The sequence below is a fragment of the Meles meles genome, chromosome 16 (genome assembly GCF_922984935.1).
Source record: "Meles meles chromosome 16, mMelMel3.1 paternal haplotype, whole genome shotgun sequence".
Lineage (NCBI taxonomy): Eukaryota > Metazoa > Chordata > Mammalia > Carnivora > Mustelidae > Meles > Meles meles.
Window position 1 is genome coordinate 29,855,855 of NC_060081.1, and position 72,089 is coordinate 29,927,943.

General features: G+C 45.7%; 1 protein-coding gene across 7 annotated transcripts; it reads right to left on the bottom strand.

Annotated features, from left to right (window-relative positions):
- Positions 1 to 9,855: 9,855 nt before the first annotated feature.
- On the bottom strand, positions 9,856 to 58,904 carry LOC123927168 (ral guanine nucleotide dissociation stimulator-like). 7 transcript variants are annotated; one of them, XR_006815358.1, is made up of 10 exons: positions 58,692 to 58,904; positions 25,377 to 25,899; positions 18,627 to 18,734; positions 16,906 to 17,140; positions 14,923 to 15,264; positions 13,946 to 14,161; positions 13,457 to 13,551; positions 12,198 to 12,269; positions 10,510 to 11,742; positions 9,856 to 10,312 (listed from the first exon to the last, which is right to left on the bottom strand). XR_006815358.1 is itself a non-coding variant. In XM_045981681.1 (6 exons), the coding sequence occupies exons 1-4, from the start codon at positions 14,929 to 14,931 to the stop codon at positions 12,236 to 12,238; spliced, it is 354 nt and encodes a 117-aa protein (XP_045837637.1). In that variant the 5' UTR covers positions 14,932 to 15,304; the 3' UTR covers positions 9,856 to 10,312; positions 10,510 to 11,742; positions 12,198 to 12,235. The 7 variants fall into 7 exon arrangements, 5 of the variants coding, with proteins under 5 accessions (XP_045837637.1, XP_045837633.1, XP_045837635.1 ...); XR_006815357.1 differs by having other exon boundaries at positions 14,923 to 16,293; XM_045981681.1 differs by lacking the exons at positions 16,906 to 17,140; positions 18,627 to 18,734; positions 25,377 to 25,899; positions 58,692 to 58,904 and having other exon boundaries at positions 14,923 to 15,304.
- Positions 58,905 to 72,089: the final 13,185 nt, after the last annotated feature.

Sequence of the window (72,089 nt, forward strand, 5' to 3'; positions counted from 1 at the left end):
CTTCCAGCAAAAGGTTCCACAGCAGCTAAGCACAGAGGCATGATTTGAACCCAGGCCCTTCAGGTCCAGAACCCTGTTCCAGGTTGTTGTACATTATGGTGGATTCACCTCCTGTCCCTTGTGGTGGGGTTGCAGGGGGAAGAAGGCCCTGCACACAAGACTCACCACCACCACCCCCAAGCCTTAGTTTGTTCACCTGTAAAATGGAGATGCCAATGTATCAAGTGCCACATCCTTGGGCTCATGGGAGGACTTGGGGTGATAAAGCCCCTGGAAAGAGGGGAAATGTAGTGGGATCTGGGAAGAGCAGGTGGGGGTGTGCATGTAGGAGGGATTATCCGCAGCATCATTCAGAGGGCACATGGACTCAGGTTCATATTCTGGGGGATGCAGAGTCCACCCAGCCTGCCTCAGCTCTCTGACAGGACCCCAAGTGGATGTCTGAGCTGAAAACATAGAAGAAGCACAAGCGATCTCCTTCAGCCCCTCCTGGGGCTTCTGCAGGCAGACCATGTAGAGTGAGGAAAGATGCCCAAGACACCTGAGTGATGATGGGGGCGGTGTATTGACACTCTTGGTGGAAGGCTCCAGATCTGAGGGGATTTGGAAGGCCCCTCTGTCTCCCCCCACATCCACCTGGCTCCGGGGAGTGAAGCTCAGCAAGGTTCAGTTGATTCTAGAATTCCTATGCAACCTTGGAGACCACCGCTGGTGTTGGACACAGACGGTGCCCCTGTTCACCCCCCTCCACGCTGCTCCCAGCTACCTCCAGGATGAACCTTTCCCAAGAGACATTCAAGGGCCCTCACAAACTCAACCCTCTCACTTCTCTATTTCCATCTCTTCCCAAATGAGGGTGCCCATCCCAGCAATATCCACGTGGAAGCTGCTGTTCACTCTGACTAACTAGAGATTCTGGGGTGGTCTGACCAGGTGACTTGGGTGAACACTACAGACGGAATAAGCACCTACCCACCATGCTATACATGTAGTCCCACTGTTCCTGCTCAGCCTGGTGGTCGGCCTCTCTTTGCAGGTTGTACAGAAGAGGAGACTGAGGCTCGAGAGGGTGAGTGGCTTGCAGAAGGCCACATGGCAGAAGCCATGACTACTGAAGAGCCAGGCAGTCTGGATCCCACCCTTGGCTCCTCCAACTTCCTCAACAGCCTCCCTCCAAAGGCCTGGAAGTTGAAGGCTCCCCACTGTACACTCTATCCTGCTTCCCAGGCCCCGGGAGGCTGTGCCTGGACACCAGCTTGCCCCAGCCTTCTGGGATCTGTAGCCAGGCCAGAAAGCCAGGCACTGCTCTGGAGAACACCACACTGTTGCCAGCAGCCATCTGCAGTGATGGGTGGAGATGGAGGCTCAGAGGTCTCTCCGGGCTGAAATGCTTATTCGTTCTGCAGGAAGGGCCACACCCCTCGAGTGTGTGGTTGGATGGTTGGTGGTCATGCCTCCCTATCCCCTTGCCCTGCCCCAAGACACCACGTGACCTTGGCAAGGGCACAAGCTGGTCAGGGCCGAGCGGGGACTCACCTATTGCATTCCTGCTCCCCAGCCTACAGTTTTCCCATGGCCCCCCGAGTTGGGTGGAGCTGAGGGGCCACCAGGCAGGGAAATTCTGGGGTTTAGACAAGGAAGAGCCTTTGGATGAAGAGGGTTGCCTGCACTTGGAGGCGTCCACACACCTTCCTTCAGACTCCTGGATAATGGTCATGGCACAGGCAGGCTGGAGAGATGGAAGAGAACATCGTGAGAGGTTTCTGACCAGAGGACCAGGGCTGTGGGAGGTTTACTGTATACAGAAAAATAAAACTTATTGTCAGCATCAGGGTTTGGGCCTAGCGCAGAGTAGGATCTGGATACTATCTGTTGAATGAATGAATGTGTCCTTCAGCCTTACTTATGACCACTTTTCTTCTTAATTTTCAGCTTCATGCCAACACCCCAGCCCCCAAAAGACCTCAATGTAAGTCAACATTTCCACTATGAGGACTCAGTGAGGTTAAGGCATAGCAGATGGGTAGGCAGTGAGTCTCCCCTGCTCACCAGCCTTGTCTAGATGAAGCCTGGGGGAAGCATGTGTGAGTTGGGGACCCAGGTTCAGTATGAGGAAGTCACCCAGATGTCCAGGTCTCTAACTACCTTCCCTGTTCAGGAAGGGCAAGTGCAGGTGGGGGGTGGGAGAGGTGAGGAGGGAGGAGCCCAAGACCACCCAGCTCCATGGAAAGAGGCTCACAATGCATCCTGGCTGGGCTCTTATATGGTGGGGGAGCTGCCAGGCAAATGCAGGCTCCCAAGGGTGGGGCATCGAGCCAGGTGTAGGTGTTGGGGAGGGACCAGAAGCAGGAGTGTGGTGCAGCGTGAAGCTAAGGGTCAGGTTTACCCCTGTTGAGATATGGGTGTCATATATCTCTGAACAATTCCCAGTCTGTGGTCACTGAGCTACAGTGAGGCCTGAGAGTTTAGGCATGGCAAGCACCCTAGCAGAAGAGTCACTGGCTGGGCTGTCCATTACCGCTGCCTTGCAGCTTGTGGTCTGTGGGAGGATGCCATGGGCATGTTTGACATTTGTGACCAAAAGGAACTGGGGCCCCAGACCAGTGAGAAGAGCTAGAGTCAAGCCCAGTGGGGGGCCAGGACTTGCTCAAGGCCGTCAGTGATCCCTGGGAGCCCTGGGGTCACTGCAGCCTGGGGTTTAGGGTACTCAGGCTGGGGCTCCTTGAAGGCTCCATCCTCCTCAGCAAAAGGAGAAGGTGCCATGAAGCCATCCCCAGGTTGGGAGAGGTCTGTCCCAGCAGGCAAGACCCACAGTTGGGGAGAGTTCCTGTGGGAGCTCTTCCCTCTGCCTTGGCATCTGTAGAAGGGAGTAGAAACCACAGGGATGGGAAGATGTGGCTCAGAACCAAGAATGTGGACAAAGAGATGATAAGGGGAAGGCCAGAACTCAGGCTAGACAGAACTGGCTGCACTGGGGCCTGTCAAGAAAGGTGGTTTTCCCCTGAATCTTTCTCCCCCTGAAATCAATAGGCCAAGCCTCATCAGCATAGGTGAATGTCCATGCCGCCCATGCTTTGGACAGTTCTCAGTGCCAACGCTGGTGATCTTGAGCAGCCTTGGAGATTCTCAGCCTCTCTTTTCTCCTCTCTACAGTAGGGCTCTTTCCTTGTGACTCCAAGGCACATGGCTCTTCACACAGGGTATGAAGAGACAGATATGCTATCGTTGTCCAGCTAACAGAACATGTTGAAGTCACCAGTACATTTAAGCCTAGATGGTCCTTTGGAAGCCTAAGACCTTTTGGTTTTAGGTTTTCAGCATAGAACTTTTTTCTGGGTGAATTCTTTTTTTTTTTTTTCCATTTTATTTATTTTTTCAGCGTAACAGTATTCATTCTTTTTGCACAACACCCAGTGCTCCATGCAAAACGTGCCCTCCCCATTACCCACCACCTGTTCCCCCAACCTCCCACCCCTGACCCTTCAAAACCCTCAGGTTGTTTTTCAGAGTCCATAGTCTCTTATGGTTCGCCTCCCCTCCCCAATGTCCATAGCCCGCTCCCCCTCTCCCAATCCCACCTCCCCCCAGCAACCCCCAGTTTGTTTTGTGAGATTAAGAGTCATTTATGGTTTGTCTCCCTCCCAATCCCATCTTGTTTCATTTATTCTTCTCCTATCCCCCTACCCCCCCATGTTGCTTCTCCATGTCCTCATATCAGGGAGATCATATGATAGTTGTCTTTCTCCGATTGACTTATTTCACTAAGCATGATACGCTCTAGTTCCATCCACGTCGTCGCAAATGGCAAGATTTCATTTCTTTTGATGGCTGCATAGTATTCCATTGTGTATATATACCACATCTTCTTTATCCATTCATCTGTTGATGGACATCTAGGTTCTTTCCATAGTCTGGCTATTGTAGACATTGCTGCTATAAACATTCGGGTACACATGCCCCTTCGGATCACTATGTTTGTATCTTTAGGGTAAATACCCAGTAGTGCAATTGCTGGGTCATAGGGTAGTTCTATTTTCAACATTTTGAGGAACCTCCATGCTGTTTTCCAGATTGGTTGCATCAGCTTGCATTCCCACCAACAGTGGAGGAGGGTTCCCCTTTCTCCACATCCTCTCCAGCATCTGTCATTTCCTGACTTGTTCATTTTAGCCATTCTGACTGGTGTGAGGTGATATCTCATTGTGGTTTTGATTTGTATTTCCCTGATGCCGAGTGACGTGGAGCACTTTTTCATGTGTCTGTTGGCCATCTGGATGTCTTCTTTGCAGAAATGTCTGTTCATGTCCTCTGCCCATTTCTTGATTGGATTGTTTGTTCTTTGGGTGTTGAGTTTGCTAAGTTCCTTATAGATTTTGGATACTAGCCCTTTATCTGATATGTCGTTTGCAAATATCTTCTCCCATTCTGTCAGCTGTCTTTTGGTTTTGTTAACTGTTTCCTTTGCTGTGCAAAAGCTTTTGATCTTGATGAAATCCCAATAGTTCATTTTTGCCCTTGCTTCCCTTGCCTTTGCCGTTGTTCCTAGGAAGATGTTGCTGCAGCTGAGGTCGAAGAGGTTGCTGCCTGCATTCTCCTCAAGGATTTTGATGGATTCCTTTCTCACATTGAGGTCCTTCATCCATTTGGAGTCTATTTTCGTGTGTGGTGTAAGGAAGTGGTCCAATTTCATTTTTCTGCATGTGGCTGTCCAATTTTCTCTGGGTGGATTCTTAAGTCCCTTGTCTAGCTCAAGTTCCCAAAGAGATGGGAGGATGCAGTCTGAGCTCCAGACCCTGCTCTTCCTGGTGGTTCATGGCATTGAAGCTGACTACGTTGCCCCCCACCCAACCCCCTTGTCTACCTGCTGGAAAAGGAATCAGCCCTGTCCCTGGATGAGTCCTGCACAATGCTGGCGCTCAGAGAAGGCACAGTGCAGAATTGCGTATGTTCCCTGCTCCTATCCTTCCCAAATAGAAGCTTCTCAAACATCGCAACAATGTGATCCATCTACCAGATGGTCACGTAGGCCCAGCAGGTCCTGGATCAGCAGTTCAATAGGTGAGTGCTCACTCCATACACAGCACAAGGGGGAGCCTTCCATCTACTAGTTGTATGTCTTAGGAATGTTAAAGGACCTCTCTGAACTTCCCTTCCCTTTTCTGAAAAGTGGGGGTGCTAAGAAGATGAACCTCATAGGGCGACTATAGGAAGTCATGGGAGAAAACATGGCATGTGCTTCTCTGGGGCCCGACTTTGTAGAATGGGCTGCTGGACATGCTGGGCATCTTCATGGTTAACATTTCTCTCTCCAGGGAAGATGTGTTCAGGCTCAACCCTCACAAGCCTGTGGCCCTTCTGGGTGTATGAAAAGGAAATGGAAATCTGGAAGGTTTTCTATTTGCAAAGGACCTCTGGGATGTAATCCCAGATGTAATTACTAGATGTAATCTAGTAGGTCCTGTTTATGGTCCTTTATGTGCCTAGATCAGGGGAGACTGGGAACAGGCAGAGCAGCCCAATTGCCACTCAGTATTTGCAAAGTCTTGGTTGGGACGATTTCATTCAATCATGGATCTTAAGCACCTAGGAATGCAGGCACTCTCTAGTCACCAAGAGCAGTGAAAGGGTAAAGTAGAGACAATGTCTGGGTCTAAATTATGTCTGAGGGTCAGATAGGCACTCTTCACATCCAAAGAACACAGGTCTAGAGTTCATCAGATGCGCCATCTGTGGCCTACTCTAGGGATAAATGGATCCCCCTTTATTGGAACCATGAGGATCCACTCTAAGATCAAGGAAGAACACAATAGATCTTTGGATCCCGAAGGAGGGCCTGTTGCCTCCATAGAGCAGGGAGGGATATGACAAGGGTTGTTGCTGGGGAGGTTCGTTAAGAACCATGGATCTCCCAGAAGTCTTGATTTCCATGGGAGAACTTAAAGGGGCAGCTTCCTGTGAAGAAGCCAATGAGCCCAAGACAGCTGTGGATGGGCTGCCAGGCTCCCTGGGAAGCAGAGCCCACTGTGGGCTGAATTTGTGCCTTAAACACCCATCCCTTGGGTGGTTCATTCTTGCTCTTCCTGCCCCTTTGAATGTCAACCTCCGATGACCACCACAGCTGGGTCCAAGGAGAAACTGTGTGGGGACCAGACCACTTACCAATTGGCCTCCAATATATCCCTGATATTGGTCTGCATGGAGGATGCATGACAAGGGAAAACAACATGCCAATGGGAGGTCAGCATCCATCCAGATCAGCAGTCAGCAAGGACAGCTCCAGAGGCGTTGGAAGTAGGCTGGGGTCATTCTGTGGGGCCCACACCGAAAGAATGGTTCTGTGGGTGTAGCATGGGGAAGAAAAAGCCAGGACTCTGACTCTGCTCCACATATGACTCCCTAGCATTCTGTGTCCCATTGTGGGAACCTGGCCTGAGCAGACACTGCAGAATATTGGTCAGTCCTGGCACAGTGCCCATGCCCAGGTGAAGGGGCCTATTTGCACCTCACGTGGCATGACTGGGACCTGAACATCCATGCCCCCTTCTGTTCCGGCAGCAGGAACTTCTGCAGCTCAAGAAGGCTGAGGTGGAGGGTAAGGGGCATTGCAAGCGGAGAAGGCCATCTGGGATGGGGTTCATGGGCTGGGTATTCCTTGAAAGGCCATGAGATCTGTCCTGTTTAGGGAAAGGCAAATGGAAATCCAGTGATGTCGCTGAACCTTTCCGTTTCTCCTGTCCCAGTGTCAGCTCGGTGACTCATTCAAGCTGCTGAGCCAGCCTAAGAGCATCCCATGGAGCAAGAGGAAATCCTGGCTCTGCATCTTCCCTCACCTTCAGGGTCATTGCCAGCCTCCCATTCCTCAGCTGTTCCAGAACTGGGACAGGAGCTCCCATGTCCTGTATGGGTGATGGGTCCTAAGCCCCAGCAGCAAGGCCATAAGCTTGCATGAAAATTTTCACTCCAGCTGTCCCAGTTGCCATTGAGCCCACTGCAACACCAGAGGCTTCTAGCCAACACAAGAACAAGCTGAAAGAGAAGGAGCCTGACCTCCTGGGCTTCCCTCCCAGGCTGGTGGCAGAGCAACTCACCTACATGGATGCGGTGAGCATCTGGGCCATCAGGGTAGAAGGGCAAGGCTGGCTTTTCTACTGCTCTCAGCTGCCCTGTACCTCCCTTTCCCTGGTGTGGACTCCTAGGATATGGGGCCAGATCTCAGCTGCATCCCTTACCAACCATGGAAACCCAACAGGGTTTTTAAAACTGATCTTTCACTGTCCAGCTGCAGACTGTGGAGACAGACACTGGGAAGGACTGAGGCAGAGGTAACATGTAGATGCAATGAGTCAGAACCGAGAGACCATAAATGGGAAAGCTCTGGGTGAGCAGGAGCACTTACTGGAAATGGTACCCTGCCCATTTGGGGCACCACCTATATCGTGATGGAAGCAGTGAGCATATGACTGGACATGTCCCCAAGCTCAGCCCTTCTTCAAAGGGAGCCTTTTATTGCACTCTGCTCCAGTCCTGTTTGAAGGGTTTCTTAATCTGATGAGGGACATAGACTTCTTCCACAACAATGCGTGAGGATAGTGGTGTGGTGACACCCGTCTCCAAGGAACTTCTCACCCTCTGTCGTGGTGAGTCACTCTCTGGAGTCAGTTGCCAAGAAGGTTCATATGAATCAAGGACACTGTGATCCTACTCCAAGAGGGAACAGTCTGTAATTGCCATGCTGAGCTGAATTCAGATAAGACAATTGTACCCTTGTTGTGTGTTCCCAGTTCATAGTCATGTAGTTCTGCATGTTCTTCTATGGGAGAGAGGGGAGGGCTGTGCCTGAAGGTGAGCTGGAGAGCTCCCGCACCTCCATGAGTGAGATGGAGACCCTGCCCCTAGTCATCCCACAAGTGAACAAAGGGTTGGACGTCATCCAGGTTCAAACCTCCAGCCACCAGTATTCATGCCACCTTTCTGGAAAACTTGTAGTGAGGCCCTTGTAAAGGATGGAGGGGGCACACCTGTAGTAACTCCTGTGGCAAGTACAGATGTTACCTGCTTGGGGTGAGTCACCTTGAAGAAAAAAAAAGTGTTTGCTACCCTGTCAAGAGTGCTCCGAATTGAATAGAAGGGAATGGGGACTGCAACTGGTGAAAGCATGCTTGAAAAACTCTTTAGGGCTAAAAAGGTAGAATGTCCTGAGAATTGCCTCCTCATGAATAGGCTGTCTCATTTCCTTGCCTGAGGGAAGACAAGAAATCATCCAGTATTTTCCACATTGAAAATCAAGAAAACACAGAGCCTTGGATTGTATTTTATTGTTGTTGTTGTTGCTGTTAAAGTCAGTGAGCCACCATACAGTACCTCATTAGCTTCCGAGGTAGTGCCCAATTATTCATCAGTTGCGTATCACCCCCAGTGCTCATCACATCGTATGCCCTCCTTTATGCTCCTGCCCAAATTGCCCTATAGCCGCACCCACCTCCCCTCCAGCAACCCTCTGCTTATTTCTCAGGTAAGAGCCTCTTATCCTTTTTCTCCCTCTTTGGTGGCTTCCCATTCAGTTTTCCCTCCCTTCCCCTGTGATTATCAAATTGCTTCATGAATAGGTGGAACTTAAGACCCAGGCAGGGGACCACAGTGGGCTTTCTTTCAGTGATGTTATTTTGTATCTTTCCATGTTTGACTGCATTTCCCTTTTCCAGAGAAATGACCCATTCCACTGATGTGTCCTTTGTGTCTGGAGGGACGGGGGTTCTTCACTCTTGCTCAGTGAGTTGGGATCCTGAAGTGGGTGTCAGGAGAACCTCCTCTGTGTTACTGTTCCATTGGTGCCATTGTGGGGCCTCTGTTTCCTTCTTTGTGTTATCCTACCCCCCCCCCTTTTTTCTTAAGAGTCTATTTTGTCTGGATAGAGGTATGCCTACCCTTGTTTTCTTTTGCATCCATTTGCATGACAGATGCTTCCCCTCTGCTCAGTTTACATCTGTGTTTTGTTCTACTGGGTCAGTTCAGACAAGTGATTGAAACATGCATGTGACACGTGGTGGATGTTGGGAGACCAGGGACGTCAGAACCACCTGGACCTAACAGTCCCCTTGGCCAGCAAGGAGAGTGTGGGAATCTTTGGTCAACATATGAACGTTTATCCTGGCAAAAGTGAACCAATCTCTGCTCCATCAGTCCTCAGCCAGGGAGCAGTGGCTACCATGGACCTGACCAAGAGGCTGGGGCATGGAAGGCACTGCTGCCTTATCAAGAACTGTGTAAGAAAATACAGTATGGCTGGACATCCTAGCTCCTAGGTCAGCATAGATGTGAACAGAGCCAGGCCCAGTGGTGGCCCCAAATGTACACCTCACGGTTTCTTATTTTCCCCAGCAGATCCAAAAAGAGCAGGGAAACAGAATCCAGAGATCATAGACAATGATCCCAGGAGGACTGCAATCTTCATAAAGCATGAACCTGGAGAGCTTAAAGGGAAACTGTGTCCAGAATGTTCTGCCTGCCCTTCTTCCATTGACAAAATATCTTCCTTGGGTTTTGTGTCTTTCGCAAGAGGGACTGGATCTCTTTACATGTTTTTCCCCACTTAGTGCTGATGTAATTCCAGAGACTGAAGTCGACAACTGTCAGTTCCAAATACTGGGTCCAAACCAAAACAAACACAAGTATAAACACCGTATCCCAAAGGAAAGAAGACATAGTCCTCCTTGCTTTAGAGTGGAGAAAAACAGCCCCTCTCCTTGGCACCACATATTTCTGGAGAGTGTAAGGCATGCTCATGGACTCTCCAGTTCTGTGTTTGTTGCCTTCCTGGGAAAGGACCTGCAACCTCTCTATCGCAGGGGCTTTAAGGCTGTCTCTGCTGTTGGCTCAGATACCTGACACTGAAATAAACCTGTCCTCTGAGGAAAGTGGATTTGGAGGTGCCACATGTAGCTAGTGAGGAGGGCTGGCACTTCGTCTACCTACCACTTTGAAAAGCTGATGACTCCTTAAGATTTTTGGATTCAGGAAGCAATAAAAGAGTCTCTACAAGTTGCACAGTACTGTAGGAAGTATAAGAACCAAGCACACTCATGGGCTAGAAGAGGAGAAAAATATAAACCTTTTAAATATATTAAATATTGCCACCCCCACAATAAGTCATTAGTTGAGAGGAAGGGGCATTGTGCAGATGTGGCCCATGCAGCACAAGTACTCCAGCTGCTGAGGGGGAATCCTTGCTCAGTCACTGGCAATGGGGTAAGCTTGATGTTGGCTGTGGCCAGTTGTCCTGGCACTTGTGTTCTGCTGGCAGGACAGGACGTAGCTAGGGACAGAGAGACACCTGTAATCTGAACAGCAGCTTGCATTCAGGAGTCCCTGCCAGGGTTTTTCCACAGCTGGTGTCTGGCTTCTCAGCAAGGAGGCGTGAGGCTGCCCAGGGAGCCCTAGAAGAAGGATCCCAGGCGGGGCCAGCAGAAAGAGTCCACCCCAACCCTCACGCAGCTCCTGAATGGGCCTCACGTCTCATCCTCGCTGAGCCGCTCCACAGACCAGAACCAGGCCGTGAATGGATGCTGGGGCTCTAGGCAGTAATTCTCTGCCACTGCCTGGAGCAACATGATATCAGTGAGGACTCGGTATTCCTGAGCCTGGAGAGAGGCACAGGATTCACACCAAGCCTGGGTGGGGAAGCTACAGGATCAGGTGAAGGCTGAGCAGCAGGACAGGGGACTGGTCCTGGGTCTTGGCACACATGGCCACGCTCCTGCATGCAATTTCCTCTGGTTCCAAACTGTACTCAGAAGCAAATAGAATTAGCCCCTCCCTGGGATGTTCTACTTGACGCCTTTTCTAGATCCCTACTGACTCACTAGATGGGTCTTCCACCTCTTTCTTAGCATCTTATCCCAGGAAATGTGAGATGGATGGAAGGGGATGAAGCAATGGACTATTCTTCCCAAGGGTGTCTCTGATAGGGGCTGCCTCCCCCTCTCTACAGGAAGTGCCATGTATGCTCCCCTTATTCTTTTTGGAGTAGTTGATCTCATTCCCCTGTAAGGAAACAACCATTTCTCCTTAGAAATAGCAGCTGGTTAGGACTAGCACCTTACACACTCCCCTTCTTAGGCTATGTGTTGGCCAGGACACAGGAGGGGGCCGCTGAGACACTAAAAATGAGACTGGGGTCTATGGCAAGCCCTTGGGTCCAGAGAAAGGAAGATTTGTGATCCTTAAAAGGGCTCCAGGTCTGCACCCTGAAGCACAACATTCTGGGATGACATAAGGGAGCTTCAGAAGCCTCAGCAGGCAGGAGTTTACGGGTTTCTGACGTGTTTTTGATGTGCTGGGTCCTAACTTCACTCTCCACCATAGGCAAGCTCTGAGGGAGAGGCTGGGGCGCATTCACACAGAGCGCATGAAGCTTTGCTTTCTGGAAGCTCTGGTGCTTCACCAGTTTTGGGCACTCGTCTAGGTGCAGACTCCCTTCCCTCAGCACTGAGCTGTGCAAGAGACCCCTGTTCACATGGGCGGCTGTGAGGCTGTCGGGAGGAGAGGTTTCCTAAGTACACAGAGCTCAGTGCTCAGTACAATACTGTGCTCCCAGTTCACTCAGTACAATACTGTGCTCCCAGTTCACTGGACTATGGTTTTTCCTCCACGATCCTCAGGCTCACATACCTTCAGGTAGTCCTCCATTGCAGTTTCCAACATAAAGAGGTCAGTGAGGAAAGTGCCAAGGTATGGGACGACACCCTGTGTCATGAGAGGTAGGTTTGGGATGAGTCCCTGCTCTCTGGTGCCCACAGGGGCCCTCCCCTGAAAAGGCTTCAGTGTCCTGGTCCACACCAATTTCCCACATGGAAGGGCCTAGGAACCTTAGTTGCTTCCCCTCGATTCTCTTTCCTCTAACCCTCCCAGAATATCAGACTCCTCTTAATCTCCTCCAGGGCCTGCTTTTTGAAATTCAAAAATAGCAGGGTATGGAGTCCTGGGCCCCTCCCCAGCCACAAATGCATTCTCTACCCAGACTGCTAGACTACCTCATCCTGGTCACCTGGAAAGTGGAAAGAAGATATTGAGGAACTGTGGAGACAGGAGTTGGGAGCTGGAGTCGCACGCCCCACCTCTCCTGATTAGGAGGCTTCCAGCCATCAGGGAGGAGCCCCTCTCCCCTGACCTTGGAGGCCCTGTCCCTCATGCACACTCACCTTCTTCAGCAGTCCCTTCCACGCTCTCTGCAGCTGCCTCACCAGGGTGGCAAGTTTATTCGAGGGCTGCTCCTGGAGGGCCAAGGACAAGATCCTTGAGAGCAGAATAGCCTCAGTCCCCCGGCGCCCATTGTCTTTGACTTCAGACCCTAGACATCCAACATAAGTCGGCTGATACTGATGCTCCATTCTCCTAAAGTATCTCATGAGTCCTTCTAGAACAATCTCAGCTCCCCCATTCAGTCCATGTGGGACCTGGAGCTTGGAGCCTGACCTCCCTAAGATTGTTTTCTCATGGGCAGAAGGGAGAACACCAACTACTTCCTACGGTTTCCTGAGGACTCAGGATCCTATTACGATCATCATTTTTGTGGCCCCAAACCCATCCCCACTCCATCTGTGAGCAGAGGCCTGTCCTCTGGGCTGTCCACGTCCATAAGGGCACCCATGTAGACCATCTCAATGGAAACATTGAGACCTGAAGTCTAGACTAGAGAGTCTGGATGGGCAACACCAGCTTGATCCAGCCCCAGGGGGAATCCTCTACCCAGGCTGTCAGCACATTCATGCCAAAGGCTTCTGCTCCCCGAGGAATGCTTCAGGTCATTCGCTACTTCATCCACACATGATCATGCCTCCTCACACCCATCCTCTCCTTCTAGCCCTGCACTTTCCATGCTACCTTGATGAGTAGTTTCCTGCCCTGGGGTTGTCATCTCTACAGAGCTTTGTGAATGTGTGAGAGCTCTTCCTGAAGAGAGGGAAAGAAGTTAGGCTCAGGGGAGACATAACGTGGCAGGGTAGAGTGCGAGTCCTTTTTCTTGGAGAACCCCCACATGTCCAATGGGCTGGCTGAGGGTTTTCTCTGGGCTCCTCTGAGCACTGAGGTCTTTGTAGGACATGGGAGGGAGTTCTCCTGGGCGTCCTCCTGGGCGTCCCTTCCCCGCTTAATTGAACAGCTCGGTTTGGGTGGGGTTTTGGTTGAACCATGGGCAGAGAGGTCAGTGGCTGCCAAGTCACCGCATGGAAATATGGAATTCAGCTCAGCCCACAGTAGGGCATGGAGGAAATTGGATTTCTCCAGCAGGAGGCAGGGTGGCCTGTTCCCAGGAAGGCTGAGAGAAGCAGCCCCAGGCCCAGGTCCTTTGGTCAGGGTTTGCTGCCTCCCAGGAGGTCCAAGCTGACTGAGGGGGAAAAGGACAGGCCTGTGGGAGATCCCCCCTCCATCCTGGTCCCTCCCTGGAGAGAAGCCTACTCACCTGGAAACGTTGTCCCATGTCCTCTTCAGGTGGTGAATGGAGACACTCTGCAGAGCTGTGAGGATGGCATGCAGGGAGCAGAAGTTCCCCAGAATCTGGCAGGCCAGGGGGAGGGGAGAGGAGGAGCTGTCAGTGGGAGAGCAGGAGCCCTAGATGCTCGAGAGCCTCAGTGCCCCCCTCAGTTTATGGACACCCCCCCCCCCGGATGAAGCTGATGACCATGGAGCTGCAGAAGGGCACAGGGCAGCCCCAAAGAGGAACACTGCTGGAGAGAGGGAGGATGTTCCTTCACTGCAAAGAAGGAGTCACGTAGGAACTGAGCGTCCCAATGTTGGGCCATGTGAGTGAAGGTCAGCATACCCCTGGGAAGAAGAGCCTAGGGACCACAGGTCTTAGAGCAGGGTCTTTAGCCCTGAGAAGGGAGAAAGACAGAAGAGTAGTTCCCGAGGCTCCGGAGAGTCTCAGGGAGTGGGGCCTCCCATACCATACCTTGGCCACCCGGATCCAGTGGTCCACCACCATGGCCCTGTCCTGGGCTGTCATGCTTGGGTTTCCAAGGCACGTGGTGATGATGCAGCTGGCCACAGCATTAAACTGGGCGATGGTGGCCCAGACTGTCGGTGCCAGGTGCTTGTTGTCAGGCCTGTTCCTCCGGGACCAGATGGAGCCCAGGCACTGATGGGGCACTACCTTCTTGAACAGCTCCTAGGGGACAGGCGGAGGTTTTTTGAGCCACACACATGTTCACACATGCAAGACTCATGTCCTCGGGAGGTGTCCCAGGTCAGAGCGGGAGATCAGGAGGCTGCGAATGTGGCCTGAGACTGCTTAGAGAGCCTGGATTTCATGCCACTCTTTTTCTCTGAGAGAAGTCATTGCCAGTTGCCTAAGGAACCAAGAGAGGCAAGGGAAGAGAGGAAGGCATGTGCATGCTGATAGTTCCATGTCCAGGGGGCCGCTCCAAGAGGAGATCCCAAGGGGGCATCTTCTCATCCACATGCTCATCCGTGCGGTCCCTGTCTCCTTTCAGATGCCCATTCTCACATGGTGAGAACAGGCTATCCCTGTTTAACCTGTCCTTAGGGACACATCAGATGCCTAATCCAGATTGAGGGTGCTCAGGCTCCCAGGCAGATGTTTGGGCGACCCATGGACATGACTGAACACAGGAGCTGCTCCCCTCCCCCTGAGGGACCAGAGCCTTCCCATTTATGGTCTCTCGCTTCTGACTCATTGCATGTATATGGTACCTCTGCCTCAGTCCTTCTCAGTGTCTGTCTCCACAGTCTGCAGCTGGACAGTGATTGCTCAGGTCTAAAAACCCTAATTGGTTTGTTGTTTAGGGCTGCAACTGAGACCTGGCCCCATATCCTGGGAGTCCACGTCAGGGAAAAGCAGGTATAGGGCAGCTGAGAGCAGAAGAAAAGCCGGCCCTTCCCTCCTACCCTGGGGGCCCCGCTGCTCACCGCATCCATGTAGGTGAGTTGCTCTGCCACCAGCTTGGGAGGAAAGTCCAGGAGGTCAGGTTCCTTCTCCTTGAGCTGGTTCTTGGGTTGGCAGGATGCCTCTGCGGCTGGAGTGGGCTCAGCGGCAACTGGGACAGCTGGAGTAAAAACTCCCAGGCAAGCCGATGGCCCAGCTGTCCGTGCCTCAGGACCTGGCAACCATTCATCACATAGGAGCCCCTGTTTCAGAACGTTCTGGAGCAGCCAGTGGAGGGGAGGCTGGCTCGGACCCTGAAGGTGATGGCTGATGCAGAGCCAAGGTTGCCTCTCTCTCCATGGGAGACTCTTTGGCTGACTCAGCTGCTGGAATGAGTCACATAGCCGACACGGGGGTAGCAGAAAGGGAAAGGTTCAGCCACATCACTGACATTCCATGGGCCTTTCCCTCAACGGGACAGATCCCATGGCCTTTCAAGGAGTACCCAGACCATGAGCCCCATCCCGGTTGGCCTTCCCAGCTTGCAATGCCCCTTACTCTCCGCCTCAGTCTCTGCGAACTGCAGAAGTTCCCACTGCCTCAGCAGAATGGAGGCATGGATGTTCATGTCCCAGTCATGCCAGGTGAGGTGCACATAGGCCCCCTTGACCTCCAAATGGGCACCGTGCGGGGATTGCCCTATATCCTGCCACGTCTGCTCAGGCCATGTTCCCAAGATGGGACACAGAGTGCTGGGGAAAGTCATATGTGGAGCAGAGACAGGGACCTGTACTTTCCTTCCCCATGCTACTCCCACAGCAACATTCTTTCTGTGTGGGCCCCACAGAATGGGCCCAGCCCACATCCAACCACTCTGGAGCTGTCTTTGTTGACTGCTGACCAGGTGGGATGAGGGACCTCCCATAGTCTGTCCTTTGGTCCCTCAGTCATACATCCTTCATGCAGACCAGTATCTGTGTTTTGGTTGGAGGCCAATGGGTGAGTGGTCTGGTCTCCACACCTTCTGTTCTTGGCCCCACTTATATTGGTCAGTGGAGGTGGATATGGATAGCAGCAGACAGCACAAGAACGGACCATCCATGGGACAGTTATTGTAGGCACCAACTAAGCCCACAATGGGCTCTGCTTCCCATAGAGCTTGGCATCCCATCCACAGCTCTCTTGGACTCATTGGCTTCTTTAGAGGATGCCACCCCATTAAGCTCTCCCATGGAAGTCAAGAGTTCTGGGAGATCCATCGTTCTGAACGTCCTTCACCAGTAACAACACCTGTCGCCTCCCACCCTGCTCTGTGGAGGCAGCCGGCCCTCCTTTGGCACCCAAAGACCTATCCTGTTCTTCCTTGATCGTAGAGTGCATCCTCATGGTCCCAGTAGAGGTGGATCCATTCATCCCTAGAGTAGGTCACAGAGATACCCCATTTTATGATTGCTAGACATGCATGCTTAGGATGTGGAGAGTGCCTATCTGACCCTAGGATGAGAATTGAGACCCAGACATTGTCTCTACTTTACCCATTCACTGCTCTTGGTGACTAGAGAGTGCCTGCATTCCTAGGTGCTTAAGAACCATGACTGAATGAAATCATCCCAAACAAGACTTTGCAAATCCTGAGTTGCCCTTGGGCTGCTATGTCTGCTCCCAGTGTATCCTTGCCCTGTGCACATAAAAGACCACAGTCAGGACCAGCTAGATGGCATCTCAGAGGTCCTTTGCCAATATGAAAGCTTCCAGCTTTCCATTTCCTTTCCATAGACCCAGAAGGACCAGAGGCCTGTGAGGGTTGAGCCTGAACGTGTCTTCCCTAGAGAGAGAAATGTTAAATGGGAAGATGGCTAGCATATCCAGCAGCCCTTTCTACAGATCTGGTCCCCAGAGAAGCACATGCCATGTTTCCTCCCATGACTTCTTCCAGTCACCCTATGAGGTTAATCTTCTTAGCACCCCCACTTTTCAGGAGAGGAAAGGGAAGGTCAGAGAGGTGCAGTGACATTCCCAAGACTTACAACTTGTAGACGGAAGGCTCCCCCTTGTGCTGGCTATGGGGTTGGCACTCATCTATTGAACTGCTGATCCAGGACCTGCTGGGCTGACCTGAACATCTGATAGATGGAGCACATTGTTGCGATGTTTGGGAAGCTTCTATCCAGGAAGAATAGGAACAGGGATTGTCCTCATTCTGCACTGCGCCTTCTCTGAGCACCAGTATCGTGCAGGCCTCAACAGGGTCGGGGATGATTCCTTTTCCAGCAGGCAGACAAGAGGGTGGAATGGGGGGGGGGGCAAAGTAGTTAGCTTCAATGCCATCAACCACCAGAAGTAGCAGGGTCTGGATCTCAGACTGCATCCTCCCATCCCTTTGGGAACTTGTGCAAGAAGAGGGACTTGAATGCCCACCCAGAAAAAAGGGTCTAGGCTGAAAACATAAAACCAACTGTTTGTAGGCTTCCAAAGGACCATCTAGGCTTAAATGTACTGGTGACTTCAACACATGCTGTTAGCTGGACAATAATGGCTTGTCTGTCTCTTCACAGCCTGTATGAAGAGCTGTATGTATGCCTTGGAGTCATGAGGAAGGAAACCTACAGTCGAGAGGAGAAAAGAGAGGTTGAGAATCTCCAAGGTTGCTCAAGATCATCAGCGTTGGGCCTGAGAACTGTCCAAAGCATGGACTGCATGGCATTTCACCTATACTGATGAGGCTTGGCCTGTTGCTGTCAGGGGACGAAAGGTTCAGGGGGAAATCACGTTCCTTGGCAGGCCCCAGGGCAGCTAGTTGTGTCTAGTCTGGGTTCTGGCCTTGCGCTAATCATCTCTGGGTCCTGAGACTGGCCATGAACCTGGACCCGTTTTCACTCTAGTCCAGCACTGGATGTTGTTGGCGGCCTGAGTTCCCTGGTGTTTGTCAAGGGAGATGGGGTAGCTGAAGCCTTGCAGCAGCTCATGCCAGATGTCCTGGGTGGAGCTCTGAGAAGACAGAGCCAGCTACCTGGGCCAGGAGGCATCAGAGTCCTTCCACCCAATCTTTAGGTCTAACTTCTGGCAGATGGATCGACCCAAATCATCTGTGAGGACCCTTAAGGTGCCCGTTCCTTGCAGCATTGCTGGAATGGCAACCAAATTGAGTCACGTCAACTTCCAGCAGCCTTGAAAGACTGAGTCACTGTGGCAGACCACCTCCTTTTGGGGGGACTGTGAAGACCTAGAGGGAAACAGCTTGTGAGCTGGTGGACCTCCAAGGATTCTATATGTTCTGAGAGATGATACCTTCCAGAAAGACCTATAGAATGGCTTGATCCCACTGTCCCTTTCCTAGGTTTAATCACCCTATCTGGTATGAGGATTTAGAAGGGCATGGGCCAGTTCTCCAAAGACAGCAGAGCTGGGTTCTCCACAGGTTAGCTGGCATGAGTAGGGAAAAACATAAAACCAGTGCAAAAAGGCAAAGATACTCAGGGCTTCATGAAAAGCAACACAAGGCCAAAGGAAAGAAAACAACTGCCCTCCAAACCATGGAAAAAATTCACTCTCTTCTCTACCAGTCCCATGGAGGTGAAGAGGGTCTTTCTCCCTTACCCCATAGCTGGTGGCAGATATGCGGAGGTTTGGGTTACTTTGGGGTTGAGTCTGTGGGATACTCAAGTGGAAACACTATTGGAAGGACACAGGTTTGTCCCTATATTTGAGTGTGGGCCCTGGTTGTGGAAAACCCTCTTCCCATTCTCACCTCAGAGCAGCACTAATCCTGCTTGGCCTGGGACAACTGACCCTTGTCCAGCAAGTTGGCGTCGTTGAAGTCCCCAGTCAGCTCATTCACAATCTCTGGGGTTCAGCTCTGAAAATGCAGTGCCACACAGATACAAGGCCAAGAGCCATTAGCAGCCTCCTGGGACATTGCCACAAGGGGACACCCCCATTAGACGCCGTGTTCTCTAGTTCAGGCTAAGAGGGATGGCTGAAAAGACATATAGGAAGGATGTAGCCAGAGGACACTCTAAGGCTCATGACTACCATGAGCCTTATCATTGTGTCAGCCCTCACCTTCTCATCCTGCCTGCTATGACCTGGGGTATGAACATGACAGATGGGTCCAACCTCCAACACCAGGCAGCTTGCTTCTGCCCATGAAGGTCATGTCCCTCATCCCCTGTCCCCACTTCTACAAACACACACACAGATGCCCACACAGTAAGGGACAAGTGCAGTGGGCCCTCTAAGGTGGGACCACAATTGTTGCCAGCTCTCCAATGGGCTTCCTAGAGCTGCCTTGTGTTACCTGTTGGTGTCTCCTGCCCCATGAATAGAAGCTTCAGAAAAGAGGGCTGAAATACTGTCTGCAACTGCAACTGTCTCTGGTTCTGGGCTCCCCTGGGCCCAGCACCCCTGGAAGTAGGAAGAAAACAACTGAACATCGTGTTCTGTCAAAGGTCTCCACTCACATGTGCTGGAGAGCAGGTTGCCCTTTGAAATGGGTGCCTGGTTACCAGAGTTCTAAGATCAGTTGGGGCATATCATTAAGGATGTGAGGTCACCCTTTCAGGATTCTAATACCTGGGGCCCTTCGTTCAGTCACACCTCTCCGTAGCCCCTTCAGTTGACTCTTGACCTCTCTTCCCCGGGACTGTACACAATGAGCCCCAAATGCCAGAGGCACCATTCTCTGGAAATGGCCCTCAGGTCCTCCCTTTCAGGAGAAAGAGCTGAAGTCAAACCTTTGTTCTCTTTCCTTTCCCACTTCTGTGTCCTCAATCATTCTGTCTCGCCTAGTGCCCACATTCCCAACCTGCATAGTGGGGACCAGGGAGAATCTACTTCTTTGGGACATCTTGGGGGTGTGTGGAGATCGTATTTGTGGTATGTGTGCAATGGTATCACAGGAATCAGAGGTACACATTGAAGGCCAGAAGAATTGCAAGAAGGGATGGGACTTGGCCTGGATGAATGCTCCCAGGAGTCCTGGGTCCCGGCTTTGTGTCATTTTGGAACCATCCCTTTCCTTCTTGGCGTCATTATACTGGGGCACCATGATGGGGTGGAAATGCTTAGCGAGTGGCTTCTGAGCCTCGGGATATACTCAATGTGATGAAATAGCATGCCTCGTGCGTCTCCAGATGTCATGTAAAGAGTTTCGCACTTCCTAGTTACTTTTCTCATGTTCCACTTCTCCCTTGTTCCTCTTTTCTTCTCTCACCCTGAAGCAAAAATACAGCCCAGGTGGTTGGGGCTGGCATCAATCGAGGCTCACAGTGCCAGGAACGGAGTCAGTGGCAAGGACAACATGCGCCCAGATACTCAGATTCTGAGTCGAATGGCTCCCTGAATGATGGGTGCTAACTTGGGGGAAAATCTTTTGCTAGTCCAGCCTCAGTCACAACCACGGGCTCAGAAGAACTGTGGTCCCTAGGCTCTTCATCCCAGGGGCATGTTGACCTTCACTCGCATGGCCCAACACTGGGACAATCAGTTCCTACGTGACTCCTTCTTTGCAGTGAAGGAACATCCTCCCTCTCACCAGCAGTGTTCCTCTTTAGGGCTGACCTGTGCCCTTCTGCAGCTCCCTGGTCATCAGCTTCATCCAGCGGGGGGGGGGGTGCTGTAAACTGAGGGGTCACTGAAGCTCCCGAGCATCTAGGGCTCCTGCTCTCCCACTGACAGCTCCTCCTCCTCCCTCCCCCAGGCCTGCCAGATTCTGGCGAACTTCTGCTCCCTGCATGCCATCCTCACAGCTCTGCAGAGTGTCTCCATTCACCGCCTGAAGAGGACATGGGACAACGTTTCCAGGTGAGTAGGCTTCTCTCCAGGAAGGGATCAGGATGGAGGCAGGATCTCCCACAGGCCTGTCCTTTTCCCCCTTGGTCAGCTGGGACTTCCTGGGAGGCAGCAAACCCTGATCAAAGGACTTGGGCCTGGGGCTGCTTCTCTCAGCCTTCCTGGGAACAGGCCACCATGCCTCCTGCTGGAGAAATCCAATTTCCTCCATGCCCTACCGTGGGCTGAGCTGAATTCCATATTTCCACGTGGTGACTTGGCAGCCACTGAACTCTCTGCCCATGGTTCAACTAAAACTGCACCCAATCCAAGCTGTTCAATTAAGCGGGGAAGGGACGCCCAGGAGGACGCCCAGGAGAACTCCCTCCCATGTCCTCCTCAGAGGAGCCCAGAGAAAACCCTCAGCCAGCCCGTTGGACATGTGGGGGTTCTCCAAGAAAAAGGACTCGCACTCTACCCTGCCACGTTATGTCTCCCCTGAGCCTAACTTCTTTCCCTCTCTTCAGGAAGAGCTGTCACACACTCTCAAAGCTCTGCAGAGAAGACAACCCCAGGACAGGAAACTACTCATCAAGGCAGCACAGAAGGTGCAGGGCTAGAAGGAGAGGACGGGTGTGAGGAGGCATGATCATGTGTGGATAAAGTAGGGAATGGCCTGAAGCATTCCTCGGGGAGCAGAAGCCTTTGGCATGAACGTGTTGACAGCCTGGTCTGAAGATTCACCCTGGGGCTGGGGCTGTCTGGCTCTATTCACATCTATGCTGAGTTAGGAACTAGGATGTTCAGCCATCCTGCATTTCCTTACGCAGTTCTTGGCAAGGCAGTGGTGCCCTTCAGGACCCACCCTCTTGGTCAGGTCCATGGTAGCCACTGCTCTCTGTCTGGGGTCCGATGGAACAGAGACTGGTTCTCCCATGCCAGGATAAAGGTTCATACACTTGACCAGAGAATCCTCACACTCTCCTTGCTGGCCAAGGGGACTGTCAGGTCTGGGGGTTCTGAAGTTCCTGGTCTCCAACATCTACCAGGTGACACACCCATGTTCCACTCACTTGTCTGAAATGGGGAACTCACCTGACCCAGTAGACCAAGACACAGATGGAATGGGAGCAGGGGAGAAGCATCTATCATGCAAATGGATGCGAAATGAAGCATGGTAGGAATACTTCTATCCAGACACAACAGATAAAAAAGGGGGAGGTAGGAAGACCCAAAGAAGGACACTACTTCATCATAATGGAGACCATGGAATAAGAGCGAACATCATGCAATATTTAGACACCCAACATAGGGGCACCCAAAGGCATCCAACAGTTCATAACAAACATAAAGGAACCTTGACAGCAATACCATACAGTGGGGGACTCTAACACCCCACATCTATTAATGGAGACGTGATCCAAACTGAGAATCAACAAGGAATCAATGGTTTTGAGGGATGCACTCATTTGAACACATAGATGCAGAACCTTCCACCCTGAAACAGCAGAATCCGTAGTGCTTACAAGTGCACATGGAACATTCTCCAGAATAGATCACACGTTAGGGCACAACCCAAGTCTCAACAAACTCCAAAAGATGGATATCATACCATGCATCATTTCTGAGCATGACACTATGGAACTCCAAATGAACCCCAAGAGCAAATCTGGAGAGACCATGAATCCATGGAGTTTAAATTACATGCACCCAACAAGGACTGGGTCAACCGAGAATCCAAAGAGGAAATCCAAAATTCAATGGAAGCAAAAGGACAAGCCAAGGGTCCCCAAACTTGCAGATACAGTGCAAGGGAATCGAAGAAGACAGGATCCAGCACCACAAGAAAAATCCCCAATACTGTAAGCTGACACAAAAGGACCTAGCAAAAGTACAACACAGAGCTCCTGAGCAGTCGCTCAGTCTGGGCAAGTTGGAGCTCCTGCTGTTGGGTGCATGCTTAGCTTCCATCTCAACTCTAAGTCCCAGAATGGGGGGGGTATTTCCTTACTTCCAGAACCATCCCCACCAGGGCCACTGGGGAATCAACCTTTCAGGGGATTCTTGGCAGAGAGAAATTGCCAAAAAGGCCCAGGAAACAACCACCCCTTCCCTGCTGGTGGATCAAGGTGGCCAATTAGCTTTCCCTCTGTGGAACATTCCACAGTGCTTTTGGGGGGATGATCCTCTCAGGTTCTGATGCCCAGGGTATCATGGCAAAGTGCAGATTCCAATTGAGAAATCCTGGGAGGGACCTGACCCTTTGCATTTCCAGCATGCTCAGAGCTGATGCTTGGGCCACCAGTCCCTGGAGCACATGGAGAAACAACTTGTCAGCGGACCAGTGGACAAAATGTTCTCTCTTTCACCACAAAGAAGAGATTGATCAGCAACAGTCTGGCAGCCACAAAGAGGTGTTTGATTGTCAGGAAGATCAACAGCCAGGCAGGGCTTTGTCCACCCCCACAGGCCTCTCCTTCTGTTCTCCAGGGTATAGGGAGGCAGGATGGGAGGAAAGACAGTTTGTTCAGTGGAAGCTAAATCCTGAGCTTGAGTTCCTTTTGACCTAGTAGACTGGGTACTCCTAGGAGGCTTCCTCTCTGGCCTCTATGGAAGGCCATTCTAAACACCAGTGCTTGCTTCCCAAGTGCTGGGATCCTGGGCAGAAAGCGACGGAACACAAGAGAGTCACAGGGAAGTGACACAGTTTGATCATGAAAGCTTGGAGTTGTGAAAGACCATCTCTTGCCCTATGTTCCCTTGGTCAGAAACCTCTCAGCAACCACTCAGAGGATAGACAGGCAGGTACATAGCAGGGACGGGGATCCCTGGGAGCCACTGTCAACCGAACCTGGTGGTCTCTTCATCACAATTCACACAGACCAAGATACTGAGGTAAGACTTAACATCCGTGAGTGTTACGTTAACATAGGTTTTTGATTCATGGGTGACTTTTCAGAAACAGAAAAGAAGAATAAAGGGAATAAGGAAAGAGAGGCAATTAAAAAAAAACAGACTCAAATATAGAGAACATACTGGTGGGAACCAGGTGGGGGGATGGGTGGAAGAGGGTGGGGGATTAAGAGTACACTTATTGTGCTGAGCACTGAGTCATATACAGAAATCCTGAATCCCTACTGTTCACCTGAAACGATGAAATCCCTGAAGGTCAATTAGACTGTATTTTCAAAAATTTCTTTGAAAGATGGTATTAGGAGATCAAAGATGAGATTATGCTCTGAGAGTTTCATAATCAGGTCTCCTCAGGCTGAACATAAATGTACATTAAAGATCAATGAAAAAGTCCAAAGACAAATGTGAAGTCTGTTGATATGGAAAGGAAAGGGCCCACCTCTTTGTTCACAGAAATGATACCTTCTTATGCTATTGGCTGTTGTAAAAACATTTCACTCATCTCCCCTTGGATCTATGCTCCTCTGGTGTTTCCATTCTACTTGGTTGTGTGTCTTCATGAAGTAGTTGAAGGAATGATCCTATCCCTTGTTTCATGGACTAATCCATAGTTGGCTCTTTCTAGCCCCTGGAAGATTGGAGCTGGAGGGCCTTCTGGAAAACATAGCACAACTGGATCTCTCATCGTTTTCCAGAGAAGGAAAGGGAGGCCCCACAAGGGCACCAACAGAACAGTAACACAGAGGAGGTTCTCCCAACACCCGCTTCAGGATCCCAACTCACTGAGCAGGAGTGAAGAACCCCCGTCCCTCCAGACACAATGGACACATCACTGGAATGGGTCATTTCTTTGGAAAAGTGAAATGTGGACAAACATGAAAAGATACAAAATAACATCACTGAAAGAAAGCCCACTGTGATCCCCTGCCCTGGGTTTTAAGTCCCACCTGTGTGTGAAGCCATTTGATAATCACAGGGGAAGGGAGGGAAAACTGAATGGGAAGTCACCAGAGAGGGAGAAAAACGATGAGAGGCTCTTACCTAAGAAACAAGCAGAGGGTTGCTGGAGGGGAGGTGGGTGCGGCTATGGGGTAATTTGGACAGGAGCATAAAGGAGGGCATGCGATGTGATGAGCACTGGGGGTGATACACAACTGATGAATGATTGAGCACTACCTCGGAAGCTAATGAGGTACTGTATGGTGCCTAACTGACTTTCAACAACAACAACAACAACAACAACAACAACAACAAAATACAATCCAAAGTTCTGTGTTTTCTTGATTTTCAATGTGGAAAATACTGGATGATTTCTTGTCTTCCCTCCGGCAAGGGAATGAGACAGCCTATTCATGAGGAAGCAATTCTCAGGACACTCTACCTTTTTCAGCCCTAAAGAGGTTTTCAATCATGCTTTCACCAGTTGCAGTCCTTATGCCGTTCTAGTCTATTTGGAGCACTCTTGACAGGGGGGCAAGCACTTTTTTTTCTTCAAGGTGACTCACCCCAAGCAGTTAATATCCCTAGTTGCCACAGGAGTTACTACAGGTGTGCCCCCTCCATCCTTTACAAGGGCCTTAGTGCAAGTTTTCCAGAAAAGTGGTATGAACACTTGTGGCTGCAAGTTGGATCCTGGATGACGTCCATCCCTTTGTTCACCTGTGGGACTGGTAGGGGCAGTGTCTCCATCTCAGTCCGGGAGGTGCAAGAGCTCTCCAGCTCACCTTCAGACACGGCCCTCCCCTTTCTCCCATAGAAGAACCTGCAGAACTAAGTGATCATGAACTGGGAACACACAAGGGTACAAAGGTCTTACCTAAATTCAGCTCAGCATGGCAATGACAGGCTGGTCCCTCTTGGAGGTTGCTCCCAGTGTCCTTGAGTCATTTGAAACTTCTTGGTGACTGACTCCAGACAGTGGCTCACCATAATAGAGGGATGAGAAGTTCCTCGGAGACAGGTGTTACCACACCACTATCATCACCCTCTGTCGTGGAAGAAGTCTATGTCCCTCATCGGATTAAGAAACCTTTCAAACAGGACTGGAGCAGAGTGCAATAAAAGGCTCCCTTTGAAGAAGGCCTGAGATTGGGGACATGTCCAGTCATACATCTCACTGTTCCCATCACCACACAGGTGGTGTCCAAAATGGGCAGGGTACTATTTCCAGTACACAGCTCCTGCTCATCCACCGTGCCTATTCCTATCATCACGCCATCGCATCTGGTCAGGACCCCAGCTTCTGGCCTGTGCTTCTCCAGTTCATGCTGCTGCCTGCCTCCACCAATGATCCTGTTTCATCTCTGCATTTGGAGCTCCACAGCATTCATCTTCATCAGCTTCACAAAACAGAATGATTTCATGGATATGACATGCAAGGCACAGAATGGAAAAGAAAAAGAAACTCACACACTGGACATTCAGAATACTTAAAATCTTTGTAACTTGAACGACATTATCAACCAAGGGAAAGCATAGTCCAAAAGTCGGAAGAGCATGTTTGCAAACCATGTATCTGACAGGTTCTCAATAGCCACACTATCTAGAGATCCCAGAAACTCAACGACAATGACAACAACAGCAACAACAGAGAAACAAATCAAATGTGATGTGTGGGTGTACAAATGGGGAAGAGACATCACCTCAAAGCTAAGACGCATGGAAGGAAATTGGAAAGGATAGTTCCCATCACTAATTTTTTGGGAAATCCTATTTATAACAAGCAATGAGATACCATTATGCATCCATGAGGTTGACTACCCACAGAAGAATTAAAACGAAACCAAGCAAAACAAAACAAAAACAAAGTCTCAGGAGAAAGGGAAAGGTAAGTGTTGGCAAAGACATAGAGAAGTAGGAACCTTGGTGACTGGGTGTGGTAGAAATGTTTAATGGCATGGTTGTGAAATCAGTATGGCTGTTCTTCACAAAAATCAACTTCAGCAGGACACCTGGGTGGCTCAGTCTGTTGAGTGTCTGCCTTTGGATCAGGTCATGGTCCCAGGATCCTGGGATGGAGTCCCGCATTGGGCTTCTTGCTCAGCCAGGAGTCTGCTTCTTTCCTGCCTGCTCTGCCTGCCACTTCTCCTGCTTCTGCATGCTGCTTTCTCACACTGACAAATGAATAAATAAAATGCTTTTTAAAAATCAACTTTAGAACTACCATGTGTTTCAGTACTTGCCTTTCTGTGGTAGATACCCAAATTAATGAAGAGTATGGTCTTGATGACTTATCTGAGCACACCTTTTCATGACAACATTGTTCCTAAAAGCTAATCCATGAATGCAATCCATGTATCTGTCCAGGGAGGAACAGATGTTGTATATGCAGATATTGGGATAGTATTCATTCTGGAAAGAGGACGAAACATTGACATGCTCCACCCCATGGGTGAACCTTGAAGATAATATGCTAAGTGAGAGGAGTATGAATGAAGATACCAACTTTGACTCCACTCTTAGGACCTACCTAAAGTAGGTCCTTTCTGTTCCGAAGGACAGAAATTAGAATGGTGTTTGCCAAGGGCTGGAAGGGGGTGCTCATGGGAAGTCTGACTCATGCTAAAGAGGTTTGGATTGACAAGATGCAATGAGATGGGAAGGTAGGTTCCAGGGAGGTTGGACAAAGACATTAATGCTTTTAAGACATTTAGAATGTACTCCTTGAACTTCATGGACTTCATGACCTAACAATAAATTACACTGGAAAGTGTAATTTGCTAAGATGGAGAAATGAACACAGGACCATTTCATCTGGCCATTTATAACCTTCCAGGTAGGTCCTATCTCAGCCATTTGATTTCAGCCATTTTCCTTGAGACAACTTGGAGCAAACAAAATGTTGTCCTTCTGTGCCTACTTCAAGGTTTAAAATCAGAATTGCCTAAAACAGGACAACTTTATGCGAGAAGGTAATTTTCAGAGTTAATGTCTTGAGACATTTTATTCCTTGGTCATGTTTTGAAACAAAACCCAAATTGAACATTCTACTTCATTACTGGAATTTCATTCACTGATTTTTCAACTCAGAACCCAGTGTTGATGCACGTGGCATGGATGTTACTATGCCTATCATAATCTACCGACTTTAGGTTCTGCTGTTTTCAGTTTGGTTTACTTGTCATTCCTTTGCCACGTCAACTTTCCTGAGGCTCATTATGAATGGTAAAATATCTTTGGACCCAGTTTTATTGAAAGAATTGACTGAGCACTCTGCACGTCTCAGCTACACAATGTAATGATTTCATTTTCCTAGGCTCTAAAATGATGACCAGAATAAGTTGAGTTGACCACCATCATCTCTTAGAGATACAAAGAGAAAGGAAAGAGCAAAGAAAGGAAAGGTTCTTCTTTGGGTCATGAGAACTCTCAAAATTGGCTCTCTTAACACCTCTCAAATACGCCATAGAGCAGTATGAACTATAGTTATAAGTTTGTACATGACATCCTTCTTATATCTTTCTCTTACAACTGGAAGTTTGTAGCTCTCCATGATTCCCTCAATCCCTGCCCCACCCCCCGCACTATGCTTATGGTTCCTTCAATCTGAAGGCTTTTGCTGAGTTCATTTTTCTCCTTTTCTCTTCTTGGTTTCAGATTCCATGTAGAAGGGAAAAATACATCTTGTAGTATCTTTCTATATCTCTATCCCTGCATACCTTAGTATTGGCCTTCCTCTCTCTCATTTATTTCATGTGGCTTAAAAGTCCAGGTGTCATCACATTTGCCATGATTTCCTTTCCTTATGAATGAATAATATCCTAATATAGATTTAAACTCTTCTTTACCCAGTCATCACTAATGGGCATGGTTGTTTACAGTGTCTTGTCTGTTGTAATTAATGCTTGAAGAAGAAGAAGAAGAAGAAGAAGAAGAAGAAGAAGAAGAAGAAGAAGAAGAAGAAGAAGAAGAAGAAGAAATAATAGTCTTTGAGCGTGGAGGTGGGTGCACAGATTTCTTGAACATATTGATTGATTTTTTTTCATTATTGTGTTATGACAGTCACCATTAAATGTAACATTAGTTTTTGATGCAGTGTTTCAAGATTGTTTATGTACAACAACAAGTGCTCCATGCAATATGTGCCCTCCTTAATAATCCCCACAAGGCACACACAACTCCACTCCAAAATCCTCAGCTTGTTTCTGAGAGTCCACAGTCTCTCTTGGTTCATCTCCCATTCAGATTTACCCCAATTCACTGTTCCTTTCCTTCTTCCAATGTCCTCCGTGTTAATCCTTAGGTTCCACGAGTGAAACCATATGCTAATTTCTTTCTCTGCTTGACTTCTTTCACTCAGCACCATTTCCTCCAGTCCCATCCATGTTGATGCAAAAGTTGTATATTCATCCTTTCTGATGGCTGAGTAATATTCCATTGTATATATGGACCAAAGCTTCTTTATCCATCCTCTGTTGAAGAGTGTCTTGACTGTTCCCACAGTTTGGCTATTGTGGATATTGCTACCATGAACCTCAGGGTACATATGGCCCTTCTTTTCACAACATCTGTATTCCTTGGTTTTCTGTATGCCAAAGCTACTTGTTCATGGACCACATGGAGAAACGTGTCAGCAGTCCAATCCAAAAATGTTCACTGCTTTCAGCACAAGTGAATCAGCACAAGTGATTTCAGCACAGTGATTTATCAGCACCAGTTTGACATAAACAAAGAGGCATTTTGAATGCCAGGAAAATGAACAGCCAGGACAGGGCTTTGTCCACCCCTGCAGGGATCTCCTTGTGTTCTCTTCCTCAGTAGGTTGAGTCAGGATGGAAGGCATCAATAGTGAATGGGTTTCATTATGCTGGTGTCTTCCCTTTCTTGTGCCCTCGTGGATCTCTGTGATGTGTGTAGAACACAAACTCCTTTTAAGAGGGGTGGCTAAAGCTGAAAATGGGTAAGGTGGGAGCCTGAGTTCCTGAGTCAGCCCTGACATGTGGGCAGAGGCAGGCGCTGGCGGCCACCCTGTGTGTGGTGCACAGGGTTACTTGGAAATCCACATGAATGGGCTGGGGGAGCTTGTGAGGGGAATGGCATGAGGCACTGCTACAAACTACACTGATTTCCCAAAGGATTTTACAAGTGCTCACACAAGTTTTAACCTGAATCCTCTGGGTCCTTTATGAACAGGGAGATTATAGTCAGGCATCAGTACAGCCTAAGGATGTAGCAGAAAGACAGGGTCTGATACTTGTCCCCTGAGGACTCTGGAGGGGTGAGGCTGGCTGGGTATAGATTTGGGATAAAGGCACCAAGGAACAAAGGGGCTCAGGAGGAAAAAGAGCTGTGACCTGGCAATACAATGGAAGGAGGAATACCATTGCACTGAAAACTGAGACTGGTTCCTGAGAGTGTCCTTAAAAACTCCAAATTAGAGAAAATGGTCTCAATCAAGCCCTCAGAAAGAAAACACACACCAAAAAAATAATGGACATTTATGAAGGGCTTAGGAAGCCAGATGTTCCAGTGAACTGAGCACCAATCCACAGGTGGAATCTGGGAGGGAAAAACCATTGGGTGGCCATGACCTGAGAAGTGACCTTAGACCAGTCACATTGCCTTTCATTTTCCACGTCTGCTGGGTACAGAGGATGACTTCCAGTTCCAAAGTTAGCAGGCCTACAACAGAATGCACTTCAAAATGTATACCTCATTCCGTTTTTTTTACAAAAGATAATTTGGGGGCACCTGGGTGGCCCAGTCAGTTGAGCCTCTGCCTTCAGCTCAGATCATGATACCAGAAACCTGGGATCAAGTCCCATGTCAGGCTCCCTGCTCAACAAAGAGTCTGCTTCTCCTTCTTCCTCTGTCTCTCCTCCCTGCTCATGCTCTCTTTAAAGTATATCTACCTATAGGGGTGCCTGGGAGGCTCAGTTGGTTAAGCGACTGCCTTCGGTTCCGGTCATGATCCCAGAGTCCTGGGATCGAGTCCCACATCAGACTCCCAGCTACATGGGGAGTCTGTTTCTCCCTCTGACCTCCCCTCTCTTGCTCTCTCACTCTGTCTCTCTCTCTCAAATAAATAAATAAAATCTAAAATAAAATCTGTATATATATATGTGTGTGTGTGTATAGGTATATATATATATATACCTATATATAGGTATATATACCTATATCTCTATCTATAGATAGATAGATAGATAGATAGATTTTTAAACAGAATTTGGAAGCCTTGATGAATTACCTCTCTGTGAATGCCAAGTAGGGGATTAGAATTTTCCAGAATAAGAGTACCAAATGTGCCAAATACCACACCCCCTTATCATCTTTAGGAGAAAGTTTTTTTAAACAAACACCACTTGATGAGTTTTGACACACAAACATCATCCTCAAAAGTTCCCTGATGCCCTTATAATCCTTCCTTCCCTCAACCATCCTGTCACCAGGTAATCACTTGTTGCTTGATTACTTGCTTGATTTGTTTATTTATTTTTGTGCAAGTGTGCTCTTTATTTTTTATTTAAATTCCATTCATTAGCATGCAAAGTATTATTAGTTTCAGAGTTAGGGGCCACGGATTCCTCAGTCTCATATAATACCCAGTGCTCATTACATCATGTGCCCTCCTTAATGTCGATCACCCAGTTACCCTATACTCCCACCTACTTCCCCTCAAGCAACCCTCAGTTTGTTTCCTATGATTAAGAGTCTCTTATGGTTTGTCTCCCTCTCTTTCATCTTCTTTCCTTCTTCCTCTCTTCCCCTATGATCCTGTTTTGTTTTATAAATTCCTAAGCTGAGTGAGATCATATGATAATTGTTTTTCTCTGATTAACTTATTTTGCTTAGCATAATACCTTCCAGTTCCATGCACATAATTGCAAATGGAAAGATTTCATATTTCTTGATGGCTAAGTAGTATTCCCTTATATATACCACATTTATACCATTCCATGTATATACCACATCTTCTTTATGCATTCATCTGTCAATGGACACCTGGACTCTTTCCATAGTTTGGCTATTGTGGACATTGTTGCTAGAAACAGTGGGGTGCATGGGTCCCTTTGGATCACTACATTTGTGTCTTTGGGGTAAATACCTAGTAGTGCAATTGCTGGGTCATAGGGTAGTTCTATTTTTAACTTTTTGAGGAACCTCTGAATTGTTCTCCAGAGTGCTCTACTAGTTTGCATTCTCACCAAAGGGCCAGAGGGTTCCCCTTTCTTCTCACCCTCACCAACATCTGTCATTTCCTGACTTGTTAATTCTAGCCATTCTGACCACTGTGAGGTGGTATCTCATTATGGTTTTGATTGGTATTTCCCTGATGCCAAGTGATATTGAGCATTCTTTCATGTGTCTGTTGGCCATTTGCTTGTATTCTTTGGAGAAATGTCTATTCCTATGTTCTGCCCACTTCTTGATTGGATTATTTCTTTTTTGGGGTGTTGAGTTTGGTAAGTTCTTTATAGATTTGATGTACTAGCCCTTTATCTGATAAGACATTTGCAAATATCTTCTCCCATTCTGTCAGTTGTCTTTTGGTTTGGTTGATAGTTTCCTTTGCTGTGCAAAAGCTTTTTATCATCATGAAGTCCCAATAGTTCATTTTTGCCTTTGTTTCCACTGCTTCCTGTCACTTTAACTTTGCATCCCCTGAATTTTATGCACATGGAAACAGGATGTATACTATGTACAGTATGGCTTTTTTACTCACCATAATAATTTTCAGATTCAACTTTATTGTGTGCATCAATAGTTTGTTGCTTTTTGTTGCTGAGTAATATTCCACCATATGGATACACTAAAATTTGTTCATCCATTCACCTTTTGATGAACACTTCAGTTTTGTCAAGTTTGCTTTTCTAGATTAAGCTGCTGTGAATTGTCATGTCCACATCTTTGTATGGACATGTATCTTCATTTCTCTGAAAATAGGAAACCTACACAGAATGGGAAACATACCTTTTTAAGAAACTGCCAAATTATTTTCCCAAGTGGTTGTACCATTTTACATGTCTATCAGCAGACTGGGACAATTGCAGTTGCTTCACGTCCTTGCCAAAACTTGGTATGGTCAGACATTTTAATGTTAATTGTACTTGTAGATTTTGTAGTCGTGTCTCAATCTGATTTTCGTTTGCCTTTCCTTAATGACTAATGATGTGGCACATCTTTTCATGCATATATTTGACATTGTAAATCCTTCTTTGGGGGAAGATCTGTTCAGGTCTTTTACCCTTAAGAAAAAAGGATTGTCTTAATATAGAGTTCTAAGAATTGTTTATATATTCTAGATACAAGTCTTCTTCAGATATATGTTTTGTAAACATCTTCTCCCACTTTATGTCTCATGGACGATTTTTGAGAATGAAGAAGTTATAGCTTGGAAGGTAGATGGTACTTCCACTCTGGTGTAATTCGTTCTAGAGTTTCTGGTCCTTTAGTAGCTCCTTCTGCTGCCAGACCTCCCTCCAATTCTCTCTCATCACAGTGACATGGAAACATCAGGTCATCTCCATTTAAATACTGCAGGTCAGTTATGGCCTCAACTGCCCACACTCCACCTCATTTGAAGCAATGGTGCCACATTTCCACAATTTTCTTCCTTGCTTGGTAACACATAGGAACTATTTTTTCCTCATATATCAGATTATTACACTATATTTTTAATACAAGCAATGTTGTCAGTTATAGCTCAGTTGAAAAAACAACAACAACACCAACAACAACAAAAAACAAGCATCCTGTAGCAGTTACGATAGCTGCATAACAAATGACCCCAAATCTTACAGTCCAAATAAACACCCTTTGTTATTGCTCAGAAGTCTACAGTTCCACAGTTAGGAGGTAAGCTCCACTGATCTCAGGTGGGCTCTCTTACATGCCTGCAGTCATATGGAGTCTCAGTCTCTCTATTTGCAAGGGGTTCACCTGAATTCAGCCACCATATTACCGTTAACCTGCTGTTTCTGTCCCTATGCTTTCAGTTCACTGCATTATCATACTAACATGGCTTCCAGCAGGCTGTGGGATCCCTCTTATGAACTGCTGGGCTCAGAGGGTTTGTAGACCTCTAGGACTGTCTTGTTTGGATTCTCAAGAAAATGTTTCTGAGAAAAACATTTGAGTCTAAGTAGCTTATTCCAGGAAGTAGAGAAGTGGAGATGGAAAAGAAGGTAGAGGGGCAGCCAATACAGTGTCTGTGTTAATGAAGAGGCAACCACTGTGGGAAACTGGGGCACTGTGCCACTGGGGATGTGCTTCCGTATTGTCCCATCCAAGGGACGACGAATGGAACCTTTTCTGGGCTAAGAATCATCTGGTGAGAGGTACATGAGCTTCTTTCCTCCTTAATCAGGGCTTTGACTCTGAGGGTTCTCCCTCAAAGCTTTGCTGCAAAGGAGTTGCTGGCCCTGGAGGCTGGGTCTAGTCTGGCCAGCTAGGTTCCCATTGACCTATTTTAAGTCCACAACAAGTAAGCAACATCTGCCATGTTCAAGGACCTGATGGGTAATCACAAATTGCAAAGCACTGAAACAATACCAGTAATAAGTCGACCTGTTCTCCTACAGAGCAGAATCATCTAAAGCCACTTTGGGGAGGTACCAAAGGGGCTTAATTTCTGCATGTAAGGGTACTGTGCCAGTAGTGCATTGGCTGTACCTTTCATGGATTTGCTGTGGACCACTAGGATGGAATGCCCATCAGAAGCCAGTACTCCATCTCCAGCATGCATCACCAAACAGAAAGATGCTTTTCATGAAGCAGCAGATATTTTTAGTGATTTATCAGGAAACTCTTTGTTACATGGGATGATGGATGACTGCAGAACATTAGAGAAATCCCTGCAGCCTCATAATTTGAGAGTCTCTGAAGGAATTGAAGTTGAATGCAAGCAAACTTAACAGTAAAAGAGTCTACAATGCCCTAATTTCTCAGAAGATATTGTGTCAAAACTTGCACAATGTGGCTTCTAACCTACTGTGTTCACAAAGTGAACAAGGGCTGTGACAAATCCCTGCTTCCAATTCACAGAGTCTCTCCCAGACTCTGACTCAATGTTTCCAGACCTGCATATTATTCTGCCTTTCATATTTTCACCATCTCACAAGGCTGTGTTGGACCACCGTTTGGGCTTTTGTCCCCTCTCCTGCCTATCACCAGCCACACTTTCAATCTATTGTATAGATGGATACCAGCCTGAATAGCTTCTTAGGTTTCAGCAGCCTCAGCACTATCGACATTCACACACAGGTTAATTGATAAACACATTCATTTATTTCAGGAAATAGTCTTGAAAGTATCTGTGTGACCAATATTAGGGGGCTCAGCAAACACAAAGCCCCAATATTACTTACACTCAATGTCAAACATTCCATTTCAAAGGCAGGGGAAATAGTAACGTTCTAGTAGAAAGGCCACAGGGCAGGAGTAATTCTAAGTCAGGACAAGGACAGTTTTTTGTTCTATTCTGGCCTTCAGTTGATTGGATGTGACCCACCCACACTGGAGAGGACAATCTGCTTCACTGTTCACCAGCTTAAATGATAATCTCATTCAGAAATACCCTCCACAGACACATAACAGACAAGAACACTGTTTGACCAAAATATCAGGGCACCCCAGAACCCACTCAATTTGACACATAAAATTAACACATAAAATTAACCATCCTAATATTCTTCATTTCTTCCAGAAGCCCCAAGTATGGAGGTGCCTTAGTTCATTAAATCAGTCTCTGTTCATGGATATCTGATGATTTTTCATCTTTTGTTATTGTAAGTAGCTCCATGATGAATAGCCCTATGCATACATATTCCATTTGCTTGCCACTGTATGGGTGGATCAGCTTCCCACTCGTGGAATTTCTGGATCAATGGGTAAATGCATACGTAATTGACCTCCCTGGGGACTGTACCATTTTGCATTCTAACAACAGTGCCTGAAAGCACTTGTTCCTAAGGAAACAAGGATCCATGTTTGGTCAAGAACACCACCACTCTTGGCTATGGAGATTGGTTTAGGACCCAGCTGGCCAATGGGAGGGACTGATGAGAGTTTTTGTGGAAGCATGAGGACAGAGAAGCTGTCTCACCCTAGCAATGGCTCAGCTAGCTGTTGTAAACCTCCCGGGTCTAGGGGCAGCCACGTACAGAAAGCCTGGTCAAGAATGATACCAACAGGGAGGAGTCAAGATGGCGGAGAAGTAGCAGCCTGAGACTACATCAGGTAGCAGGAGATCAGCTCGATAGCTTATCTAAACATTGCAAACACCTACAAATCCAACGGGAGAGCGAAGAGAAGAAGAACAGTAACTCTAGAAACAGAAAATCAACCACTTTCTGAAAGGCAGGACTGGCAGAGAAGTGAATCTAAAACGACGGGAAGATAGACCGCGGGGGGAGGGGCCGGCTCCCGGCAAGCGGCGGAGCAACTGAGCACAAAATCAGGACTTTTAAAAGTCTGTTCCACTGAGGGACATTGCTCCAGAGGCTAAACCAGGGTGAAGCCCACGCGGGGTCAGCGTGGCCCCAGGCCCCGCAGGGTCACAGAAGGATCGGGGGTGTCGGAGTGTCGGAGAGCTCGCAGGTATTAGAACGGAGAAGCCGGCTGCAGAGACAGAGCCGAGGACTGAACTCTCAGCTCGGGGTTACCTTGAACTGGTCGCGGGCTGGGTGAGCTCGGAGCGCGGCTGGAGGCTGGGGATACGGGAGTGATTGGGTGCTGTCCTCTGGGGGCGCACTGAGGAGTGGGGCCCCAGGCTCTCGGCTCCTCCGGGCCGGAGACTAGGAGGCTGCCATTTTCATTCCCATCCTCCGGAACTCTACGGAAAGCGTTCAGGGAACAGAAGCTCCCAAAAGCGAATCCGAGCCGATTACTTAGTCCGGCCGCCGGTAAGGGCGGTGCAATCCCGCCTTGGGCAAAGACACTTGAGAGTCACTACAACAGGCCCCTCCCCCAGAAGATCAACAAAATATCCAGCCAGGACGAAGTTCATCTATCAAGGAGAAAGCAGGTTCATTCCTAAGACAGAAGACCAATTCCAGAGGAGGAGAAAGCAAAGCACGGAACTCATGGCTTTCTCCCCATGATTCTTTAGTCTTGCGGCTACTTCAATTTTTTTTTTCTTTTTTCAATTTTTTTTCTTTTTTCTTTTTTCTTCTTCTGCTAAATTTTTTTAAAAAACTTTTACCCTTTTCTTTTTTAACGTTTTTTGACTAGTTCATCTAAATATATATATTTTTTCTTTCTTTTTTATATTTTTTTATTTGTTTTATATTTTAAATTTTTTTCTTTTTTTTTCTTTTTTTTTTCAGAACCTGTTTTTATCCCCTTTCTCCCCCCCACAATTAGGGGTCTCTTCTGATTTGGTTACAGCGCATTTTTCAGGGGTCTTTGCCACCCTTTTAATTTATTTGCTCCTTCATATCCTCTTATCTGGACAAATGACAAGGCGGAAAAAATCACCACAAACAAAAGAACAAGAGACAGTACCGAAGGCTAGGGACCTAATCAACACAGACATTGTTAATATGTCAGATCAAGAGTTCAGAATGATGATTCTGAACATTCTAGCCGGGCTCGAAAAAGGCATGTAAGATATTAGAGAAACCCTCTCTGGAGATATTAAAGCCCTTTCTGGAGAAATTAAAGAACTAAAATCTAACCAAGTTGAAATCAAAAAAGCTATTAATGAGGTGCAATCAAAAATGGAGGCTCTCACTGCTAGGATCAATGAGGCAGAAGAAAGAATTAGTGATATAGAAGACCAAATGACAGAGAATAAAGAAGCCAAGCAAAAGAGGGACAAACAGCTACTGGACCATGAGGGGAGAATTCGAGAGATAAGTGACACCATAAGACGAAACAACATTAGAATAATTGGGATTCCAGAAGAAGAAGAAACAGAGAGGGGAGCAGAAGGTCTATTGGAGAGAATCATTGGAGAGAATTTCCCTAATATGGCAAAGGGAACAAGCATCAAAATCCAGGAGATGCAGAGAACCCCCCTCAAAGTCAACAAGAATAGGTCCACACCCCGTCACCTAATAGTAAAATTTACAAGTCTTAGTGACAAAGAGAAAATCCTGAAAGCAGCCCGAGAAAAGAAGTCTGTAACATACAATGGTAAAAATATTAGATTGGCAGCAGACTTATCCACAGAGACCTGGCAGGCCAGAAAGAGCTGGCATGATACATTCAGAGCACTAAAGGAGAAAAAAATGCAGCCAAGAATACTCTATCCAGCTAGGCTATCATTGAAAATAGAAGGAGAGATCAAAAGCTTCCAGGACAAACAAAAACTGAAAGAATTTGCAAACACCAAACCAGCTCTACAGGAAATATTGAAAGGGGTCCTCTAAGCAAAGAGAGAGCCTAAAAGTAGTAGATCAGAAAGGTACAGAGACAATATACAGTAACAGTCACCTTACAGGCTAATAATGGCACTAAATTCATATCTCTCAATAGTTACCCTGAATGTTAATGGGCTAAATGCCCCAATCAAAAGACACAGGGTATCAGAACGGATAAAAAAACAAAACCCATCAGTATGTTGCCTACAAGAAACTCATTTTAGACGCGAAGACACCTCCAGATTGAAAGTGAGGGGGTGGAAAACAATTTACCATGCTAATGGGCATCAGAAGAAAGCTGGGGTGGCAATCCTTATATCAGATCAATTAGATTTTAAGCCAAAGACTATAATAAGAGATGAGGAAGGACACTATATCCTACTCAAAGGGTCTGTCCAACAAGAAGATCTAACCATTTTAAATATCTATGCCCCTAACGTGGGAGCAGCCAACTATATCAACCAATTAATAACAAAATCAAAGAAACACATCAATAATAATACAATAATAGTAGGGGACTTTAACACTCCCCTCACTGAAATGGACAGATCATCCAAGCCAAAGATCAACAAGGAAATAAAGGCTTTAAATGACACACTGGACCAGATGGACATCACAGATCTATTCAGAACATTTCATCCCAAAGCAACAGAATACACATTCTTCTCTAGTGCACATGGAACCTTCTCCAGAATAGATCACATCCTGGGTCACAAATCAGGTCTCAACCGGTATCAAAAGATTAGGATTATTCCCTGCATATTTCCAGACCACAATGCTCTGAAGCTAGAACTCAATCACAAGAGGAAAGCTGGAAAGAACCCAAATACATGGAGACTAAACAGCATCCCTCTAACGAATGAATGGGTTAACCAGGAAATTAAAGAAGAATTGAAAAAATTCATGGAAACAAATGATAATGAAAACACAACAGTTCAAAATCTGTGGGACACAGCAAAGGCAGTCCTGAGAGGAAAATATATAGCGGTACAAGCCTTTCTCAAGAAACAAGAAAGGTCTCAAGTACACAACCTAACCCTACACGTAAAGGAGCTGGAGAAAGAACAAGAAAGAAACCCTAAACCCAGCAGGAGAAGAGAAATCATAAAGATCAGAGCAGAAATCAATGAAATAGAAACCAAAAAAACAATAGAAAAAATCAATGAAACTAAGAGCTGGTTCTTTGAAAGAATCAGTAAGATTGATAAACCCCTGGCCAGACTCATCAAAAAGAAAAGAGAAAGGACCCAAATCAATAAAATCATGAATGAAAGAGGAGAGATCACAACTAACACCAAAGAAATACAGACAATTATAAGAACATATTATGAGCAACTCTACGCCAACAAATTGGACAATCTGGAAGAAATGGATGCATTCCTAGAGACATATAAACTACCACAACTGAACCAGGAAGAAATAGAAAACCTGAACAGGCCCATAACCAGTAAGGAGATTGAAACAGTCATCAAAAATCTCCAAACAAACAAAAGCCCAGGGCCAGACGGCTTCCCAGGGGAATTCTACCAAACATTTAAAGAAGAACTCATTCCTATTCTCCTGAAACTGTTCCAAAAAATAGAAATGGAAGGAAAACTTCCAAACTCATTTTATGAGGCCAGCATCACCTTGATCCCAAAACCAGACAAGGATCCCACCAAAAAAGAGAACTACAGACCAATATCCTTGATGAACACAGACGCAAAAATTCTCGCCAAAATACTAGCCAATAGGATTCAACAGTACATTAAAAGGATTATTCACCACGATCAAGTGGGATTTATTCCAGGGCTGCAGGGTTGGTTCAACATCCGCAAATCAATCAATGTGATAGAACACATTAATAAAAGAAAGAACAAGAACCATATGATACTCTCAATAGATGCTGAAAAAGCATTTGACAAAGTACAGCATCCCTTCCTGATCCAAACTCTTCAAAGTGTAAGGATAGAGGGCACATACCTCAATATTATCAAAGCCATCTATGAAAAACCCACCGCAAATATCATTCTCAATGGAGAAAAACTGAAAGCTTTTCCGTTAAGGTCAGGAACACGGCAGGGATGTTCATTATCACCACTGCTATTCAACATAGTACTAGAAGTCTTAGCCTCAGCAATCAGACAACAAAAAGAAATTAAAGGCATCCAAATTGCTAAAGAAGAAGTCAAACGATCACTCTTCGCAGATGATATGATACTATATGTGGAAAACCCAAAAGACTCCACTCCAAAACTGCTAGAACTTCTACAGGAATTCAGTAAAGTGTCAGGATATAAAATCAATGCACAGAAATCAGTTGCATTTCTGTACACCAACAACAAGACTGAAGAAAGAGAAATTAAGGAGTCAATCCCATTTACAATTGTACCCAAAACTATAAGATACCTAGGAATAAACCTAACCAAAGAGACTAAGAATCTATACACAGAAAATTATAAAGTACTCATGAAAGAAATTGAGGAAGACACAAAAAAAATGGAAAAATGTTCCATGCTCCTGGATTGGAAGAATAAATATTGTGAAAATGTCTATGCTACCTAAAGCAATCTACCCATTTAATGCAATCCCTATCAAAATACCATCCATTTTTTTCAAAGAAATGGAACAAATAATCCTCACATTTATATGGAACCAGAAAAGACCTCGAATAGCCAAAGGAATATTGAAGAACAAAGCCAAAGTTGGTGGCATCACAATTCCGGACTTCAAGCTCTATTACAAAGCTGTCATCATCAAGACAGCATGGTACTGGCACAAATACAGACACATAGATCAGTGGAACAGAATAGAGAGCCCAGAAATCGACCCTCAACTCTATGGTCAACTAATCTTCGACAAAGCAGGAAAGAATGTCCAATGGAAAAAAGACAGCCTCTTCAATAAATGGTGCTGGGAAAATTGGACAGCCACATGCAGAAAAATGAAATTGGACCACTTCCTTACACCACACACGAAAATAGACTCCAAGTGGATGAAGGACCTCAATGTGAGAAAGGAATCCATCAAAATCCTTGAGGAGAACGCAGGCAGCAACCTCTTCGACCTCAGCCGTAGCAACATCTTCCTAGGAACAACGGCAAAGGCAAGAGAAGCAAGGGCAAAAATGAACTATTGGGATTTCATCAAGATCAAAAGCTTTTGCACAGCAAAGGAAACAGTTCACAAAACCAAAAGACAACTGACAGAATGGGAGAAGATATTTGCAAACGACATATCAGATAAAGGGCTAGCATCCAAAATCTATAAGGAACTTAGCAAACTCAACATCCAAAGAACAAACAATCCAATCAAGAAATGGGCAGAGGACATGAACAGACATTTCTGCAAAGAAGACATCCAGATGGCCAACAGACACATGAAAAAGTGCTCCACGTCACTCGGCATCAGGGAAATACAAATCAAAACCACAATGAGATATCACCTCACACCAGTCAGAATGGCTAAAATGAACAAGTCAGGAAATGACAGATGCTGGAGAGGATGTGGAGAAAGGGGAACCCTCCTCCACTGTTGGTGGGAATGCAAGCTGATGCAACCACTCTGGAAAACAGCATGGAAGTTCCTCAAAAGGTTGAAAATAGAACTACCCTATGACCCAGCAATTGCACTACTGGGTATTTACCCTAAAGATACAAACATAGTGATCCGAAGGGGCACGTGTACCCGAATGTTTATAGCAGCAATGTCTACAATAGCCAGACTATGGAAAGAACCTAGATGTCCATCAACAGATGAATGGATAAAGAAGTTGTGGTATATATACACAATGGAATACTATGCAGCCATCAAAAGAAATGAAATCTTGCCATTTGCGACGACGTGGATGGAACTAGAGCGTATCATGCTTAGTGAAATAAGTCAATCGGAGAAAGACAACTATCATATGATCTCCCTGATATGAGGACATGGAGAAGCAACATGGGGGGGTAGGGGGATAGGAGAAGAATAAATGAAACAAGATGGGATTGGAGGGAGATAAACCATAAATGACTCTTAATCTCACAAAACAAACTGGGGGTTGCTGGGGGGAGGTGGGATTGGGAGAGGGGGAGCGGGTTATGGACATTGGGGAGGGGAGGCGAACCATAAGAGACTATGGACTCTGAAAAACAACCTGAGGGTTTTGAAGGGTCAGGGGTGGGAGGTTGGGGCAACCTGAGGGTTTTGAAGGGTCAAGGGTGGGAGGTTGGGGGAACAGGTGGTGGGTAATGGGGAGGGCACGTTTTGCATGGAGCACTGGGTGTTGTGCAAAAAGAATGAATACTGTTACGCTGAAAAAATAAATAAAATGGAAAAAAAAAGAAATGAAATCATGCCATTTGCGACGACATGGATGGAACTAGAGGATATCATGCTTAGTGAAATAAGTCAGTCGGAGAAAGACAACTATCATATGATCTCCCTGATATGAGGACATGGAGAAGCAACATGGGGGGTTAGGGGGATAGGAGAAGAATAAATGAAACAAGATGGGATTGGGAGGGAGACAAACCATAAATGACTCTTAATCTCACAAAACAAATTGGGGGTTGCTGGGGGAGGTGGGATTGGGAGAGGGGGAGGGGGCTATGGACATTGGGGAGGGTAAGTGCTATCGTGAGTGCTGTGAAGTGTGTAAACCTGGCGATTCACAGACCTGTACCCCTGGGGATAAAAATACATTATATGTTTATTAAAAAAAAATTTTTGGAAGGGGAGGCGAACCATAAGAGACTATGGACTCTGAAAAACAACCTGAGGGTTTTGAAGGGTCAGGGTTGGGAGGTTGGGGGAACAGGTGGTGGGTAATGGGGAGGGCACGTTTTGCATGGAGCACTGGGTGTTGTGCAAAAAGAATGAATACTGTTACGCTGAAAAAATAAATAAAATGGGAAAAAAAAAAGAATGATACCAACAAAGATGTAGTGGCCAGAGAGACAGAAAGGATTGAATCTTGATGGACTAATAGAGTGCCTGGACCCAGCTGGACCTGAATCACAGGTTGTTCCTACACTTTTTCAGTTATGAGGCCAAAAATTCTGTTTTTACACATCGAATACCATTTCACTTTTATGTAGAATCTAAAAAATAAAACAAGCAAAAATTACAGGGAAAAAATACCCATGAATTGAAACTAGGGGCTGCCAGATGGGAGGGTGTTTGGGGACAGGCAAAATGAGTGAAGGTAAGTGGAAGGTATATGCTTCCAGTGATGGGATGAATAAGTCACAGGGATTAAAAGTACAGCATAGGGAATAGTCAGTGTTATTGTGAGAGCATTGTATGGTGACAGATGATAGCTACACTTGTAAGCATCATGTATAGAATTGCCCTCTCACTATGTTATACACCTGAAACTAATGTAAAGTGTGTATCAACTCTACTTCCATTTTTGAAAAGTTAAAATGAATCCATTTTCCTACAACCAAGAGAGTCCTACCAGATGCAGCATGCTGCACAAAACATGATCTCTGCCTTTGTGTATATTTAGAATTGAAATGAAGACATGAAAAACAATGAGAACAATGTGAGACAGAGTAGTATCAGGTGCTGTACTTTGTAATAGACTGAGTGCCATGAGTCCTTCAGAAGTCAGAGGAAGGGCAGGCAGTGAACCGTGATAGGATTTGGGTGGGTGGAACTTTGAAGAGATCCATAATCCTGTGCCTGCAATTGGAAATCTGATATTGTCCAAGAACCAAAAGTTTTTTTATCATGTTGGGGAAAACTTGTATTCAAGGTAAAAGTACAGAAACTCTAAACTGCTGTCTTAGGGGATATGGCCTCAGACCCTTCCAAGGGTGACAGATATGTCATATTTGATGGATGTATGGTTTTACACTTCCAACATCTGAACTATTTAAATTCTGAAACACATTTGGCCCTACAGAGTGCCTAAAAGACTGTGTCTCTGTGCTTCGTGTGTCGGGGAAGTGAGGAGACATGTTTTCTGAGGCCTAGATATTGGGGTGGATGTCAAGGAACCCAACAGGCATGACTTGAAAGGCACCCATCCCATGAGCAGCAGGGAAAAGATAGGATGCCTTAAGCACTTTAGATGTACAAACAATCCAGTGTCTCCAGTTGATAAGTCTCTACTATCACCCCAGTGATACCCAGTGGGACTGCTGGGTAAAACTAGTCAGACTGACCTTCCCAAGGTTGCTTCATCAATGGAGGTGGGGAAACATCCAAGTTGGGCCACTCTCATTGGTCACATGGACACCTTGGTGCTGGTCGCCCATTCAGCGTGTGAGTGCCCATCTTCCAACTGACTCAAAAGTGCCAATAAAGTGCCATGTGCCATGTGCTGTTTCAGATCCTTAGCCTGAGGCAGGTCAACCCCTAAAGGCTGAGACTAAGGATAGGATTTGAGCCAGGTGGCTAACTCAGAGGTGGCCCAGGATTTGCTGGGGAAGTAAGGCAGGAACATCAATACAGGACTTGTCAAGGAGTGAGCTACTGCTGTGGGCAGCTGGGACTCACTCCTGTTAAGATCCTCTAGGAGACTATATGGAGCATGCCTCAGAATCGCCCCACTGAGCAGGGAGGAAGCCAGGGAACCTATCCATCCACTGGCTGAATGCTGCACGAGGCTCCCCCCAGGAGAAGAAAAAGGGAGAGGCAAACAGGTACTGGAGGTAGGTAGGAAGCTGTAAGGGTGCACATAAACTGCCCACAAGCTGCAGGTGAGCACAAGGTGAGCTGAGGAGATGTGGCACACAATGTCTTCTTCAGGGATCCCACTAAGATTTCCCACTCAACATTTGCTCATCTTGATTGGCCACACTGTTCAGCTGCCTCTCTTCTCTGGCCCCATAGAAGCCCCCTAGAGTCAGGAACTGTTTCCAATAATAGCTGTATCCTCCATGCCTTGCATGGATGGTGGGTCAGATCAATGTCCAGTTAGGATTTACCAAATGATCAGATACCACCATATTTGTTTCAGTTTCTCCCTGGGTTCTTTATTCCAATTGTTCTCCACAGAGTGCACTGCAGGTAAGATGAAAGTTTCCTCTGTTGCCACTGACCAAAGGCAGGGTTGGGAAAGAATCCATTCCATGTCCCCCACATTAACCACATTTGGCCCTCCCTCTGGATGCTAAGGCAGGAGGCCTCTGTGGCTGGACCGAGTCATTGCCCAACTTCCTGCCCACCCCTGGCAGGAAGCAAACCTTTACTCTAGGTGCCTTCTCAGGATCAGGCAATGTTCTCACTTATATTCCACACAATAGCTCTTACACTTGCCATCATAAATGTCTCAGAGCTGGTTGGCTCTCTTTGGGTTTCCCAAGATAAACAGACTCACTGCTGCCCAGATGTCTGGCTAGTGACTGTTTCTTGGGTACCTTCACTCACCAGTTATGCAGTGATGTAAAAGGAAGATTCTTCTGTCAGTTTAGGATAAACTTAATCCTCTCAGCAGCGACTGATTCAAAACTTCCATACAGGCAGGGCCTAGGGGCAGCCCTCTGGTTGGAAGGGGGATCAGAGGATTTATAGAGAGCTACCTTAATATGGCAAGCACCTCAATATCACTCAGGTGGTATGATAATTTGCAATGGCTTAATGGAGAAGTTGTTGGAGTACAGGAAGCTAAAGGATGCCATCACTTGGGCTCCTATTACTTATGAACGAGATGCCCTATGATAGAATTGGTCATGAATGGGATGGGTCAGAGGCAGAGCAAAGCCAGAGAAGACCTCAGCGTTTAGCCACCAAAAATTCACGTGACCTCTGCTGGTTTTGTTTTTAATAACATGAGTGCTTTTGCAGGCAAATCAGGTTAGGTATCTGTAGAAAGAAGAATCATCAGTCCTGAGCTTGGTTGAGTATCTTTTGTTTATAGTGGTGCAATTTTCAATAATTCCCCTAGCGCAGGTGCTGCCATCCAGATCCTTCATCCCCTCAGCTGCTGGCACTAGAGAAGCGCCTCCATCTGCCTAGCTGAGAAACTGTTTACCACATCATTGACTGATCTGTGGAGATTTTGGAATTTGTAAATCCCTGTATATCCCTGATTGAAAACAGACATTGTGCCAGAAACTCACTCTCAGAGAGAAACGCCTAATATTGGTAAATATTTTTTTATCTTATTTAGCAAATAAAGAGAGGCCAGAGTGCCCATCTCAAACCAAGACTCTTCCTTACAGGATGCATGAGACTGGGTGAAGTAATGAACAAAATTCTTTCCTTCATCTACACGTGCATTTGGAAGTGGAATTGTGTCCTTTCACAAGACACCTAGGTATTGAAACACAAAAGATAATATGCCTTTATGGAGCTGAAAGCATGTAAGTCTTACTATGGTGAGGATATGAGTCAGTGGCAGATAGGGTATGTCCTGTGGGTTGATTTATTTTTTGCTCCCCTCTGTACTGCCAACATGGAGGTGCCTTTTTTCACATATCTTGGTCCCTGAAAGTCCCTGAAAGAGAGTTTTGTGACCTGTAACCTGGCCATTTCAAACTATCCCTTGCAACAGTGCCAGTCTTTGGAATTTGGAATTTGATGACTAGGAACTGTGACTACATCACACCACTTGTGTCCCTTTATGAGAGAAAATTATTGTAGTTCAAACATAAACCCTATGATTTCAAATATCTGGAGTGTGGATACCCAAGGCAAGAAGCCATGGCCATGTACAGAATATTTCCAACTTCAAATACTCCATCCCTTTGTCTCCATAAACCACTGAAACATCTCAGAAATCCCAATATTCCAAATCCAGAGTCAACCTTCAAAGAAGTCTGCAAGCATTAGAATAACTGTATTCAAAAGTCACATCAGCTCAACAATGGATTTAAGACTTATTGTCAACCATGTGTGCGTTAGCCCATACCCTTTATTTATGACTGCTGCATTTACCTGGTGCATTTGGACTTCGTGTTTTGAATTACAAACCTCACAAACCTCTCACTGATCTAAATGCCTATTCAACTGTGGCTACAAATGGCACAGAAACTGCTGCTGATGTGCAAAGGATGACAAAATTTCCAAGTCTGTTTGTACATAGTTTAAATTGAAGAGTGTTTCAATATGATTCCATTATAATTTGTTATAATTTGTTCTACTAGTGTCAAAATGAGTGCAAAGAACAGAAGAGAAATTGTTTTAAGGTTGCTTTATGGAAGCAATTCACTCATTTCTCAAACCACTACTTTAACAATGGCTCACAAAAACAATCACTGGGGCTGGAAAGCTTTTAGAAATTTTTCAAAATATCAGGTAGCTGTTACTCTCCCAGAGACTTACACCTGCCTATTTGGAAATCACATTTTAGGGTTTGTTTAAATAGTTGTTACTTCTAGACTTGGATTGCAAGCTCTGGCAACCCCAACACTGGGTATAGCACCTGGAACATATTCTGTCGGAATAAAAAATAGCTGCTAAATGAACAACAGGACCATGGAGCCAGCTGCCTCGATTCAAACTCTGCCTCTGTCACTTACCAGCTATGTCACCCTGGACAAGATTCTTAACCTCTCTGGATCTCATCCGTAAAATGAGGAGAATATTACCTAATCCATTTGGAGGATTATCTGAGTTAATTCACGTAAAAGTATTTCTGGCAGTGTTGGGCACATGGAAAGTGCTGATTAAATGCTAATTATTATGATTACAAATAAAGAAGTCTGTTACCAAAACGAATCAAGATGAACAAGAAGCTCTTCAAGTTCTCAGTGTACTTATCATCTAGGAGGAGAGATCTAGCAGATACAAAGCCAAAGGCCATAAATGCCAAATGCAAAGTTCAAAATGCCATGGGAATTCTGAGGAAATATCATCTCAGGGCAGGGGGATTAAGAAAGTTTATGTGGAAAATGTAGTGTCCTCGTGCTGTCTCCTGAAAGGGTTTTCGATGGTAGGATGGACAACACCTCTGGGGAAAGGGATGGTGTGTCAGTTTGGGCTCCTTGAGAAGGAGACACCAAGACAGCATTACATGTGTAGGAGATTTATTGGGGGAACTGGCTGTGAAGGGGAAAGTGGAGAGACCTGAGAAGGCAGGCAGAGGCTGAACCCCAATGCAGGTCTGACCCCCTGTGAAGGGGACATGGAAGGAAGAAGGATTGGAAGGAAGGATCTCAGACTCCCAACTCAGTCCTAAGAGTGTCCTGACCAACCCATGGGGAGTCCTCAAGCCAGAGTCACCCTTCAGGGGCATCTGGATCTTGCATGAGTGGACCACAGTAGTATCCCCACTTGCTCAGTAACTGCAAGTAGCCCAAGAGAAGCTCAGCTTTGGCTAAGAAGTGGTGGAGAATCCAGAGGGCAGCAGCTGGAGCCATCAGTCAGTCATGATCCCCACAGCAGAGGCCTGAGTGACACATGCTCATGGTCCCACAGTGGGGCACAGGCAGTGTCACTAGTACCTATGTGTCCTTGAAACCCTGGTTGACGTTCAGTGAATATGTGCCATCACTTAAAATCAAATGCAAGACAATATCATAGGGCTCCTTATTTTTTGGCTAAAGCACAGTTGCAATAGTGAAATGAAATATTTACTGTTACAAATTACAACTACTTTTAAAATACCTTTCAGATGTGGGTTCAGTTTCTAAAGCAATACAAAAGACATAAAAATGGTTATGAAATATCTCTTTTATAAAAATCACAGTTAAAAACTTGAAATGAACATTCAGAACTAAGTCAGAAACAAAGTTTGACTAAGAATCTAAAAGGTAAGTCCTTTCTGAACTGGGAGCTTCAGGCAGCATATTGATCCAATAAGAATATAAGAAAACAGACTGCAAAAGAGCAAGGTGCCACACGAATATGTATAATCCCAAGACATCTAATGTGAGGTGAAGTGGCATTCAAGGCAAAAATGAAGAAGATCAAAATTACCCCAAGGCACCTGAGTGGCTCAGTGGTTTAAGCTGCTGCCTTCGGCTCAGGTCATGATCTCAGGGTCCTGGGATCGAGTCCCGCATCGGGCTCTCTGCTTGGCAGGGAGCCTGCTTCCCTCTCACTCTCTCTTCCTGCCTCTCTGCCTACTTGTGATCTCTCTCTGTCAAATAAATAAATAAAATCTTTAAAAAAAATAAAAAAAATAAAATACCTTTCAGATGTGGGTTTAGTTTCTAAAGCAATACAAAAGACATAAAAATGGTTATGAAATATCTCTTTTATAAAAATCACAGTTAAAAACTTGAAATGAACATTCAGAACTAAGTCAGAAACAAAGTTTGACTAAGAATCTAAAAGGTAAGTCCTTTCTGAACTGGGAGCTTCAGGCAGCATATTGATCCAATAAGAATATAAGAAAACAGACTGCAAAAGAGCAAGGTGCCACACGAATATGTATAATCCCAAGACATCTTATGTGAGGTGAAGTGGCATTCAAGGCAAAAATGAAGAAGATCAAAATTACCCCAAGGCACCTGAGTGGCTCAGTGGGTTAAGCCCCTGCCTTCGGCTCAGGTCATGATCTCAGGGTCCTGGGATCAAATCCCACATTGGGCTCTCTGCTTGGCAGGGAGCCTGCTTCCTCCAATCTCTCTGCTTGCCTCTCTGCATACTTGTGATCTCTATCTGTCAAATAAATAAATAAAGTCTTTAAAAAGAAATTACCCCTAACCACTAGAGCCATGCCCAGCAGGACAGATGGTCCCACAGATGAGAGGCATGAAGGAAAGAAGACCATTGAGAACACAGCACTTCCCTGGGCCCACCCACTGTCACTCTGGGACACACAGTCACCAACTGGAAGGCCAGACAATATGTGCACTCCTTAGCTGTTCTCGTTTTACATATATATACATTTCCTGGCTTCTGGCCAAGTATTGAATGCATAAGTTAAATGCATTTATGAGAGTGCTCCCCCAAAGAATAACAATAACAAGACTTACTGATTACAGTATTTCCTTTGCTTTAAGGCACAGGACAGGTAACAAGACACCCTCAGTTCCTATCACTACACGAGCAAGAAAACTGGGTCAGTGGCTGGGTCTACCTCTTACCTTCACAGAGAAAACACAAGCCAGGGCAAGAGAGCTCCCTCTACATCTAGGACTCCATTCTTAGTTCCTCCAAGTGGCCTTAGAGGAAGTGATGTCCCTCTTGTCAAGCCTGATCTCCTGTCCCACACCCTTCATCGCACTGAAGGCCCCACCCTTCTCCATTTGTATTCCCCTTCTCTGCAATGCTTCTTCAATTTTGGTCTTTCATTAGTTACTTCTTCTACACATATATAAACTCAAATTGGCTCAGCTCTTGAAAAGTGGAAAAAGCATGACCACACATACCCACACACCCACCCCCGCCCATCCTTGACCTGGGATTTCCTCCCTCTCCTTCTGGCATATTTATCTGTATTCTTTCCATTTCAAGACCCAGAACTATGACTCAAGCTAGCTGAAGCAAAAACAAGGTGTTACTGGCACCTGCAACCAAGAAACTCAGACATGGAGATGGCACAGACACAGCTGGGCCTCTCAGCTCACAAAGGGTCCACTGCACTCCTCTCACCCTCCATCCCTCTGCCCCACTTCCCTCTCATTATGGATTCCATCTGAGGTAGGTTCCCTCCACACTGGGGAACGATGAATACTGGCAGCCCACACTATACCTTTGGGGTTTGCAATCCAGAAGATGGAGAGCTCACACTCCCCTGGCACTCATGTTTCAAATCTCAGAGAGTCTGAGACTCTTCGGTCAATCTTCAAGGGGGCAAAACCAGATATGGCCCCTGCCCTCTACTTAGGTCTTCCTGGTTCCCAACAACTACCACACCACAGGATAAAAGCCACTGGACACTTAACTCCATGGTGGCCATACCATTAACTTCACACAATTTCCTCTCTCTGCAATCCCCTCATCCCCAACCTGTTCCTTAGGGAAACCCCATATTCTTCACTCCAAATCCACCTCAGACTGCATCTCCCTCAGGAAGCACTGGCAACCTCTCCAAGAGGCATAGGTCCTGGGATCTGCCCCATTAATATCTGAATACCCAGCCCTCCTGAGCAGACAGACAGACAGATATAGACACACACACACACACACACACACACACACAACACACACACACACACACTCATACACTCTTGAAAAAATGTGTATGGAACTGAATTTTTTAAAAATCTGAAGAGAGCAGAGTTGTCTACTACTTTTATATATTATTAATTTTACAGTACAATAACATATTCCTCCTTTTAAAAAAGTTAAAATTTAAATGGAATCATTTGCTATTTTGAAAGTCAATTTTTAAAATATAAACAATTCTCTACATTTTTATCTGTAGAAAGGTCAGTATTCTAAACAGCTACTAAAATGATTCATGCCCAATTACAAGTAAAACACAAACAAAATCAAAATACAAGTTATAAAAGTTTACATCAAAATATTCTGGACCTATCAACTAACTCTCTTCTCAGAATAAAAGGAGGAAGTCAGTCTTTTCAGTTGTCCCAAACAAAACATCTGAGCTCCATCGGACTTTTATTCTAGGTTCACATTTCTCTCATCAGAAGTCCAGACATCCCGAGCCCTTAGAGGCAGGGAGTAGTGTATTTCTGATACACACATCTGTGTCCAAAGTTCATCTCACATTCCTGAGGTTACAAATAAAAAATGTTGGTAACTGATGAAAAATTAGGAAAGTGAGCATTATGGCAAGGTGACTTTGCTTCAAACAAGGTTAAATGAGAGAGACCAAAGAAAGACAGCCTGAAAAGCCTGAAATTACAACCAGGCTTTGCTCTGGTTGTAGAATGTCCTTTGGAACTAACATCCATGCAAATATTTTACCACCTGCTCAGCCTGCCCAAGGCCCAGAGAGGCCAATGAACAGGAAAACACAAAGGGAGTCTTTTTACCTTTTGCCATCCTGAAATCAAATATAGCCTCAAGTCTCCCTATAAGAATCTAGTAAAACGGACCAGAAAGAGAGCAGCACAAGTCAAAGCAATATTTTTGGGAGACACCGAAAAACCCTAGGGCTTTTGTTTCTATGTCAACATTCACTGTGGTGGGTAAATATATTTTCTGATATATAAGTAGGATTTTGGGTCAGATAACTAGCAGAGGTACAACACGGCCTGTAGAATCAGGAATCCCAGCTCTGCTGCTTACTGACTGGGTGCGGACAGACAAGCAGTTAAGCTCTCTGAGCCTCAGTTTCTGCACCCTCTCAGTGGAGGGTAGAACACTGCCTGCATCAGAGGTTGTGGGAAGATGTGATGGAACCAGGATGAAAATAAACAACCATACCATAGCTTTCTACCCTACTATTACCTTCCAGACCCCCCATCCAACACCCTCCTAGACATTTCCACTTGGATCTTGCCCTTCTCTCAAAACCAATGCCCCAACACCAATTCATCTTCCCCTATCATTAGCCAGGATCTCCTCCTAACTCCTCTGGCCCTCCTCCCAACACTCCCATTCTCCAAGACGCCTACCTCCAAAGATCAAATTACACCAATGTGCTTATTGCTAGTCAGACTACAGTGCACATGGTAGTCTCAATCCTTGCTGCTAGCAATCTCACTGGGAGCAACATTTAGGAAATGAGAGCAGTCAACTGAGTCATAAACATTCAAATCCAGCAATTTGACTTCAGTGGAATCTGTCCTAAGGAAATGACACAAATTGGAGACAAAGCTGCTTCCCAAGATGCTTAGAGCAGGATTATTTAGATCAGAGAAAAAAAGAAAGAGAAAGGAAGGAAACAATTCAGCCATCCAGGAAATGATAAGTTAACTTACAGCACATAGTTTCAACAAATGTTTGTAGTTAATTAAAATGAGAGGGAAAAAAATGAGAGCAAAACGCAAATAATAAAATAAGTTTAAATGGCAACATATAAAATTATAAGTGAGGGGCTCCTGTGTGGCTCAGTGGGTTAAAGCCTCTGCCTTCGGTTCAGGTCATGATCCCAGGGTCCTGAGATTGAGCCCATTATTGGGCACTCTGCTCAGCAGGGAGCCTGCCTCTCTGCCTACTTGTGATCTCTGTCTGTCAAATAAATAAATAAAGTCTTTTTAAAAAGTTGTAGGTGAACTTTTCCCTACCTAAAGTAACAAATGCTTAAAAGGAAATAGACTAAAACGGTCCATTTTACTCCATCAATATATAGAGAGCATTTGGGAGAGACTCCTCTCCACTCTGCTTCCAAATAAAGGGACCAAGCCCCAATGTCACTCGATTTGCCTTGACTGAGACCTCTTCTCCCAGATCTCTTCTGCTTCAGGCTGATCACTCCTCACCTGGCTTCAACAAACTTGTTTCATTACTTCACTGAGACAATCACTAGTTCCCACTGCCTTGGCCCTTTGAAATCCCACCCCTCTTCTCCATTCACCGAGTATCTTATTTCAGACCCTTGTCATTTGTCTCTTCTTTCTCTACAAACAGTGTCACCCCTCCCATCACCACCCACCCCCAATCCATTTTCCTGGCCCTGCAGAAAGGCAGGCAGCTCTCAAATTCTTATCATTTGACCTACTAAGAGTTCTTCAAGAGGGCTTCTCACCTGCAATAGGTAAGATAGGAGCTTCCAACTCAGACAAACAAGACCTTTTGTGATCTGACCCCCAAACTGCCTCAGCTTCTGCCTGTCAGGCCACCACTCCTCTCCCCCTACCAAGATCCCCCAGTCCAACTCATAGTCCTGTCCCTACCCCTGGCCTACATAGCACTCTAGTCACACATCTGACACTGTGAACACTCTCAGGGCAAGAATTCTACCACTCTTTCTCATGACCAGTGTTACCCTGGGACTCCCTTACTGGATAGGAGGAAGGAGCAGGCTGGTGTACCTCACCTTTCTACATCATTGCCATGTGTATTTCCACTACCAGCTTCCATCTCCCCTTGCTTGAAACTGCCTTCCTGCTGTGCTTCCCAAATGCTAACCTTGCTCTGTGCCCTATACAGCCACTAGCCCCATACAGCTACTGAGCTCTTAAAATGCAGCTAAGGTAAAATGAGACGTGCTAGACGTATCTAACACACACTGGATTTTGAAGAACTGATATGAAAAACAGAGCGCAAAAAATAGTAATTATTTTTTGTTTATTTTCAGCGTAACAGTGTTCATTGTTTTTGCACCACACCAAGTGCTCCATGCAGTACATGCCCTCCCTATTACCCACCACCTGGTTCCTCAACCTCCCACCCCCCACCTCCGCCCCTTCAAAACCCTCTGGTTGTTTTTCAGAGTCCATAGTCTCTCATGGTTCATCTCCCCTTCCAGTTTCCCTCAACTCCCTCTTCTCTCCATCTCCACATGTTCACCGTGTTCTTCGTTATGCTCCACAAATAAGTGAGACCATATGATACTTGACTCTCTCTGCTTGACTTATTTCGCTCAGCATAATCTCTTCCAGTCCCGTCCATGTTGCTACAAAAGTTGGGTATTCATCCTTTCTGATGGAGGCATAATACTCCATTGTGTACATGGACCACATCTTCCTTATCCATTCATCCGTTGAAGGGCATCTTGGTTCTTTCCATAGTTTGGCGACCGTGCCCATTGCTGCAATAAACATTGGGGTACAGGTGGCTCTTCTTTTCACTACATCTGTATCTTTGGGGTAAATACCCAGCAGTGCAAGTGCAGGGTCATAGGGAAGCTCTATTCTTAATTTCTTGAGGAATCTCCACACTGTTCTCCAAAGTGGCTGTACCAACTTGCATTCCCACCAACAGTGTAAGAGGGTTCCACTTTCTCCACAACCTCTCCAACACACGTTGTTTCCCGTCTTGCTAATTTTGGCCATTCTAACTGGTGTCAGGTGGTATCTCAATATAGTTTTAATTTGAATCTCCCTGATGGCTAGTGATGATGAACATTTTTTCATGTGTCTGATAGCCATTTGTATGTCTTCATTGGAGAAGTATCTGTTCATATCTTCTGCCCATTTTTTGATATGATTATCTGTTTTGTGTGTGTTGAGTTTGAGTTGTTCTTTATAGATCCTGGATATCAACCTTTTGTCTGTACTGTCATTTGCAAATATCTTCTCCCATTCTGTGGGTTGCCTCTTTGTTTTGTTGACTGTTTCCTTTGCTGTGCAGAAGCTTTTGATCTTGATGAAGTCCCAAAAGTTCATTTTCGCTTTTGTTTCCTTGGCCTTTGGAGACATATCTTGAAAGAAGTTGCTGTGGCTGATATCGAAGAGGTTACTGCCTATGTTCTCCTCTAGGATTCTGATGGATTCCTGTCTCATGTTGAGGTGTTTTAACCATTTTGAGTTTATCTTTGTGTACGGTAAGAGAATGGTCGAGTTTCATTCTTCTACATATCGCTGTCCCGTTTTCCCAGCACCATTTATTGAAGAGACTGTCTTTTTTCCATTGTATATTTTTTCCTGTTTTGTCAAAGATTATTTGACCATAGAGTTGTATGGAATCAGAAGAGACCCCGAATTGCTAAGGAAATGTTGAAAAACAAAAACAAAACTGGCGGCATCACGTTACCCGTTTTCAAGCTTTACTACAAAGCTGTGATCACCAAGACAGCGTGGTACTGGCATAAAAACAGACACATTGACCAGTAGAACAGAGTGGAGAGCCGATATATGGACCCTCAACTCTATGGTCAAATAATCTTTGACAAAACAGGAAAAAATATACAATGGAAAAAATAGTAATATTTTATATTGGTTACTTGTTGATGTAATACAGACTAGAGCTGTGGGATTCAATAAAATGCATTATTAAAATTAATGTCACCTCTTTCTTCTTACTTTCTTAAATGTAGCTACTAAAAAAATTGAAGTTAAACATGAGGCTCTGTAGTCTAGCCACCCTTCAGGGACCAGCATGAGGAAAAACTTCCTCAAAAGGCCCTTCTGTTTGTGCCACTCTTCATGATCTTTTCTGATCATCTGGAATCCTAAAATGGAGTCCAACATAGAAGCCACTATCTAATTACATACCATAGTATATGCTTCTTGGTATATCATTCTTCTTGCTACATCAATACCATTTATAGATGGGGATTTGTAGTAGGGACTCAACCTTAATTAATCATGGCAATTTTCCTGGAATAAGATAGCAATACACAGAATTTTTTTGGTTTCTGTTTTGCTTTGTTGACTCATTTACTCTCCCATTGATGATTTCAACAATGAAGGGAGAACTGGAAGTCAGGGGACCTAATGGCTCTTTGGTCTACCTGTAATTAACACAATGCATATAGGGCATGTGCATATAGGTCCATGGCTTGGCTCCTTGTAAGGTCTATCTGGTCCTCAGTCTCCACCCTTGTAAAATAAGGTTAGTGATATCAGGCCTATCTACAATACACAGTCAGATTAAAGTAGCTAAGCAAGTTCTAACTGGAATGAAAACTACTCTACTTTACACAGTTCGTTGGGTATCTCGCAGTTGTGTTGTCTTTGACACAGACTAATTTTTAGAAAGAGAGAACAAATTTACAGCAATTATCCAAATACCAAGGGTGGTGTGGGAAAGTACCTAACAAAGTACTTTTTCTAGCCTGTTCATGATGGAGGGCCAGTAATAGGAGAGGGAACTATTACATGACTGCTGCAAGCTGAAGTCATTTATACCTTATACTCACAACAAATTTTACAAAGTAGACACGACCATACCCATCTGACAGTGTAAAGATACTGAGGTTCAAAGACAGGCTAAGTAACCAGCCAAAGTGATGCTGTCAATGACTGGAAATCCAGGTCAGTAGTATCATCTTTGTAAAAAAGAACATCTTTATTATTGCTTGAGGACAAAATATGTGAAAATCAAGAGTATTACAAGAAATATGCAAATAAAAATATAGCAATGAGGTCCATTCATTTCCTTCAAATAGTTTTCTTGCTCTTGGCTAATTCTTGTCTTTCAGGTCAAGAGGCCATTTTTTTTTCTAAGTACACTTTTTCTTTAAGTAGCAAACAAATAGGGCATATGATGTGCTAGGACTAGTCCATGAATGTACTGTATTTCTTTAACATATTTAAACCACAGTTGTTGGCCAGAGTTTATGTGAGACATTATCACTAGAAGTCTTCAGACACATTTGCAAAAATGTAGTCCCTATGGGTAAGACTGCAGCCAGAAAGGACACTGGGTCATTCTGCAAACAAATGCATCCACAAAAAAACAGCCTCATATCAAAAGACCTGCCTGTGTTACAAAACTGAGGTCATCATGAGCTCAATGAAATGAAAAAAGAAAGTTCCTCAAAATAAGATACTTCACCTTAAAGTGAAACCACAAGTACACAGTCTTGAAAATGAACTACTTTCTCAGAATGGTAACAATGTACTGTGCATCTCTAAGAAACCAAACTCATCTAGGTTTAATCGATTCCACCTTTACAAAATGGAGCCAACATAATCCTGCAGACTTGGACAGAACAAAAGTTCAAATGCTCTACCACAGAAATAGTCCCAGAGTATCAAATCTGTTCCTTTATCAAGTGTCCCTGCAGTAGTATTTATCACTCACTAGAAGAACTCTGCACAACGCAACCTGTGTGAGCATGAGATTTTACTACAGGGAGGAGACAAGTCAGTTTACCAAGGACACCACACTTCACTTTCACAACTCTAGAAAACCAATCTCTCGTAACAGTAAGTAATTAATTTACATTCATTCCAAACTGGACGAGATAGTGTAAACCTCAAGGAATCTGAGATTGTAAATAACATTACTTGGGAACAGGTGTGTGTGTGTGTGTGTGTGTGTGTGTGTGTGTGTGTGTGTGTGTTTCCTCAGAGGTACTTCACGGGATATAAATAGAAATAATTAGCAACTTTTAATCTCATGAACAAGATCTTTATTTAAAATTCTCACATATAAAATGAATTCTTTTATGTCGTATTTCCTCAAGTGTGTTTTTTACCTCATTTTATGAATAAAAAAGACATCCAGAGGAAACAAAGTGTCCTTTTCTCAGCCTCCAGAAACACTAGGGACAGCACAGGTAGCACAAGTGTTTGGTCCTAAACAAAAGTTAAGACTAAGTAGGGAAGAAAATGGAAAACAGAACATAGCCTAGCAAAGCAGCTAGAGATCACATGCAGCAGGGGACAGGAAGTCTTGGGGACACTTCACAGCCACTAGGATAAGCTTCATCCCAGGTCCCTGCAGGCCCGCTGGGCTCCACAGAACCGCCACCCAGCAGCCCATAAAAACGAAAGGCAGCAAAGAACTCTCACTGTCATCCTGGCAAGAAAGCAGCAGCAGCCTCCTTGAACCCAGGAAAGCCACCCCTCCCTCCACAAACAGGAGGAGCCCCCTTCACACCAACCACACAAGGAAGCCCAAGCGGCCAGACCCAAAATAAAAATAAAAGAGGAGCGCGGGAAGATAGATGACAGCTCAATTAAATTTATCCTGGGAGGGCTGGGAGGCTCCGTCTCTCTGAAGACTCCGACTCAAAAGTAAAAATAAAATTCAAGGTGAGGGAGCTCACAGGAGAGAGGACAGTTCAGTTAAGTCTGGGCTGGGAACACTTGGAGACTCAGTCTACTTCGGATGTCAGAATCAGAAATAAAATTTAAAAAACGAGAGAGGGAAGTGTCAGTTTATATTGTGTGCGTGCGCGTGTGTCTGCGCATGTGCGCGCGCGTGTGTCTGTGCAGCACCTGCAGTGCAGGATTTGCCAGGGAGGGGAAAGTGGCGGCTCCGCCAGCCTTGAGGTGACCGGGCTCAAATCTGGGGTGAGGTTAAGCTCTGGGCAAAAGGGCAGAGTCCGAGGTCCAGACTGCCCGCTGTCGGGAACAATGCTGGGCCCGGGAAATGAAGGTCTCACAGCCCCCCCCCCCCCCCGCCCCAATGCCATGGGCAACCCAGCCCCCACTCTCCCCCGGCCCACGTCAGGGCAGGAACCCTCAAACCCGGGGTCCCAGGGCGGGCCTCACCCAGCAGCGCCCACAGGTACTTCAGGCGCGTCAGCCCGTCCTTCTCGGGGTCCACCACCTTCTGTGTGGACTTCTTCGCAACCCCGTAGCTCCTTCCAGAGAACACCCCGCCGCTGCGCGAAACCGCCCACTGGCGGGGCAGGGGCGCCTGCGCCCTGAGAATAACCGCATAGTATCCGGGTTCCCTGTCACGCGGACCCCCCGCCAACCGCCAGCAGCAGCCATGGCCACCGCGCCGCCGCAGCAGCCGCAGCTTTAGGGAGGAGGGGCCGGGCGGGTACTAAGAAAGCTGGCGCAAAAAGGCGGTGTCCACGCGGAATCGCCCCGGCACTGCGGAAGATGCCAGTCAGCCCTTCCAACACCAAGCGAGCGCAGTCCACTTGGACCTGCCAACGGAGGGCGCTAGTTCGCGGGCTGGCTCTGAGCTCCTTCTTGCTCCTCCCCTCGGCTGTTGGCGGCAAGGCCTCTCGGGAAATGCAGTTCTTCGGGGGCGAGGTGCGGGGACTTACCTTTCCAGAGTCCCCAAGCTGCTGGACAGCACCCGCCTGCCCCCTCCAGGAAGAGGCCCAGAGCTCCCAACCCTTCACTCCTTGCTCTGGGCCACCAGCCCATTTTCCTCTGGTGCAACGTCAACCACAAGAACATCTCAGTAAGAAAAAGTCAAGGCTTTAAAATGCAAACTATTTTTCCTTTTGACTTCTAGATTCACACAAAGGAGGGAGTCCGAATCCCTTTGACCAAACTAAAATCAGAGCTCCAGCTTCACATGAACATCAATGGCTTTGGCAGCAGGAAGAGCATCCCTAGACTCTGCGTGAGGAGTCCAGCGGGTACACTTGGTTCCTGGGATCCAGCTTCACTGGGGTATGAGGTAGCCTTGCTCAGAGGGCTCCTCAGGCTCTTGTCTCTTGCTTTGTAGGAAGTGCACCCACCTTCCCTGTGTTGTGCAAGGTCCCACAGCAATCCAGTAGCAGAACCAAAAATAGAACCTGAGGGACCTCTCGGGCTGGTATGCTTTTTCAGATTAGGTGCCTGAGACCTGGAGCAAAACTTTGAAATGGAAAATGGCCTGGAGATTTCTTACAAGAGATCTGTAGGATTATTTACTGGCCTCTCAATCCTTTGATGCTCCAAATGTGGACATTTGAGCGAGTACTTAAGCTGGCTCTTTAAAATCATGGGCTTTCCATCCACTTGGAGCACCATTTTTCTCTTTCAAGAGAACATGTAACTTGGGAAGAAACCCAAGAGATGTGACATGGCTTTGTATTCTCAAAATTAGCATAATATTTGACCTCCAGAAGAACTCGCTAAAAGTTTATTGCAGAAAATGGAAGAAGAGCTAGTTCTACTTTGACAACTCAAAAAATAGAAAGGCACTAACAACTAGAATAAATGTGTTTGCACGCCTGGATGATAGAAATGTCCATATCCGAATCCAAGGAACATGGGATTGTGACCATTCCTTAGAAAAAGGATATTTATAGATGTAATTAAGGATCTCAAGGTTAAATCATCTTTGATGATTTAGGTGGTCCCTAAATCTAATGACTGTCTTCTATTTATAAGAGACAGAAGAGGAGAACACACAGAGAAGGCCATATAAAAATAGAGGCAGAGATTGGAGTCATGTAGCCATAAGCCAAGTGATCCCTGGAGCCACCAGAAGCTAGAAGAAACAAGGAAGGATTCTGTCAGGTGGTTGTCCAGAGGGAGCACCAACACCTTGATTTTAGACTTCTGAACTTAAGAAATCAGAAAATAAATGTCTATTATTTTAAGCCCCCTCATTTGTGGTACTTTTTGTAGCAGCCCTGGAAAATGAATACCACCAGATGCTAGAGACAAACCAGTGTGACTGTCCAGCAAGATTAGAATGACTGATATTGATTATAAGACTTTGAATAAATAAACATTCAGGAATCCATAATGATAGTCAAAAGAATGCTTTGTGATGTCCTAGGTGGGTGTTTCCAGTAGAAAACATAGCATGTACCTTTGATGATTTGGGGCAGAGTGGGTTTTTGTTTGTTTGCTTTTGTTTTTGTTTTTAGCTTATTTATTTGAAAGAGAGAGTGAGAGCAGCAGGAGGGGATGGGTAGAGGAAGAGGGGTAGGGGCAGAAGAAGGAGAAGCAGTCTCCCTCATGAGCAGGGAGCCCCATCTTGTCTCTAGACCGATTATCATCCAAGGACCCTGAGATCAGGCCTTGAGCTGAAGGCATGTTCATAACAGACTGAGTCACCCAGGGACCCCTGGGTGGGCATTTTTTTTTCAAAAGAAGAGAATGTGAGAGCCCCAGGTGGCTAAGACCCCTTCTCAGTAACAAATGGGGAACCTGATCTGAACTGGGTATGTGTTTCAAAATTCTAACCAGGGAAGAGTGCAGGGCTTTAGAGGTTTATAATTCCCTCCATAGGTCACATACCAGAAAGGATCAGGTTTTCCTGATGACAGAAAATTGAATTCACGTGTTCAGGAAGACAGAGCCCAAGAAATCAGGACTAAGTGAGGGAACTGAGAGACGAAATGTCCCAAAGAATGAGAGAAACACTTATCAATTCTTGATGTTGTCTGCAGGAGAATTTCAGATTTTTGTTTTGTTTTCTTTTTGTATCCAATTTACACAAATTCAAACCAACACACATTTACTGAACAAGTCATACCATTAAACTGTGATGACCATAGTGTTAGGGTCCGTGATCAAAGGAACGAGACTGACACAAAGCGAAAATCAAGCAAAGTTTTATTTCGCGCCATGCCTCAGAAACCAAACTGCATCAGAAACCAAACTGCATCAGAAACCAAACTGCATTAGAAACCAACCTGCATTAGAAACCAAACTGCATCAGAAACCAAACTGCATTAGAAACCAAACTGACCGATAGGTGCCCAAGTCTTGCTGGGGACCACCGCCTCCCAGTCGCTGGGGTCCCCCCTGGAGGCTCCCTGCCTCACCCTCACTGTACCACAGACCCACTCCCGGCGTGGCTGCACCGTTGGCTCCTGAGAGGCTGCTCCTGATGGCGGCACTGCCCGAGGGGCGGCGTGGCTGCTTGCAGCGGCGCTGCTGCTGTTGCTGCTGCTGATACTCTGGCTCAGGGTGGTGTCGCTTGCGGCATTGCTGCTGCCACTGCTGCTCGCAGTGGCGCCGCTGCCGCTGCTGCTCTGGGCGGTGCACGGGGCGATGCCGCTTGAGTTGGCGCCACTGCCGCAGCTGCTCTGGGTGGTGCGGTGCACAGGGCGATGCCGCTTGAGGTGGCACCGCTGCCACGGCTGCTCTGGGCAGTGCACAAGGTGGCGTCTCTCGTGTTACAGCTCAAGGCGGCGCTGCTGCCGCGGCTGCTCTGGTGCACCGGGTGGTGCCGCTCCCGGTGGCGCCAGTGCCGCTGCTGCTCTGGGCAGTGCACAGGGCGATGCCGCTCGCGGTGGCGCCGCTGCTGCTGCTCTGGACGGTGCTGCTCGCGGTGGTGCACGGGGCGATGCTGCTCGCTGTGGCACCGCTGCTGCTGCTGCTGCTCGCGGTGGTGCACAGGGCAGTGCTGCTTGTGTTACAGCTCAAGGCGGTGCCGCTGCTGCTGCTGCTCTGGTGCACGGGGCGGTGCCACTCGCTGTGGTGCCGCTGCGGCTGCTGCTCTGGGCGGTGCACGGGGCGATGCCGCTCGCTGTGGTGCCGCTGCTGCTGCTGCTCTGGGTGGTGCACGGGGCGATGCCACTCGAGGTGGCGCCGCTGCTGCTCTGGGCGGTGCACGGGGCGATGCCGCTTGAGGTGGCGCAGCTACCGTGGCTGCTCTGGGCAGTGCACGAGGTGGCGTCGCTCGTGTTACAGCTCAAGGTGGCGCCGCTGCCGCGGCTGCTCTGGAGCACCGGGCAGTGCCGCTCTCGGTGGCGCCGCTGCCGCTGCTGCTCTGGGCAGTGCACGGGGCGATGCCGCTCACGGTAGCGCCGCTGCTGCTGCTCTGGGCGGTGCTGCTCATGGTGGTGCATGGGGTGATGCCGCTTGCTGTGGCGCCGCTGCTGCTGCTGCTCGCGGTGGTGCACAGGGCAGTGCTGCTCGTGTTACAGCTCAAGGCGGCGCTGCTGCCGCTCCTGCTCTGGGCAGTGCTGCTCGCGGTGGTGCCACTGCCGCTGCTGCTCTGGGCGGTGCAAAGGGCGATGCCGCTTGAGGTGGCGCCGCTGCCGCTGCTGCTCTGCTGCCCGGGGCGGTGCCGCTCGCTGTGGCGCCGTTGCCGCTGCTGCTCTGGGTGGTGCACGGGGTGATGCCGCTCGCGGTGGCGCCGCTGCTGATGCCACTCGCTGTGGTGCTGCTGCTGCTGCTGCTCGCCGTGATGCACGGGGTGGCACCACTCATGTTACAGCTCAAGGCGGCGCCGCTGCTGCTGCTGCTCTGGTGCACGAGGCTGTGCCGCTCGCTGTGGCGCGGCTGCCCACTGCTGCTGCTGCTCTGGGTGGTGCATGGCTCTTGCTAAAAAAAAAAAAAACTCCCCACTCCAGCCTCACAGACCATCTTTTATAGTGGTGGTGGAGCCCGGCCCACACACAGGTGGCCAATCGGATTTTAACCTACCACAGTTAATATATGCACACCCCTCTGACTAAATATGGCTATCTGGCCTGGCCCGCCCCTATATCCGGGGTTTTTAAGTAACTTCTTTTTGCTAACCAGGCCCCTACAATAGTTTTCTACTTCCCATTCTTTTCTATTTTGCAGAAAAGTTTTGTTTCAAGGGCCATGTGAAAACTGCAACTCCTGCTGTTATTGATGTTAAATACTAATCAAACGATTCTACCATTCTTCATTGTTGGGCTTATTCCCAGCACAGGGTCAGGGTCAGCAGTCAATCACTATTTGTGGAATAAACAAAATCATTCATTTGTTCATTAATATCTCCATGAGCATTATTAAGGAATGTTGTTTAGTACAACGTTTTCAATTTAACTAATGTGTTATGAATCCAAATGTTAAAATTCTACACTTCTTCCCTCAGAAATCTTTCTAAAATAAAAAGTGACCTCCCTGTCTTCTTACAGAGCTTATTCACTGTTTATGAAACCATAATATGTCTTGCCCATCCACTGTGATTCCCTTCAACTCCTCTTACATGGGTGTTGCTACCAGACACAAAGGAGAAATGCCTGATAGATCTTCCCCATCTAATTTTAACCATTTCTTGCCTCAAATTCAGTCTCTGCTATCAGAGATCATTTGTTTACCTTTTTAACATCCGTATTGGAATGTTTCTATATGTTTAGAACTGCCAGTTCTTAGTTTTCAGATAATCTAAAGGTTAAGGTATTTTACTTTCTAATTGTCACACATCGGAGTTTTTCAGTTTGGAAGGGTATGGGGTTTCTTCAGGTCGACTAAATTATCTTGTGCCTGCACATCAGTCCTAGTTGTCCTGATTATTCTATTAATTTTAATATGTGCAAAAATTCAACTTTTTGATGCAAATTTTCCTATCAGATAAGCTCATTGTGCCTGTCCTCAGAATTAAGATCTTTTTGTATGCTAGACACACTGTGGATCTTCATTTGGATATTGCCAAAGAGAGCCAGCCCCAGTGAACTTCTGTGATATAGTCTATTTTTATTGATCTTTGCATTCTTATTTTCTTGAAAAAGAAAGCTATGATCTAATAAAGTTTTATATCAACTCTTACCCTAAAATTTTGAATTCATTCAAAGTGTATGCTGTGCCACTGAGAATCTGCATCTATCTAAAATTCCTAAGAAAAAAAGGATGCCCCTCCCTAAGAATGAAATGCCAAACTCAACACCTAAGAAACCCAATGTCCTCATTTTCCAAATGCTATATTACTGTAGACACCAAAAACATATTTTTCTCCTCCAGAAAGATTTCCTAATAATCTTTTCTTTCCAAATATCTGTTAAATGAGGAGATTTAATACTTTAAACTTGATTATAAATTATTTTATATGAGAATTTCACTTGAGGACAGACTTGAAAAAGTTTTCAAAAATATACTAGCCATTTTGATATGTCTGATGGACTCTTGATAACAAAAAAAAATGCTTTAAGGGGAAAAAACCTAATCATTTTTCTAATTTACTCAAGCAGATATCTTTGCAGCTGTGCATTTCAATCACAATGCCATCTGCTTTGAATATATTTTCTCTCTCTCTCTCTCTCTTTTTTTTTCCATCAGAACAGTATTAACATTTCAGTGGTGAATTCTGGTAATCCATCAACATTAGAAAAATGTAAGGCCATAAGTAAGTATCATAGGTCTTTTTATAAATTCCAAAAAAATCTTTGAATGATAACATTGGAGAAATCAAGAATCGTGGAAACTCTCTAGATAGTAAATACAACTTGCATAGAAGGATGGTGTACAAAGGCTGGAGAGAAAAGAAGTTTCATAGGTGAGAAGCCTGTGAAAATGTGCCCATGACCTCACCTCTTCTCCCATTACACAAAATGCCACCATTAGGTTTAATATTAGGTAAGAGGTACTCCTTAACTTAGAACCAAGTGCGAGATTTTCTGAAAATGAATGTAGGAGGAGGAGTCAAGATGGCGGAGGAATAGCAGGCTGAGATGACATTAGGTAGCAGGAGATGAGCTAGTTTATCAAACCATTCCAAACACCTACAAATCCAACAAGAGATCAAAGAGAAGAAGAGCAGCAACTCTAGAAGCAGAAAATCAACCACTTTCTGAAAGACAGGACCTGTGGAGAAGTGAACCCAAAGCCACGGGAAGATAGACTGTGGGAGGAGGGACCAGCTCCTAGCAAGCAGCTGAGCAATGGAACACAAAATCAGAACTTTTTAACGTCTGCTCCACTGAGGGACATCACTCCAGAGACTAAGTCGGGGTGAAGCACACACTGGGACAGTATGTCCTCAGGTCCTGCGGGATCACAGAAGGATCGGGGGTGTCTGAGTGTCACAGAGCTTGCAGGTGTTAGAGCATTGAAGCCAATTACAGAGACAGAGCAGAGGAATGAGCTCTTAACTCGGGACCTAATCAATACAGACATTGGCAATATGTCAGATCTAGAGTTCAGAATGATGATTCTCAAGGTTGTAGATAATAGAGAAATCCTGTCTGGAGAAATCAAAGCCTTTTCTGGAGAGATAAAAGAAATAAAATCTAACCAAGCTGAAACTGAGAAAGCTATTAATGAGGTGCAATAAAAAATGGAGGCTCTTACTGCCAGGATAAATGATGCAGAAGAGAGAATTAGTGATATAAAAAACCAAATGACTGAGAATAAACAAGCTGAGCAAAAGAGAGAGAAATAACTACTGGACCACGAGGGGAGAATTTGAGAGATAAGTGATACCATAAGATGAAACAATATTAGAATAATTGGGATTCCAGAAGAAGAAGAAAGAGAGAGAGGAGCAGAAGGTATATGGGAGAGAATTATTGTAGAGAATTTCCCGAATATGGCAAAAGGAACAAGCATCAAAATCAAAATCCAAGAGGCACAGAGAACCCCTCTCAAAATAACAATAGGTCCACACCCCGTCATCTGATAGTAAAATTTACAAGTCTTAGTGACAAAGAGAAAATCCTGAAGGCCCGGGACAAGAAGTCTGTAACTTACAATGGTAAAAATATTAGATAGGCAGTGGACTTATCCACAGAGACCTGGAAGGCCAGAAAGAACTGGCATGATATATTCAGAGCACTAAATGAGAAAAATATGCAGCCAAGAATACTATATCCAGCTAGGCTATCATTGAAAATAGGAGGAGAGAAAAAAAGCTTCCAGGACAAACAAAAACAAAGAATTTGTAAACACCAAACCAGTTCTACTTATCAGAAACAAAAGAGAAAGAACCCAAATAAATTAAATCATGAATGAAAGAGGAGAGATCACAACCAACACCAAAGAAATACAAACAATTATAAAAATATATTATGAGCAAATATACGCCAGCAAATTTGAAATATTGAAAGGGGTCCTCTAAGCAAAGAGAGACCCTAAAATTAGTAGATCAGAAAGGAACAGAGACAATATACAGTAATAGTCACCTTACAGGCAATACAATGGCACTAAATTCATATCTCTCAATAGTTACCCTGAATGTAAATGTGCTAAATGCCCCCAATCAAAAGACACAGGGCATCAGAATGGATAAAAAAATAAAACCCATCAATATGCTGTGTACAAGAAAGTCATTTTAGAACCAAAGTCTCCTCCAGATTTAAAGTGAGGGGGTTGAAAACAATTTACCATGCTAATGGACATCGAGGAAAGCTGGGGTGGCAATCCTTATATCAGATCCATTAGATTTTAAGCCAAAGAGTATAATAAGAGATGAGGAAGGACACTATATCATACTCAAAGGGTCTGTCCAACAGGAAGAGCTAACAATTTTAGAAATTTTTTTTTATTTCCTTGACAGAGAAATCACAAGTAGGCAGAGAGGCAGACAGAGAGAGAGGGGAAAGCAGGCTCATTGCTGAGGAGAGAACCTGGTGTGGGGCTAGATCCCAGGGCTGTGAGGCTATGACCTGAGCCAAAAGCAGAGGCTTAACCCACTGAGTCACCCAGGCACCCTGAATATCTAACAATTTTAAAAATCTATGCTCCTAACATGGGAGCAGCCAACTATATAAACCAATTAATAATGAAATCAAAGAAACACATCCACAATAATATAATAATAGTAGAGGATTTTAACACTCCCCTACTGAAATGGATAAATCATCCAAGCAAAAGATCAACAAGGAAATAAAGGCCTTAAATGACAAACTGGAACAGATGGACATCACATATATGTTCAGAACATTCCATCCCAAAGCAACAGAATACACATTCTTCTCTAGTGCACATGGAACCTTCTCCAGAATAGATCACATCCTGGGTCCTAAATCAGGTCTCAACCGGTATCAAAAGATTGGAATCATTCCCTGCATATTTTCAGAACACAATGCTCTGAAGCTAGAACTCAATCACAAGAGGAAATTTGGAAAGAACCCAAATGCATGGAGGCAAAAGAGCATCCTTCTAAAGAATGAATGGGTCAACCATAAAATTAAAGAATTGAAAAGATCCATGGAAACAAATGATAATGAAAACACAACACTTCAAAATCTGTGGGACTCAGCAAAGGCAGTCCTGAGAGGAAAATATATAGCAATACAAGCCTTTTTCAAGAAACAAGAAAGGTCTCAAATACACAACCTAACCCTACATCTAAAGAAGATGGAGAAAGAACAACAAAGAAAGCCTAACCCCAACAGAAGAAGAGAAATAATAAATATCAGAGCATAAGTCAATGAAATAGAAACAAACAAACAACAAAACAATAGAATAAAACAATGAAACTAGGAGTTGGTTCCTTGAAAGAATTAATAAAGTTGGGACACTGGGTGGCTCAGTGGGTTAAAGCCTCTCCCTTCAGTTCAGGTCATGATCCCAGGGTCCTGGGATCGAGACCCGCACCAGGCTTTCTGCTCAGCAGGGAGCCTGCTTCCCTTCCTCTCTCTCTGCCTGCCTCTCTGGCTATTTGTGATCTCTGTCTGTCAAGTAAATAAATAAAAGCTTTTAAAAAAGAATTAATAAGATTGATAAACCTCTGGCCAGACTTATCAGAAACAAAAGAGAAAGAACCCAAATAAATTAAATCATGAATGAAAGAGGAGAGATCACAACCAACACCAAAGAAATACAAACAATTATAAGAATATATTATGAGCAAATATACACCAACAAATTTGATAATCTGGAAGAAATCGATGCATTCCTAGAGACATATCAACTACCACAACTGAACCAGGAAGAAATAGAAAACCTGAATTGACCCATAACCAGTAAGGAGATTGAAGCAGTCATCAAAAATCTCCCAACAAACAAGAGCCCAAGGCTAGACGGCTTCCCAGCGTAATTCTACCAAACATTTAAAGAAGAATTAATTCCTATTCTCCTAAAACTGTTCCAAAAAATAGAAATGGAATGAAAACTTCCAAACTCATTTTATGAGGCCAGCATTACCTTGATCCCCAAACCAGACAAAGATCCCATCAAAAAAGAGAATTACAGGGACACCTGGGTGGCTCAGTGGGTTAAAGCTTCTGCCTTCGGCTCAGATCATGATCTCGGGGTCCTGGGATCGAGCCCCACATCAGGCTCTCTGCTCAGCAGGGAGCCTGTTTCCCCCTCTCTCTCTGCCTGCCTCTCTGCCTACTTGTGATTTTTGTCAAATAAACAAATAAAATATTTTAAAAAAGAGAATTACAAACCAATATCCTTGATGAACACAGATGCAAAAATTCTCACCAAAATACTGGCCAATAGGATCCAACAGTATATTAAAAGGATTATTCACCATGACCTAGTGGGATTTATTCCTGGGCTGCAAGGTTGGTTTGACATCTGCAAATCAATAAATGTGATACAGTACATTACTAAAAGAAAGAACAAGAACCATATGTTACTCTCAGTAGATGCTGAAAAAAACATTTGACAAAGTACAGCATCATTTACTGATCAAAATTCTTCAGAGTGTAGGGATAGAGGGCACGTACTTCAATATCATCAAAGCCATCTATGAAAAATATACCGTGAATATCATTCTCAATGGAGAAAACCTGAGAGCTTTTCTGCTAAGGTCAGGAACATTTCAGGGATGTCCATTATCACCACTGCTATTCAGCATAGTACTAGAAGTCCTAGCCTTAGCAATCAGGCAATAAAAAGAAATTGAAGGCATCCAAATTGCAAAGAAGCAGTTGACTATCACACTTCACAGATGATATGATACTATATGTGGAAAACCCAAAAGGCTCCACTCCAAATCTGCTAGACCTTGTGCAAGAATTCAGTTACGTGTCAGGATATAAAATCAATGCGCAGAAATCAGTTGCATGCCTTTACACCAACAACAGGGCAGTAGAAAGTGAAATTTAGGAGTCAATCATGTTTACAGTTGCACCCAAAACCATAAGATACCTAGGAATAAACCTAACAAAAGAGGCAAAGAATCTATACTCAGAAAACTATAAAGTACTCATGAAAGAAACTGAGACAAAGAAATGGAAAAAGGTCCCATGCTCATGGATTGGAAAAACAAATATTGTGAAAATGTCTATGTTACGTAAAGCAATCTACACATTTAATGCAACCCCTATCAAAATCCCAATCATTTTGTTCAAAGAAATGGAACAAATAATCCTAAAATTTATATGGAACCAGAAAAGACCTCGAATAGCCCGAGGAATATGGGGGAAAAAAGGCAAATTTGGTGGCATCACAATTCCAGACTTCAAGCTCTATTATGAAGCTGTCATCACCAAGACAGTAAGGTACTGGCACAAAAACAGACACATAGATCAGTGGAACAGTATAGAGAGCCCAGAAATAGACCCTCAACTCTATGGTCAACTAATCTTCAACAAAGCAGGAAAGAACATCCAATGGATAAAAGACAGCCTCTTCAACAGCTGCTGTTGGGAAAATTGGACAGCCCCATGCAGAAAAATGAAATTGGACCATTTCCTTATACCACACACGAAAATAGACTCAAAATGGATGAAGGACCTCAATGTGAGAAAGGAATCCATCAAATTCTTTGAGGAGAATACAGGCAGCAACCTCTTCGACCTCAGGCACAGCAACTTCTTCCTAGGAACATTGCCAAAGGCAAGGGAAGCAAGGACAAAAAGGAACTATTACGACTTCATCAAGATCAAAAGCTTTTGCACAGCAAAGGAAACAGTTGACAAAACCAAAAGACAACTGACAGAATGGGAGAAAATATTTGTGAACGACATATCAGACGAAGGGCTAGTATCCAAAATCTATAAAGGGCAACGCAAACTCAACACCTGAAGAACAAATAATCAAATCAAGAAATGGGCAGAGGACATGAATAGACATTTCTGCAAAGAAGACATCCAGATGGGTAACAAACAAATGAAAAAGTGCTCCACATCACACGGCATCATGAGATACATCCTCAGACCATTCAGAATGGCTAAAATTAACAAGTCAGGAAATGACAGACGCTGATGAGGATGCGGAGAAAGGGAAACCCTCCTACACTGTTGGTAGTAATGCAAACTGGTGCAACCACTCTGGAAAACATCATGGAGTTTGCTCAAAAAGTTGAAAATAGAGCTACTCTGTGCCCCAGCAATGGCACTATTGGGTATTTATCCTAAATATACGAATGTAGTGATCCAAAAGGGCACATGCACCCAAAAGTTTATAGCAGCAATGTCCACAATAGCCAAACTATGGAAAGAACCTAGACGTCCATCAACAGATGAATGGATAAAGATGTGGTGTATACACACACACACACACATATATACACAATGGAATACTATGCAGCCATCAAAAATGCAATCTTGCCTTTTGTGACTACATGGATGGAACTAGAGAGTATTATGCTTAGTGAAATAAGTCAATCAGAGAAAGACAATTATGATATGATCCCCCGATATGAGGAAGTTTGGGGGGCAGGAAAAGAATAAATGAAAGAAGATGGGATCAGGAGGGAGACAAATCATAAGAGACCCTTAATCTATGACTGAGTCACCCAGGTGCCCCAAGAGACTCTTAATATCACAAAACAAACTGAGCGTTGCTCAGGGGTGGGGGGTTGGAGGGAAGGTTATGGACATTGGCGAAGGTATGTGATATGGTGAGTGCTGTGAAGTGTGTACACCTGGCGATTCACAGACCTGTACCCCTGCGGCTAAAAATACATTATACATTAATTAAAAATTAAAATTATAAAAAATGTAGATTATATGATGTCCACATAAGCTATTCATTTAAACGGAGAAGTCCATCACACAGTTTTACTTCTATATCTTGTAATTTTCTAGAAAAATGAATCTCAAAATAATTCTTAGTGAGCACTAATTCTTACTAATCATGACATGAGAATGCAAATTCTTTTACTAATCTACATGTAAATGGATGTCCTAAATGGAGACTGATTTTACCTGGTATTTCAGACAAAATTCTCAGTTTTAAGCAAAAGAAATTGACTGGCTATTTAGGTAAAGATGACTCATCCAGAGAATGCCAGGTTCCCAAAATCAATGGAAGGTTGGAGATGCAGTCCTGGAAAACAATGAGAAAATTAGATCTAAGGCATCACTGGGAGGCCTAGAAAATTCATAGAGCAGAACACATGGGTCAGCATACCAAGACTTCCATGACAATGAAAGAACTTACACCGTCCTACACATCAAGTTCAAAGTCTCAAGAATATCCAGTTGGCTAAGTCTTAGATGGCTGCCTAGCTCATGTGTCCACCTACATGTCTGCTCTGGGTCAGAAAATCTGAGGTGTTCTCTTTGTACATAGGACCTCCTCCACCAAGACACCTATACAGGATAAGAAATACCCCACCCCTAAAAAAATGGAGTGTATTATTGGAGGAAGGGAAGTTGAATGCTGAGT

What these genes read in the sequence shown, in the direction of transcription:
- LOC123927168 (XM_045981677.1), bottom strand. Translation starts at nt 12,404, where the DNA reads ATGAGATACTTTAGGAGAATGGAGCATCAGTATCAGCCGACTTATGTT. An exon ending in GGAAGGGACTGCTGAAGAAG is followed by an intron (nt 11,743 to 12,197) that starts GTGAGTGTGCAT and finishes CTCATGACACAG; the next exon opens with GGTGTCGTCCCATACCTTGG. An exon ending in CGGCTCAGCGAGGATGAGAC is followed by an intron (nt 10,313 to 10,509) that starts GTGAGGCCCATT and finishes CTCTGTCCCTAG; the next exon opens with CTACGTCCTGTCCTGCCAGC.